Source organism: Hydra vulgaris, chromosome 12, assembly GCF_038396675.1.
Source record: "Hydra vulgaris chromosome 12, alternate assembly HydraT2T_AEP".
In the NCBI taxonomy this organism is placed as follows: Eukaryota; Metazoa; Cnidaria; class Hydrozoa; order Anthoathecata; family Hydridae; genus Hydra; species Hydra vulgaris.
Genome location: NC_088931.1, coordinates 72507409 through 72579497, shown reverse-complemented (window position 1 = coordinate 72579497; position 72089 = coordinate 72507409). Strand labels below are relative to the sequence as shown.

The window sequence follows — 72089 nt, the reverse complement described above, 5'->3', positions numbered from 1 at the left end:
TTTGTTCGTCAATATACGATAGGCAGAAGCATCAATATAACCTAAACTCCCAGATTTCAAATAGGTCTCAATAATAACCATTTATTTAACCAAATAAGAGCCACGGCTCCTATTTTTAATATCGAATTATTACGTGGCTATTATTAGGACAATAGTTTAATTTATTGTGTATATAGTTTAAACACAAAATGTGTCACAATAAATTAGACTTATATGTCCTTATTATAAAAGTTCAAATAACTTATATGCCCTAATTGTATCCTTATTATAATTATACTTAGTGTTTATACATGGTAAAGTAAATACTGATTATAGTTAATATAAGGCTTATATTAACTATAATCAGTATTTACTTTAACATGTATAAATACTACGTATAATTAGTATTTACTTTACAGTATTTATTATAACGGTTTATTATGTCTGCAAGTATGTAATTTTATTTGTTTTAATGTTTGTAAATATTTAAAGTAATGGTTTGTATTTTATAATTTATATAATACAAATAAACGAAAATTATTATTATTAATATTTACTAGCTACATTACAATTTAAATATATATATTTTGTATATTTAATTCAATGCTCACTAAGTATTATGTATTATAAGTATTATGTTGTATTTAACCATTGTACTTATGTATGCTATTTCTGTTACATTGATGTATAGATATGTATGATTAGCATACTTTTTGCTTGTATATGTATTTGTTTGTGGTATCTGTATATAACCTTACAAAAATCTAATGTAAATACATTATCATAACAATGTAGTCAGTATTCTCTATCTTTTAGTTAATTTGAGTAATTATGGAAAAAACCACGAAAATCGCAAAAAAGAATAACAAGATTAAAAAGAACACTGCCTCTAGTTTTAATTCAAAGTTGAACCAGAAAGTGACAAATTTAAAGAGATTTCAGTGGTCCAACAGAGATATGAAAAATGCAATTGCAGCTGTTTAAAATAGTTTAATGTCGCAACGAGAAGCTGCAGAAAAATTTAGTATTCCTTGGTCAACCCTTGGTAAATATCTTAAAGGCAGTTCAGTTCATGGTGTCAAACCCGAACCTAGTCCAATATTATCAATGAATTTAGAGCTAAAACTTGTTGAATATGCCACATTAAGAGCTGAACTTGGATTTGGATTTGGAAAGAGACAACTTAAAAAATATGCATCAGATTTAGCCACAAAGCACAATTTAAAGTTTAAGCGTTCAACTCCTTCAGAAAAATGGTGGCGCTCATTTAATCAGCGACATAAAAATTTAGTTTTGCAAAAGCCTGAAGGTACTTCATCAGTCTGTCATCAATGCATGTCTATGCCAAAAGTTGCTAAATATTTCTATTCGCTGCATGAAGTTTTGAGTGACACTTGTGCCCTTTTAAAGCTTTCATTAATTTGGAACATGGATGAGTCTGGGCTACAGATGGATTTTAAACCTCCTAAAATAATTGCAAAAAGAGGTACAAAACACCTTCAATCTCGCACATCTGGAAAACGTGAAACCATTATTGCTGCTGTAAATGCTGCAGGTGGTTTAGTACCTCTACATTTGATAGCAAAAGGTAAAACGGCTAGATCTCTTCATTTTTTTAATACTGCAAATGCACCATCAGGCTCAAATTGGAGTTTTAGTGAGACAGGTTGGACAAAGCTAGGAATTGCATTTCTTTGGTTCACTAATACTTTCTTGCCTAACATAGGTAGAGATAGGCCACAAATTCTCATAGTTGATGGTCACGATTCTCATAACTTTGTTGAGTTATTGTCTGTTGAAATCGAAAATAACATTTATATTGTCGAAATGCCAGCACATTGTTCGCATTGGCTCCAGCCTCTAGATCGCACAGTATTTGGTCCTCTTAAAACCTATTATAATCAAACATGTCATGAATTAATGAATGAATATCCTGGAGTTACTATTGACAAGTCAACTTTTTGTGGCCTTTTTAAGAAAGCCTGGGATCAAGCTCTCACAGCTGCTAATATTATTTCAGGGTTTCGATCATGTGGCATTTTTCCATACAATCCATCTGCTGTTCCAAGCATAGCTTACTTGCCTAATTCTGTCTATTCCATACAACAGCTACTTGACTCAAATGATCTGCTTGAATCAAGTCTGCATCCTGACACTAAAATAACAAGATCAGAATATGCAATAGAAGAGAAAGTTGATTTTGAAGTAGAATTAATTAATAAACCTGGAAATATGTCTGAATCTAAAATAGATAATAATTTGATAAACCTTGACAATAATTCTTTGATATGGGATACCCATTTGACTCATGAGCAGTTTACAACTTTTAATTTCTGTATTCAAAATGGCTACGACATCCCAGATCTCTTGTATAAATTATATAAAGAATTTAAACTGAAACATATTTCATGTACAAATACCATTTTAGAAATAGATGACTCTGTTCCAATGCCAAATGAATCTATAGTTACTATTCCATTTCTAAATGAAACTATTATTCAGCAAGTTCCTGTGCCAAATGAAACAACTGGGCAATCTAGTTTTTTTCCAAATAAAACCACTAATGATTGTAATCAGATGCCAATTAAAGCCATTGTTCAGCTTAGTGTGACACCAGTTATGTTGTGTACAAACCGTTCAAATAATCATAGTGACAATGATATTTTGCCTTATCCAAAGATATATACTATCAAGTCAAAAGAAAATCAAAAAAAGGCTCAAAAATATTTTGTATTAACTTCTCAAGAAGCAATGCAATCTAAAGTAAATGATGAGGAGAAAAAAAAAAAGAAAGTCGCAGCAGCTGAAGAGAAAATATTGAAAAAACAAAAAGAAAAAGAAAATAAAGCACAACAAAAACAGGAGAAAGAGATACAAAAGCTATCTAAAAAAGCTAGCTCAGTTAGAATGAGAAAATTCAGTTCAACTCCAAAGATATTGGAATTCAATATCTCTTCAGATAATCAAAATATCTGTATTAAAGTACCAGATAATGCAATTATCTCCATCGATAATGAGCAAATGTAAATAGATTATTATTAACAGATTATTATCAAATTCATTATCAATATATTGTGAAAACTACTTCTTTTTATCCTTTTAATATTATCAAAACTTCTAACATATTATTGTAAAGCTTATTGCTATTTTTTTATTTAAAATTTGTTTTATGCTTGATTTTCTATAAAAGTAATTAAAAAGTTTCTTAACTTATTTTGTATTTCCTTTTTGATAGACTAAGCGAAATATAGAATATTTTACTTATAAAAAAATTATCTTGGTTTGTAGTTCTTTAAAGTAGATCCTAGTTCATTATAAGGCTTTAATCGTCTGTCTGAATAATACTTTTCGATATATAAGCATTCTTAGATATATTGATTTTAGGTAATGTAAGTAGCTCATAATAGGTAACGTTTTTTAATTTGCTGGCTATTATTTGGTCTACCCGGCCAATATTTGGTACAAATTTAAAATCTCAGTTTAAATACATTTTTATCTGAATTAAAAATGTTTTAAAAATAAAAAAGGTTTGTATAAGGTGTAGGCGTTGGTCATTAATAAAGCAGTATAAAAAAAAAATTCACCATTAATTTAAGACATCCTACACGACATTTTATAAAAAAATTGTGGCCATTAATTGGTCACTTTGCCCTACCAGGCGGTAAATTTTCAAAAAATTCCTGTAAATTTTCCGGTAAATTTTACCTTCGCAACACTAATATAAACACTGGCATAGAGACAGGTTGCGAAGGGAGCCAACTTTATTAACATTTATAAGTCACTGTACATATATATATATATATATATATATATATATATATATATATATATATATATATATATATATATATATATATATATATATATATATATATATATGTAAATATATATATATATATATATATATATGTAAATATATATATGAAAGCATTCATTAAACTGTTATACAAAAAATGTTATTATTTATTGTTTAATAAAACAATGTTGTTAAATGATTCTTCAATAATTTATACATATACCTGGTATACATACATACATACATACATACATACATACATACATACATACATACATACATACATACATACATACATACATACATACATACATATATATATATATATATATATATATATATATATATATATATATATATATATATACAGAGCCGGAGCCAGCTTTTTTTGGTCTTTAAAATAGCTAACTTCTAGACATGGAGAAAACGCCAAACATTTATATGTTTATACTTATGTCATATAAGTTGCTTTGCAAAAAGTTGCGATGATTGGAGGCTGGGAACAAAAAAGCCCCAAATTTTGTTCCCCCCTCCCCCCCCTGCTTCAAATGTGAGAGCAACAAGTTGATGAAATATTTTTTGTACTGTTCTCAACTAGACTTATATTCCGCGATAAATTTTAAGTTTTATAGTATTATCTTTCAGCGTTCAAAAATAATGACCATATAAAATTTATAAACCCCACAAAATTTGGGGCTTTTTTGTTGCCAGCCCCCAATCATCGCAATTTTTTGCAAATCATCCTTATTTGACATAAGTATAAACATATAAATGTTTGGAATTTGCTCCATGTCTGGAAGTTAGCTATCTTAAAGACCAAAAAAAGCTGGTTCCGGCTCTGTATATATATATATATATATATATATATATATATATATATATATATATATATATATATATATATATATATATATATATATATATATACATAAATATATGTATGTATGTATGTATGTATGTATGTATGTATGTATGTATGTATGTATGTATGTATGTATGCATGAATGTATACCAGGTATATATGTATAAGTTATTGAAGAATTATTTAACAACATTGTTTTATTTAAACAATAAATAATAACATTTTTTTGTATAACAGTTTAATGAATGCTTTCGAGACTTTTCCGTAAGCGCACATTCCGAAACGCTTCTTCCGTAAGGAACTGTTTCGCAAGTATTCTTTTGAAATGATTTGTTTTGCAAGTTTCTTTTCGTAAAGGGTTATTACGGAATTATTATAGTTTACCTTTTTCGTATAATGCATTACGGAAGGTGGATTTGCGCATGAACAACTTCCGTAATAGTAATTTGAAATGCGGAAGATAAAAATGCGAAATTTTCGTAAGTTTTTGTTTATGGCAACCCTAGCTCAGACCAATTTTTTCAGAATAAAATTATCCGGGTGGATAATTTTTCTTAGAGAAATTTAGTCTGGGATCAAATTTTATCGACGGACCAATATTACCGTGACAGGTCATCCATAATGCCTGTTTATCCGATTATTTCTTTAAAAATTTAATTTTTACTTGAAATTTTTCAACTATTAGAAAATTTTTTATTATAAATTTAGTTCAAATCTTAAAAAGAATTTAATTAAAATAACTCTAGATTAAAGAATATGAAAAGAATTTTCTACACAACATATTTCTTCAAAATAACACAACATAGTTTTTAAATCGCGTCAAAAACGAATGATCTTTTTTACAAAACTTCAGTACGAATTTTTTTAGATTTTGTAAGCGTTATTTTTATGAAAGGTACGCTTAATCTAATAATAATTCTTTATAGCAAATAAAAAAATTAGCAATTTTTTCTGGAAAACTTTGAAGGCTGTTTTCAAATAAAGAATTAACGATATCTTTTTATATGCAAAATCCCTCAAAACTTAAACAAGTAAACAACATTAAAATTTTTTCATACCAAGCTAGGTTAAGAATATTGCAATGGTTGTCAAAAAAACAGATGAAAGTTTATCTTCCCGGTTTTTCAACTTTAATCGTATCTTAATTGTTTTGTTATCTAAATCTGGATTGTTGCAAATATTTTTAAACTCATCTAACAAATAAAGTCTCCTAGTATTTTATGGATAACATCATTCGTAGATTCATCATAAGGACAAACAGTTTTACCTCTAGTGGTTGGTCTCAAGAAAGAGTTATAACAATTACAATGGTACCTAGTCTCAGCAGCAGCTAAATCATATTTATTCTCAATACTTGAAGTAGCACTTTTTTCTTCGTCATCAGACTGCCTCCGATCAATCTTCAAAATCGATTCTTTCAAGAGTAGCAACATTTATAAACTTTTAAATAAACAATACTTATAAAAAAAAATTGCTGCTAAATAAACACTATTTTTTTAAACAAAAATTGGATTCACTAACGCGAGCTCTGGTACGAGGTTGACTAATTTTGGATGTACTGTAATATAATTTTGGATGGTTTGATTCATATGCTGCTGTCTTTAAATGCACTAATAGTACTCTTTTAAAGATACATTTTACGGTACTTCTCATGAACTGTCACAGAATTCAATATGTGACCATTCATATATTCAAAAAACCCTTCATTTCTACCAACAATTCCAGACAATTACCAACAATTACCAGAATTAATTAAAGTCGTCATTCCATGGTCATCAACAACAGTTTTACTTGCTGTTAAAAGTTTACTTCAAACAAAACATAGTTGCGATACTTTTAAAAAATGTATTAAGCAGTACAAATCGTAATAAGCAGGGCCGTTAATGAGTCGGAACTAAACCCGTTTAAAATGAGTCAAGGTTACTTCATACGTTTCGACCCAAAACTATTCGTTATGTTTCGACCCAAACCCACCGGACTAAGACCCCTTAACAAAACTTGTTCGGTAAGTATACCTGATCTGTTTGGTTAACGGTTCTGGTAGGTTTTGGAACTATAACAACACAACCCAAACCAGTTTTAAACGGATCGGGTCAGGGTCTAGGTCATTTTGTTACTAATAAGAAATATTGTTCAACAACCGCACATATTTACTGCAAAAGAATGGTCATAATAAGTCAGACGAAACATGGTCTAAGACAAAGTGAACGAGCGTTGTTTACTATACTGTGATAAAATACTTTTAGTGTTTATAGCTTAGTTTAAAAAGGAAAACCTAGTTTAAAAAATAATGCAAAAAAATATTTGTCAATTATTTTTATTAACTAGGCTCGCAAATATGTCTTTTGAAAAAAAATTTCACCAAAAAAAAAAAATTAATGATAAATACAACCTAAATTAAATTAATCCTTTAATAATGTTAATAAGTTTCTTTCTTGTTATATAGAAATACTAATAGTAATATATTTAAATAAATCTTTTTAGATTACATGACAAATGATTAAACAAAAAAGAAACCAATAAATTAAAAAAAATCTTTAATCGGTTTATAAAATTTAAACTAAAATAAAGTAAAAAAAAGCATTCGTTATACTACAGCAAATAATTTGATATCAAAACTGAGAAAAAGAGAAAAAAAATTTCCTTTACTTAATTAAAGTTTACGTTTAAACAAATAATATCTAAAATTTCAATATTTTTAAAATTCGATATTTGTAGCTGCTAAAGCACGAGTTGATTAAAAAACGGGTAGTGTAACTTCAGTAAAAGATGTATAGAATTTATATTACGTATCGCATAAAAACATTAAAATTAAATATATTAAATAATTGCAATTGTAGTAATATCACATTGTAAAAACTAAAATTGACTAAATAAATTTTTGTTTAAAACGGCTAAACAATAAGTAAAACCCTCTAAAACCTTGAAATATTTTATTGTTGGTATCTAGATCGAAGATAGAAAGCCGCGGGAATGTATTTTTTTACGGTAGATAGTAAAATGCATTAGCGAAATAAAAGAAGTTTTCAACCTTTGCTTTGAATAATTTTTTTTGCAGATGAGGATCGTTTTAATATTTTATTTGTAATAATGTACCCAATGTCTGTACCAATTTTCAGCTCTATGCGAATTATTATTAACTTACCACTATTTTTTCTACTATCTTGGCCGGACCATTAGAAAATACTTATAAAAGAGGATCGAGATCAAAAGAACAAGAATATATTATCTATTGAGAAAATACCTTTTTTCAGCTTATTTTTGAAAGTAGAAAAATTCCAACAGGAAAAATCAAAGTTTTGTAAAAATATTTGCTTCCAAGAAAAAGCTCCGCGATATAAAATAAGAGATCTTCCATAATTTGTATGCGAATAATGGTGATAAATAAAGTTGTCGTTTCTTAGATCATATTTGATTTTGGGCTTTTTTGCATAAAATTTTGAAAAGATATAGGAGTTAAGTTTATTTTACATTTGAATATAAAGCAAAGAACATTAGAAACATTTAGTTGGTATATATTAAAAATATTCATTTCGAATAAAAGAGGCTTTGCATGAGTATAATCTTTAAAGTTTATTAAACGTGCTAGATGCTTCTGTTGATCAAAGTGACTTTTTTAGCACTATACTGTGCAATTAATGGATGTCTATTTACAAAGTTTCTCGCTTTGTGTAATATTCCAATATTCTTTAAGACTATGTTGCGCAAGTTTCAATATGACTTTTCCATGTGAGATTTTTATCAATAAAAACACCAAGAAAAAGTAAAACTTTTGATTTTTTTATTTAAATATTATCAATATATATTTGAGACATGCCAATAGGCATTTCATGTCATTAAATAGTGTTATGATATTCTACTAGACAGAAAAAAAAGTTTGTTTCATCAGCAAACGTTTTTAAATTCGAGACATTATAAAGATCTTTTAGAGTCCCTTGGGGGACACCACATGTTATGTCTAATAAGTTTGTAAAGGGGGATACAACAATTTCCACTACTTTTTACAATTGCTTAAAAAGCTTTTTAGTAATTTTAGAATATTACCATAGATTTAATAACTTTTAAGTTTTTTAATAAGAATCTTATGACCTATTGTTTCAAAGGCTTTTGATAGATCCATGATACCACCAAAAGTAAATTGTGATTTTTCAAACAATCCTGCAATACTTCTATTCAGATGAAGAACTGCGTGTTCAGTGAAATTGTTATTATTAAATCCATATTGCCTTGTATTTAGTATTTTACGCATGTTACGGCTAAAAAGAAATTTTAAGTGATAAAAAATTTGCTTTCATTATCTTTGTAGTATACATTTTAGGAAATTAAAATTTAATGTGATGGTTTTTATTGCGTACCAATTTTTGACAGTAACAAAAAAGATATTAAATATGTGATTGGTTGTATTTAATTTTTGAAAAAGGTTACCCACCATGACCCTTGATTACACACTGGCTCCCATATATCAGTGAATTTTTTTTTCTTCAAAAGTATATCAATCTGGGTCTCAAAAGAACCAGAATTTTATAGTGATTTCAAAATTCATAATCTTTTCTATTAAAACATAAAAATATTGCAAACAAAATATCATAAAAAACGACCTTTCAATTTTTAGTTGAAAACTGTTGTTTTTTGTAAATAAATTTAAAGCAATTTATTTTTATTTAAAACCATTATTATTTCTGAAATCTCTCTGAAATTCTGGTTCTTTTGAGACCCAGGTTGATATACTTTGAAAAAAAAAATTCACTGATATATGGGAGCCAGTGTGTAATCAAGGGTCGTGGTGGGTGACCTTTTTCAAAAATTGAATAAAAACAATGATTTTTTAATTACTTTTAAAACCAAAGTTCATCTGTTTTTTATATTGGAAACTAGAGTTACCAAAAAGTCACATCCCTAAAATACATCTTTTCTTTCTTCTATCTATTTTTCAACCGACTAAAACCGTTTTATTGCAAACAGCCATAGCTACTGTTAAAATCAAGAATATTTCAAATATGCTACATATTGACTTAAATTAAAAAAAGATTTTGATATTTGAATAGTTTTAAGTGGCATTTAAATCAATTAAAAAGCAACAACAACTAATGAAATAAATGAAAACATAGTCTTAGATCTTTTCAATTAATCACAGAGCGTCAAGACAAATATTGAGACTTTGCCACACATCAAATAGAAAGACAAACAGTGAGATTAGAATTAATCATGTGACAATTTTGCTGCATTTGGTTGATTACTTTGATTACTAGCCTGTTTTCTTCTAGTAAAAAATCAATATTTACTCTTCACAACAATTTTTTATTTTGTTAAAGAGCTACCACTCTAAACTCCAGTGGATTACCATCCGAACGTGAATTTTTATTTTAAATATTATAACTTATTTACACAAATACAAGAAATGTTTAAATGTTATTTTTTTCAGCAAGACAGTGGACCAACGTCCGTGTTTATCTGGGAAAGTGTATGATAAATATTAGCTCAATAATTCAGTATACTGATTTAACTACAAATCTTTGCAACCAAGACGCAAGATGATTTTTGTTCGCAGCATTCAAAAATAACACCAAGAAGCAATTAAGGCACAAGTTTCAAAAGTTCTGGAACGGATTATGATTGCGGAGAGGTTGATTATTGTCTGTGAAGTTACCCGTGGAATAGCAAGTTGTTTATTTACAGATATTTCCATGCTGGAAAAAAAGCATAGACTGCAAAATAAACATAGATTAAAAAATAAACTACATTGCATACTATTTCAATGTTGCATTACAAGTGACAAAGCTTCCTTATCTTTTTCATAAAGTTACTTAAAATGTGATTCAACGCATATGATGTATTTTCATTGTCTTTTATTTTTCTTAGTCTGGCTGATGTTGACCACTGTTGTCTTATTTACTATCTCCTTTCAACAGTTGTTTTTTTTGCTTAAAACCTGTTTAACTTTAAAAACGCAGGTTACAAAAGATGCGCAGTAGTTTTGAACACAGTAAACACGTACAAGCATAACCCTGGTGTAAGCAAAAAGCTAGTTCTTAGTACATAAATGGCTCGAAAGATGAAAGCCTATTGCTACTAGTTTTGTAGATTAACAGGATGCTAAGAACCAAACTAAGGGTAATTGTTTAACTATTCTTTTAATTGAACATAAATGCTGTTGACTCTGAATTAAACGAAGAAACTTGGCAAATTGCCTTTGTGCTGCTTCAACAAGTTGTGCAAAGCAAGTACGGTTTTAGCAATAACATATATCTAGATAAAGCCTTATGTGGAATAGTTATTGAGAATAATGCAATTTGAAGATAGTGATTATGCCAGCATTAATTAGTTAATCTCTGCAGCACTGATGAAATTGGAAGACATCAAAAAAATTTATGTTGAATTGCTGATATGCTAAATTATATAGAGTTAAAAAAAACAGTTTTTTTTTTTTTTGTCTTCTTTTTTTATTTAATTCAATATTTTTAAACTATTTAATATTTTTATATACCATTATAAATTTATAAACATTTAACTATGTTGATTGAACTATCTTATTACAACATTATATTACATACTCCTTAAATTGTTAAAAAACTTCCATGTCAACTTTTATATTTATAAGTAATTCAAAGCAATATGTTTAGTACCATGAAGTTGAATAGAACTAATAGTCAATCTCACTAAAGAACTCAAAACACTTTGAGCATTATTGGTAGAACTTACGTTGAATAGGAATTATGGATGGCGACAAAAAAAAAAAAAATTGACAATGCTTAAACCTCGGATATTGAACGCCATTTAATGATTGAATATGTCTCTCAAAAAACAGAAGCTCCTGAAGATAAGCGTCATCTTGTGAACAGCTGCCTTGTATACACGTACATGTATATTTTTTTTAGTTGCTAAATCAATTTTGATACTGATGGTTTTCTTTTTGAACCCTTTAAATAAATTCTTCAATGGAAAGCATTTATTTTAATATATTATGCTCTTCATTTGCCCCTTTTTTTTTCATGTATATTGCTGTTTATGTAAATATTGAAGTATTTTTTATATTTATATTGTTTATTTTTTTTAATTTTAGCAGTTTTCTTTTCTTTTGAAGAACATTTGCAGAAAAACATTTTTTTAAAAGTACTTTTGCGCAAAAACCGCAATTGCAATTGCAGAGCTTGACTTGACTTAGAGCAGTCGTTATATGTCAGTAATTAGTTAAAATATGTATTAATTCTTTATTTCACCTTGATGTGCGTTAAGACTATCATAAGCAAACGAATAAAAGTGGGATACTTTCAAATAGAAACAAAATGCGACATTAAATTATTTCCTTATGTAAAAATACTTTTAAAGTTGCATTATTACGTACAGCAAGAGCAAAAAAATTTTAAAATGTTTATTTTGATTTTAAACTTAAATCTATCAAAAATGTAAACCTGAATTCTATATTATATTTTATATTTATATTTAAGCTGTAACCAATAATTCGGTGAATATACAAAGCACACTTAGAAACAAATTACATTTTTTAGCATAGTTACATTATTTAAAATCTATTTTCTAATTTAGCATTTATAATTAAAACAATTTACAGAAATAGCATTGACAACATCAGTAGGTAATTGATTTTAATTTTCTTTTTGTTAAAAAATGTCAGAGCTAAAAACTTGTTACTTCGTATATTCCATGATGATCTATTTTGATTGATACCTTTTTGGCAAAACTTTCTTAGTTAAATATACTTTTTTAATTCGATTGAATATATTTTAAACTTGAATAAAATTACTTCGAATTCATCTTACAATTGACATGTAGACAGCGTTCCTTATATCATTTTTCAGAAGATTGAGACTTGTTACAGTACAACCCTTGATAAAACTTACAGTATACAGTACAACCCTTGATAAAACTTACACTATACAGTACAACCCTTGATAAAACTTTGGAATTGTTAGCATACGTTGTTGAAATATTTACATTGAAATATCATTAATGTAAATAAAAAAAAGCAGGAGCCCAATAACAGAAATCTGTGGCACACCATTTAATATATATGTTTGTTTTTGAACCTGGATCTCCTGCTATTAAATCAAGCGCTCTAACCACTGCGCCACAACCGCACATATTCTTTCCATGTAACTCTTTGTATTGTATTTTAAATGCTTTAAATCGTTTTTATTATTTTTTATAAATCGTAAACCGGGTACTTTGAATAGCGGGGTAGCTTTGAATCCAAATCTTTTTTTTTTCTAGTTGTAATTATGGCAAGAACTTAAATGAAACTGCTCAAACCTCAAACATCAAAGTATTAAAAGTAGTTTATATTTTGATTATTTAGAGTTTTTCTTTGTTTATTGGTTGCTATTGTTTCTTAAAAAATGAATTAAATATTTCGGATATTTTTCTTAAAATAATTAGTCAGAATACTTTGTTCACTGGATCAGCTAGTGTAGCAGCTTGTTGTCTAAGTTGCATAATTTTTGTTTATAAATTTATTAAGCATATAAAATCTAAAGAAGAAATATATATATATATATATATATATTATATATATATATATATATATATGTATATATATATATATATATATTTATATATATATGTGTGTGTGTGTGTGTGTGTGTGTGTGTGTATATATATATATATATACATATATATATGTGTGTATATATATATATATATATATATATATATATATTATATATATATATATATTGTATATATATATATATATATATATATATATATATATATATATATATATATATATATATATATATATATATATATACAATATATATATATATATATATATATATATATATATATATATATATATATATATATATATATATATATATATATATTGTATATATGTTACGCCAATCATGTTTAGCCTCTGGTTAAATTGTCTGGTTATGTTTATAAAACTAACCATTTATGCACAACAAGAACCGAAGTGGAACACCTAATGTATATACAATAAAAATATAATTAAAGTCAGGGTGGTTTGATTCTATTCACTTTTTTGGCTGATTTGTTATTGGTTGTTTTTTGTAATTGTAACATTCCTATTAGTTATAGTCGAAGCAATCTTTACAGAGAAAAGGTACTTGAATTTACTAAAGAAAGTAGTATTTTGTTGAGAAGAAAACAGTATCTTGTTATATAACTGGCAACTCTACCCATTTATTGCAATCTCTTGATGTGACTTTTTGTGGATCTCTTATAAAATATTGGAGGAAAATACTTGATCAATTGAAAACCTCTTGTTTAAAAAAAGCATAGACAATTACCAAAAATAAATCTCCTTTGTTCTTTATTTACTTATAATCATTACATTTTTCAAATCGAAAGGTAATCAGCAACTTAGTAGCTTAGTGGTTTTGAAAGAAATATGAGATTTACCCAGTAGATATATATGTATCATCTTCAACCAATTGCCAGATGGTAGTTGTAACTTTAGTACGCCGAGCAGTAATTAATGTGCTTTAAAATTTTTTTCATGTTGATGTCAAGGAAAAAGCAGGCTCAAAGTTGTTAAAAATATTTCTTTTGAGGATTTTTTTGCAAAATGTAAAGATGTTCCACCTGAATAGTCTGTAAGTGAAACTGATGCGAATGAGACTTTTTTCATGCTAGTCCACTTAAAACATACTTATTTAAACAAAATAAAATACTAAATGGGTATTTGTTATGAAATATTAGTATATTATTTTACCAGTAATAAATTACTGTGAAACTATTATATTAATATATTAAACTATTATATTAATTTATTATTGGTAAAATATTATTTTACCAATAATAAATTACTGTAAAACAGGGTTAATTTAAATAGTCATTCAAAGTTACCCCATTTGTGGGGTAACTTTGAATGACTATTTAAATTAATATTATACAAAATCATTTTGTTTAAATATTATTTTGAATTTTAATTATGTAAATGTCAATCTTAGCCCCTATATTCATTTTATTAAATTTCGAATATTGTCAATAGTGAAGGATGAGCAAGTAAAAATTTCTCAAAAACGTTCAAAGTAACCCCGGTTTACGGTATATATATATATATATATATATATATATATATATATATATATATATATATATATATATATATGTATATATATATATATATATATATATATATGTATATATATATATATATATATATATATGTATATATATATATATGTATATATATATATATATATATACATATATATATACATATATATATATATATATATATATATATATATATATATATATATATATATATATATATATATATATATATATATATATATATATATATATATATATATATATATATATATATATATAAATCTTGCTATTCAACCCAAATCTAACTTATTTAACTTAAAATTGTAATTTTTAACATGTGTAACTCCCTCATTTTAAGGAGGGCGGAGATTTTACATGGTCATTATCCCTTGAACGTAAAAAGATTATTAAATCAAAGTTAAAACCTGTCAATGCATTCAAGTTTATTACAGTATGAATATAAAACTATATTTTATTAACTCGTTGTCCTCACATTCGAGGTTAGGAGGGTTTTGAGAGAGACTTTTTTGGGTGATTTTATTCCAAGACTCCAGTCATCGCAAAATTTTCAAAACGTTCTCATCTAACATAAATATGAACATACATAAGTTTGGAGTTTGCAAAACGCCTTTAAGTGTCATATATAAACATCAAAAAAATCCTTCCTACGCCATTGATGGCCTCAATACAACGTAGTGAGCTTTATGTAGGGCAGTGTAGGTAAGTTTTATGCAAAACAGTGTCACAAAATAAATTTTATTATTTAGTTTGCAATGCAAAAAGGTTGTAGATAAGTAAACTATGAAATAATTAAACAAAAAAGGCTACTTATCTTAACAAAACTAACATAAAATAACATAATATAATAATATAATATATACATTTTGGCAATATGAAATTTCTTAAAAAAATTACACATGGTAGATGAGGCTAGCCATAAAGTTCTGCGACTGAATACCGATAAAAACGAATACTGATTATACTTTCTTAAACTATTTAAAGTAACTGAAGGTTTTATAAATATTCATTTTATATAATGAGTGCTGAAAACAAATTCTTATTTAAAGTCAAGAAGCTTATTTTAATAACTGTTTTCTTACACGCACTATTTGTATCAAACATGGCAATGATAACATTTTCAGAAAGAGCATCATAATAATTGAAAGATTTTTGATTGGCAAAACAAACTATTTGAACTTCTTTAGACGGGGGTTATATTTTTGTTTGGTGAGAAGTATTTGTGCTTTTCTTTTCTACATGATTATTTTTTTTGTGTATGAAATCAAAACTGTCTTGATTTCATTCAAAATTTATTTGTACTTATTTATTGTAAAAAAGGTTCCAAAGTTAATAACTTTAATATTTATTTGTATGTAGTTTCCGTTAAATAACACATAATGTTTTCTGAATTTTCCGGTTGTCGAGCAAATGTTTGGTATACAGAAAATGAGGAGATCTATCATCGCTTCAGTAGCTTTTTAAACAGTTAAACACTTACTGTTCATAGCGGGAATAGCCGTTTTTTGGAAAAAGTAAGTCAATGATATCTGAGGTTGATTTATTTTATAATAAGAGTTCATGTTGCGATGTAAACAAAATAAACTGCTTCTGTTTAGGGCTTCAAAATGAGATCCTCAACAGTATGGTTGTTTTTAGCGCTGTTATCGGTGGCATTGAGCACAGAGGTTAAAGGTAATAAACATCTACAAACAATTCTTAGTAGTCCTTGGTCCTAGTAAATATTGTTTAAATTTTTACCTGCCCTAACTTACTAGATTGAATAACAAAATATACTAGCAGTTAGCATTAGCATTGAAATAAAAAAATATTTTGCAGTTTTATTAAAACAGCCATATTGAAATAAAATGATACAAATCAATGGCAATAAGTTACAACTATATTAAAACTATATTAAATTTGCAACCGTATTGAAACAACAATTTGTAATCATATTGAAAAAACATTGACCGTATTAAAATAGTAATTTGCAGCTATATTAATATAATAAAGGTCAAGGGTTGTTAATTAGTTGCAGTCCATTTGAAATAAAATAGGTTTATTTTAGGTTTTTATCATATTTAGTAGTGTATATTTATAACAGTTTATCACCTATAATGGTATATTTGAATAAAGTTTTTAAAAGCTACTAAGTCAACATTTCTGAGTAGAAAAATGTAAGTAGTAGACATAAATGATAATTGTGGATTAAGTAAATTTAGCTCTACATCTGAAAAAATACTAATTAGCCATACATAAAAATTATTTAAAAATATTTTAATGTATAAAAGGCACTATCAGAGGCAATTTTGTATATGAAATAAGGAGGTGGGGTGCAGTAGCGAAATTCTTAAAAAGACTGTTTTCTAAAAAAAAATTCCTCAAAACTTTAAACCACCTAACTCAAATGTGTCAAATACTCGATTAGCCGACTATATTCCTCAAAAACCAACTTTAACTTGAAATTCGTCTTCTTTTGGGGGGACGGGGGATATGACACTCCAGACCCTCCGCCTCTCCCCATCCCCCGTGTAAGCGTCTCTGGACGCCAATCGATTGCATAATTTTTTTTTTACATTTACTTATCCGTATTGCTTCTTTGATTAAGCTGAAGTAACGTTTCTTAAGCCATTTTATGGTTCTCGTATTATTTATTTTTTGTGCAGTAAAACGGATGTTGCATGCCTTGTTGCAGCAGATTTTTGTTTTAAAGCAACTTCCATTGAGTTGAGAAAGGGAAAATGAAATTGTTAGGAAAAACATGGGATAATAGCTTCTTTTAGCAGCTCGCATAGTAATAACTGCAAAAAAAAAAAGAAAGAGAAATAACGTGAGGAAAACTTGCGTTTTTGTACATTATCTCAACTAGAACAACCATGTTTGAAGAGACTTTTATTTTTGTACCCATTTCTGGACAGAGTCCAAAAATAAGTACAATAATAAAATATACAAGGAAAAATATTATATTTAGACAAATATTCGTGGGAGTGAATAGAATAAGGAGTAAAAAAATAACAGGCATAATAAAAAGAGACAACCTTAGAAGTTGCCAATTTTGAAATAGATTTAATATATGGTTTTTGATGTATGAACAGGACAATAATAATCCAAGAAAACTTGCAGTAAAACTGTACATGACATATAGAAGAATCAAGAATATTACATTATAGGTTGCATAAAAAAAACTGAGCTTTATTTAAATTAAAGTTCATCAACCACTGTTAGTTCCAGGCTCACAAAGAAAAAATTACGTTTAAAATGGATGTTTGTTTTAAATAATTATAAAGTAAAGACTTAGGAAATAAAATTAATTTAGTTGTATAAAAAATCATAATATAGAATAATATATGAAAAAAATATAGGTCGGGATCTTAAAAATCAATTTTTATCTTTCGAATAGTTATTAAGGTCCCAAGAGAGATAGAATATAGACTTTTTTTAACGCTATTTAAAAATACAAGTAAGTAGTTAGGAATAATAAGCCATAGCAATAAATTAATAAAGAGGTAACTGTCGGGGTAAGAGGCAGTACCGCCGAGTGGAAGGGTCGTGAGGGACAGTTTGTCTCAAATGGAAGATATCCAAGGGGCGCCAAATAAAAAGAAGGTACCTAAGAAAAAAAAAATATCTTTCATATATAATATAAGGAAATTTTGATAAATAAGGGTGTCAATTAGGGTGTTGCTGTTCCAGGCGGTGGGACGGCTTTCGGCGGCCCTGGTCAGAGGTTGCAAAAAATAAGTATTTTGAGTATTAATTGCTGGTTCTCCACATTAAATTGAAGATTCACTAACAACAACAATATTAGAAAACCAGGAACACGAGCTTGATAAATTTTATCGGAAACATCAGTTACAAAACAGACTTGAAAGTACAAAGAGAGATAATGAATAAAGAAGAAGAAAACGAAGTAAAAAGAAGTGAAGTAAAATTAGATAACAGAATAATAAAAAAATCCAAAACTGATTTCACAACATTTAATATTCATTAACACTGCAATCGGCTATTCCAAAGATGGAATAGCCAATTTTAAAGAGTTTCACAAAAAGCAAGTAGATCTGTTGAACAAATTTATCTTTTCAAAAGGTCAAAAGTTATGGAAAAAAAAAATTACTTTGGTAACCATTAATATTGGATAAATATTGATTTAAAAAAATCTGACTTTAGATTTTATGTTTAATACTTTTACTTTAGGCTTTATTGATTTAAATCATTCTAATAAAATTGGCTTTTACTAGACATTTTTAAAATTATTTTTTGATTTAGGTGCCCCCAAGTAAACCTAATGGTCTTTTTAGAGAGCTCCGCGGAAGAGCATTTAACTATGAAATTCACCCTTCCTTCCATACCGATGGCGCGAAATATGCCCAGAGCTCGCTTCGAACCTCGCATCTCTTGCTTATAAAGCAAGCGCTCTAACCAATGTGCCACGGCCACTGTCATTTTAAATTTATGATATTTTAAGTTACCAACAAAGCAATTGTTTGATTCCTATTGATAAAGTTGTAATTAAAAACTCCAAATGTGTTCTGGACATTGCACACCAAAAGAACAAGCTAGGACACCACCCGTGCGCAATATGATATTGCTAATGCTCTAAACGCCGAACCCTGTCGCGGTCTTTATTATAATTTATTGGCTTATTTGTTTATAAGTCATTGTCTTATTAGAATGTATTTTTTCCGCAATACTTTTTCTTTGTCTGCCAAATTCGACATTAGATTCGAAATCTTCTATTAGCAATATAGATCTTCTTAATAATAGAGTGTAAATTTCGGTAACAATTCTTCACTGTAACATTTTCAACTATGCAGTATGCTTTTTTTACCTTAATACTTTCCATATTGTCTGAGCTATTGTAAAGAATATAAATGCTTTTATTTATTAACAACGTAAATGGATAAAGTAGTACTATTTGCCAGGGCCGACGACACGGGTTTCAAAGTGGAGGGGCACCATCGTCGTCTTCTAAAAAAAGTCCTCTATATCTAGAAATTTCTAAAAAAAAAAAAGGCCCTTTAGAAAACAAGTGTGTGTTTGTGTGGGGGGGGGGGGGGAGAAAGGGGAGGGAGGGAAGAAAGCAGCGCCCCCCTGGTGTAGATGGCTCTGTTTGCAGTTTCAGCAAAAATTGGAAAAGTTGTAATTTAAATAAGATGCAATTTTTGCTCTGTCTGTGGTAAATTTAGTTGCGTATAAATAATACAAAACGTATTTATTAGTTTAAAAAAATTATTTTGTCCTCTCCTCCTGTGTGTTTTGCCCTCTCCTCCTTTTATGTGGGAAGATTATCTTTTAGAAACTATATTTTCCTTCCAGTTTAATTCAAATATAATAACTCTTTTATCTACTAAATCAAACAAAAATTTCCATTTGCTGGATATTTTCGTTACGTTGAAAAAACGAATATATTTTCCAGGGCCGACGACATGGGTTTTGAAGTGGGGTGAGGGGGGAACAGTCATCAATTTGTAGAAAAAGTCCTCCATATCTAGATTTTTCTTTAAAAAAAAAGTCCTTTAAAAAAAAAGTGTGGGGGAGGAGGCACTTGCCCCCCGGCCTCCGGTGTTGTCTCTGTTTCGCCCAATCACTAAACATCTTATATTTTGTGACTATTTTTTATTTAATTTTTTTTTATAAGAATGGAAATTGGAACCTTCTCTTTCTTTGAAGCATCAAAAAGAGTGAGCGTTTTACTTTGCACAAAATAAAAAGGCTTTTGTATTTCATTTTCATTCTAGCTGTATAGCTGTATCCTAGGCTTTGTATACTTTTCCATTCCTGACAAACTTATTCTCTTCATTTGTTACTATTATATTAAGTAAAAAATATGGTTCTTTTGTCTTCAGACAAGTATTGTAATTTTGCATAATAACTCGATAAAAGAAAGAATATTAAAATTGCAAGTGTCATAAAAAAAATATTTTAAGTTACAAAAAAAAAAACTGTTCATGATTTTTTTATTAAGTTTACTTTATAAAAAAATCGTTGAATATTTTTAATATCTTGTTTTGGCTTTTTGAATAAGCAAAAAGATCAATAACATCTTCTACGTTCGTTTCTTTTAGAAGAACAATATTAAATTTAAGAACAACAAGATGACAGATGTAAACACTACTTCTATCTACTTATGTTCATCACACTACTTCTATCTATTTATGTTCATTAAATATCATTAGCAAGACCTACTTCTATGTACTTATGTGCATTAAATGTCATTAGCAAAACCTAAATAGAAAGGATAGAATGTTAAATTATCATTTTTCTAGAAAATTAACATAAAAGTTAAAATTCATTTACCATAGTGTAGTAGGAGCAAAAGCTAATATGACAATTTTAAAGTTGTAACTTTAGGCCCCGTTTTCTGATGCATGTGAATGCACATATGGTTAAAGAATAAAATTTTGATAATATTATAATGACTTTATGTAATCTTGCAGAACACATGTAAATAAATAATGAAAGGGTTAACTAGGTTTTGTTGATATTTTTTATTTTTCATTTATTTGGATTTGTAAAGTTTCTGCACTACTTTCTGTAAGTTTTCCAAATGATCTTTCTTTTGGGTCTATTGTAAACTTCCTAAGCAATACGTAACGAACTAAGCAATAGATACATAGAGAAAGTCGCTACATGTTTAATATAATGCATTTCTTAAACTGAATCATGATAGTTAAGAAAATAATAGTTTCATCATCACTTTTTATACCTTTGATACACTTTAATGCAGTTCCGAATTGGGGCTCCACACATAATAGGGTCCCGCACATAATAGGGAAAAACGTTATACTAGTAATGTTTTCTTTTAAACCTTTTTAAGAGTTTGAAGCCCATGATCATGAATAACTAATATCTAAAATTTATCTGATTATTTATTAAACAATAGTACAAGCAAAGAGCCTAATTTTAAAATGCGGTATGTGTAATTTTGATTTGTGCTGCTTTAAATATTATTCAATCAGTGGTTTCATGTAGAAAATAAAAGTGCCAAAACGGTCGAATAATATGTATATATATATATATATATATATATATATATATATATATATATATATATATATATATATATATATATATATATATATATATATATATATATATATATATATATATATATATATAGTAAAAAAAGTATATACAGTATATACAGTAAAAAGTACCGGAACGTCGTTCCGGTTCTATGACATCACTGAATTAAAATTAAAAAAAAAGAAGTTAGCGCATGAAAGTGCACTTTTTAGTCACTTTTCAATACCTTTTAGTTTATTTTTAAATAGTAATTTTTTTGAACTGTTTTTTACTTTTATTGTTAGTTATGTGTTGTAATTTTAGTTACATAATATTTTTTATTTAAGTTGGGACGTAAAAACAAAATTGCTCATACCGCGTTTTGAAAATAAGCTTTTCATATCTAAAAATTACGGAAAATAGTTTGCATAAAAAGTTGGTAAGTAGTTGGTAAAGAAAAAAGATTAGTATGAATTTTTTTTTTTTTGCTCATTGATATGCAATGACTTCGCAAAATCTTATTGAAAATCTTACGGAAAAACAAAAAATCAAATAAGTAAACAAAATACAAAAAGAAAATTACCATTAATATCATGATGGCAAGCATCCGATCATTGGAGGCGTTGATCATGTCAAAGTGTGAATGTTTTGAAGATTAGGAACGAAAGAGAGCAGACAACACTGACACACTGAAACGTTTGATAGTTTGTTGGGAACTCAAAATGTGAAGCTAAATCCCTTTAACTGTGGACATGCACCTTCCTAGGAGCTTGGTGCTAAGTGCTTCATTCCAGTATTGATTTCTATGCGTTTACTTTTAACCAGAGAATGTGTGTCTATGAATATATGTTACCTCTCTTTGGTTTCTTTTCTTACTTTATATATAACACAATTCTAGAAGTGTCAAGTCAGCTAGAGACAAACATAACTCAATCGAGACAAAAATGAATCAATCGATTCATGTTTGTCTTGATTGATTTATGTTTGCTCTTCGTATTTACTTGTGCTGATAATAACAAATTGCTCAGTGGAAAGATTGTTTTGCAAGTTGAAATTAATCAAAAACAAGTTGCGTATCTCAATGTTTCAAGAACAGTTCACTAACCCTTTATAAGTTTTAAAAGTGACATCAAAAGAGAAATGAACTTTGAGATATCATCATTAACTTTGCTAACCGAAAAGCTAAGAAAGTACATTTATTATTTTTTACCAATACACTGTTAAAGTCTAACAAACTAACACTATTCCTATAGAAAGTGTAGCACTATTGCTAAATGAATACTATTTCCTCTACCATTAATTTATTTGATTTTATCGGTAATAACTTATGGAATCGTTTTTCTACCTATATTTGGTTGATTAGCTTTATTGTCTGATTATTTAAAAAATTTGATTATAAATTATTTACTGGTAGCGTTAACAAAAATTCAAAAAAATAAATAAAAAACAGTGTGTAACAGATCACCGCGGAAGAGCATTTAAATAGGAAGTTTACGCCTGCTTCCTTATCAATGGCGCGTAAAATTATGAATTTATATAGTAATGATAAAAAAATCAAATCTGTTGTTAAAAAAGAATATAATTAAATTAATCTACAAAATAATATTGATTTATGGCCAGATATTTGTTTACTAAATTTTAAAATGTTTTATCTTAATGCTGAAATAGAAAAACAGTGCTGGTTAGACAACATTTAAAACTCTCGTATGGATTCTAAGTAAACAGACTATCAAAACCAGACCATCAATTAACGTGGGGGGTTGATAAGTAAACAATCAAAATTAAAACAAACAAGCATAACAAGTTTGACTTAAAAATTATCAAAATTTAAAAAAGATTCAAAAACATCAATTCTTCAACACTAAAGTTCAAATAATCAAATTTATCTCCAAAGTGTATGTAATTGTCACGTGATTTTGTTTTTATTAAAATTTAAAAAATAAAAAATCGTTAAAAATGTCACTGTCAAGTTATTACTAATAAATTTTAATTGATGAAACATTTTTATGATTAGGCAAAGAATTATGAATTCCCGCTTCTCTTAGTTTTAACTGAGCTTGACTAGAATTTTTCTTGTTGGAAAATGCTATGTGAAACTTCATTAAACAATTTTTATATTTTTCTCAGGTTATAAGGTTGAAAATTGTTTTTGACGAAACTATTTTTTCCCTGTTTTTAATTTAACTTTTATTTGTATTACTTATCAATGAACTTTTTGCACACAAAAAGATTACATTTTTTTACAAACCATAAATTTTTGTATATTTTGTTGGTTTTGTTTGTTTATTTTTTAATTATTTGTCATGTTATCTAAAAAGACTTTTTTTTTAAATATATTATTATATTACTATTTAGTTATTTTAAGTTTGAACTTTTGAAATTATTATTATACTACAGAAATGAATTTTAAATTAAAGGAAAAAATTTCTAATAAATTAAAACAATAAAAATAGATTTAGATGCAGTCGATGAACAATCAACTAAAAGAGATGTTCCAACAGTAGCAGTTGGTGTACCTCCAACACTTGACGATGAAGGAAAGTGTAAGAATTTAAAACTTTACGTATTTTTACCTTTAAGTATTTAAATTTACGAAATATTTACAAAAGTAAATTATTGTTTTCTGATTTGCTTTCAAAAAATCTTCTGTAAGAGCATTTTTTTTGTTGAAGTTTTGCAAATACTGTTTTAATTAATTAAAATTATTATATCTTATTCAATAAATAATTAACAAATAATTTAATTATTTTTAGTAACAAATGTTACCATGAAAAAGCTTTTATCTGAAACAAATAGGTACCGTCTTATGCACGGTGTCACTCCCCTCGGTAGTTGTCCAGTATGTTCAGAAGCAGCTCAAAAACATGCTGATGAAATTGCAGCATCTGGTGTTGCAAAGCCTGATCATAATTCAAAATATGGTCAAATAATTTTTTCATCTAAAGATCCTGAAGATATAAATCAAGGAGCAGACTACTTTGGAACACTTGTTCCTGCTCGAATGTAAGCACATTAAAGTGTCTTTATAACTTTTAATTAAATAGAAATTGTTTCATATATAATAATATAAATAAAAGATTTTTGTTAATGTTTATTTTTTAAATTATTAATAATTATCTGCAAAAGAAAGTTTTGTAAGTTTTTAGATATATTAAATAATAGTATTCAGGGTAAAACTTTCGGAAGTGAAAGTTCTTGCAATTGAACCTAAAATGTTTTATTGTAAACTTTTGTATACACAGGTAAAGAATCTTTTTTCAACGTTAAATTTGCTATTTCCGGTAAAAAGCTATAAGTTTTATTTAGTATTTATAAAGAATAACGGAAACAGGAAAGTTTCTGTAAGGGATATATGAAAAACGTCAATTGTCAAACTTGTAAATGGGGCTTTAATGAACTAATTATATCTAAACTGACTAGTGAATCTCTATAAATTCTTCATTTAAACTTTAAATCGATTATGATAAAACTTATTTAAATTGAAAATATCACTTGAAAAAAGTTTTACTTAAAGAAAAGAACATACAGTGAAGAACAAGTGACTTATTACAAGTCGCGCTAACGCAACTCACTCTTCGGTGTATAAGTATGTTTAAAACACCATCATATCAACGTGAGCTTTATTATTTCAACTACTTGAATCTATTCAAGTGCATCGCAACCTGCACTACTAACTAGATCATCTCAAACACTGCCTTCAGAACCTTCATTTTAAAATCTACACAAAGTACTTGATTTAATTAATTGTTCAATGGGGCAAGTTAGGCGATCGCGAATTGCGTTTGGTCAAAGCCATTTAGCGATTATGAAAGTATATAAATTAAAGCAATCGCAATCACTAGTTTTTTCATTCCTGGGTAAAAGTTTTTATGAAAAATGGTTCCTCAAGTTTTAATACAACATTGATACAATATAACGGGCTAAAAATTAATAGGCTTTAATAGTAAGTCATTTAATCACATGAATTTTTTTCTTATTACAAATTATATGTCTGCCAACATTTTTAGAGCTCTTGGACATCAGAGACCAGGAAAAAACAAAAATATAAATCATTTCTGTTTAAAATAAACTCGCCACTATTCGGACCACGAGTATAACCAAAAATTGCTTGTTTTAAAGCTTGTTTATTTTTAGCAATGATATATTATATATCATTGATTTTAAGTCGTAACCAGGGCCGTCCGTAGGAGATCTTAAAGGGGGTGGAGGGTGGTTTGACGTATCTGTTTTGCCTAGTAAGGCCTATAAACATTTGCCGACTGCTAACTACACAGCCAATTTTGCCAACTCCAGTGTCCGAATTACGCCCCCTTCCTCGGGATTACCCCTGGTAGTAACGAGCTTTTTCCTTTTTTTTTTTTTATTACTTTATTTCTACCTTTTTTTACTTTTGGCATGTAACAATAAATATCTTTTATTTGTAATACCTGGATTAACACCTGTTTAATACAAATAATATTTAAAACAAAGCTGTGAGAGTCTTATGAAAAAACTTTGCTACTTTTGTAACTGTAATTTTGTTGCTTTTTCTGTAAAAAATTTTGCGATCTGGTAAATTTGAATTAATTCATCCCTTGTGTTCTCTTAATTACCTAACGATTTGTGTTTTTATTTTTGTGAGGTTAGAATGAAATTGTTCTTTTTTCAATTAAATAAATTTATTTTAAAAAATAAAAAAAAATTAAAAAAATTGGATTTTTAGATTTCTTTATTTTTTCGCTGAACGATTATTTAGTCGTTAAATGAACATTCGTTAAAGGAACAAATATATTCGTCAAACAAACATTCGTAAGCCATTGATTTGGTGAACGAGTATTATTCATTCAATAATCGTTAAAAGATTTAAATGAAAACGAGCAAATTTTTGTAACCATTTGACGAATGTTCGTTAAAATATTCGCTTATCGAATAATCGTAACCAAACTCACGCGTCATGTCGGCTGTCCCAAAGAGATCTTAAAGATGGAAGGGTGGGAGAAGGAGGGGCGACACAGGCTAAAAAATATTTTTTTGCCGACTAAGAAATAAACTTTTAAAAAAATGGTCCTCATCAGCTGACATTTGTAGACTGACAACTAAAGATCCCAATTCGCCGACAATTTGATGTGAAAAAATTATTTTGATGTGAGATATTTTACGTGTTTACGAAAGATATTGCAGCCATTAACTGATAAAATATTTAATTAGTAATGTAATATTATTGATAGGTAATTGATTTTGTGATCAGGAATAACTTAAAATTAGGCCATAATTAATTTTTTTTGACAACTCTTATTTAAAATTGTTGAAAATTTGCTCTATGATGTAAAAATGGGTTCACCTTAAACGCAGAAAATGGAAAATGGAAACTAAAATCCAGAAAAGGGCGCGGAATTTTTTTTTCGAAAATCTGTTTGCCTGCCCTAACCAAAGTGGAATTGTTTTTTTGTAAAAAAAAAAATGTAATTAAAAAGTAAATTTTGAAGCAATTCATTTCTATGAATTAAAATTCTGTCCTTAATAACTAAGCTAAATTGATGTTTAGTAAACTAAACACATACATACACATATATGTTCACGTTAAAAAGTTTTATTTAGAAATGTCGGAAAAAACTCTCAAAACATAAAATTGAAGTTAATTTACATCGTATTAACTTTTTACGTTGCTAATTTTTGTTATAAAATGAACTTTTTAAAACCACATCATTTCAAAATGGGACAAGTTGGAGCAGCTTACTTTTTTGGTTTTTTATAGAAAGATACAAACTCTCTTTAAAAAAAGAATAGGCATTGCGAAGGAAGTCAAAGTAAAAAGTCCTAGCCCCATAAAAATCAGTTTAAAGTTGTTAAAATTGCATTTTTTAAATGCGTTTCTTATAACTTGTATAAATACATATTCAAATACATTTATAAATTAAAATATAATTATCTATTATCTTTGTGTATCATAAAAATTAAAATTAATTATTTTGTAGTTAGGTAAAAAATTAAGTTTTAATAATGATAAAATTTTAATTATTCAAAAAAGCTATTCTCGGTCACTTTCAAACGTATTAAAGTTTAAATCTTTTATTTCAGTACTTTTTTTTTTATACCGCTAGAATCATAAAATCTGTAGAAAATAGTTAGCTAATAACATTATTTAAATTGTGCTACTCAAAAAAACTGTATTTTGGCCAAATTTTAAGTGTTAAATCATTGTTTAGTGGCTAGAGAGATTGCCAGGTTTTATGTGGTCATTCCAATGAAACCTTTTTCATTCAAAAGTATTTGACTTGTACAATAAAAATGGGTTTTTTAAAAATCTGAACCAAGTGCTACGAGTCATATATGGGCCTGAAGGGTAAAATTGAGGAGGTCATTGCCCATTTAAGCATTATAGATGTACGTTACGAAGAAAAAAAGTTATTTAAGAGTATTTGCTCCATAAAAATAGAATGACCGTTAAAAAAATCAGAAAAAAATTATTAGGGTATCTAATAGGGCAGAGCCTAAAATTGAGAGGGCCTTTACTGATTTAAGCATTTTAGATGCCCGTTACATTAAAATAAATAAATTAAATTTCAATTAAGTTTAACAAAATTTAAAACAACAAAAATATTGAAAAGCATTTACAATATAAATGTATATATAGTACATAATCCAACAAAAATCAGCTAATTTTTTCCTGCTTAAGAACAGCATGTAAAAGTTAATGCTAAATTAAATTCATCTTCTATTAAAAGTAAGTACAGAGTCGTTCTCGATGTTGAGTATACACTTCTAGATGTTTAAATCTAGAATAGGTAGGTAGGTTTAAATTTAGAATGAAACTTTCGCATTTTTCATTAAACTGTCTTTGATAAATAGAAAAGAATCTTTTAATGCACCTTTACCTATCAGTTTTCTCAACTTAGACCTATTGTTCAGTGTATGAAAGACTTTAAAATAGAAAAATATACTTGTTTTGTCAATCTCTTGCAAATAAGTATAAGTTAGCATTTCTTAAATTAAAAAACTTCTTATCTACCCAAAATTTCATCATACAAGTTTTTTTAACGGTTTACAGTCAGTTTGCTGGCAAATATTTGCATTTTTTAGTGTAATTTTTTAAATTTTAGAATCAAATTAGAGAACTTTTTGTTGATTTTTAGAACCATGTTTTTATATGATTCTTAATCAGCATAAAGTTCCTTATTGCAATGAATTATAAAAATAAAAAAAGAAAGGTGGGGGGGGGGGTAGAAACTGGCCATGAAGACGCTATGGAATTATATATATATAATATGCCATATGCGCACATAGTGTGGCAAATATGACTGTATTTTTTTTACTCTTTCAGTTCCCAAAATTGCTGTGCAAAGAAAAAAGTTAAGCACTATACTAACATTTACAGGGTGGGGATCAAATTTGATACTTCTTACTCATGAAGCAAGCGCTTTATTCACTTCAACACTGCCTTATAATTATGTCATGTTGTGTGGTAAAATCTTACATAAAAGATGTTATTAAATTAGATATGGTTACCATATAGGCCACACAAAACACACACTTTTTTTTATTAAAAACTATATGGTCACATGTCGGTCATGAATCTTTTTTAACTTATAGGAAATCATTGTTGCATAGAAATAATTCAGTAATGTAATAGCATATAATAAAAAAGAATAATTTCTTGCTAAAAGAACTTACTCTCTTAAAATTGCCTCTAAGATCTGCTTGTGTCATGTCTGCTCATGAGAAAATTTACACAAACATGACCTTTGGCATTACTCTTGTTTATTGTAAGTTTCAAAAATTCATTCATTTGACACTTTGAGAAAAAAACTGAACATGACATCTTTATTAAGGTGACCAATGTTCTTCTGCTTAACCAGGAGAGCAGCATAAAAACCTTGATTTTAATTAGTTTATATACTGTGCTCTTCCGCATTAAAAGGAGGATGTTAGTCACTTAATTTTTTTTTCTCAATTTAGCTTTTTTAATAAAACCTATTATTAAGGGTTTGTTTTGATATTTTTTTTATATCCAGCTACAATCAAATAAAAAACTTTGATTTTGTAAAAGATGCTTTCAAAGAAAATGCTGCTGATTTTTCACAGTTGGTCTGGGAAGGAAGCGAAGTTGTTGGGTTTGCTAGTAAGAAAGCAGGTGAAACAGTTTATGTGGTTATGTATTTCAATCCAGCTGGAAACAACGAAAGTTTAAGTTTTTATGATAATGTTCACAGAGTTACAGGATCTGGTGATATGCAGCAAAAAAGTATGATATTCTTTAAATAAGTTAATTTTGTTTACAAAATAAGTATATTATGTACAAGACTTAGGTTTATTTTAGTTTGAAGTAGATACTTAAAATGTTACATTTAATTAATGTAACATTTTAAGTATCAGATTAAATCATGAAACATTAATTAATAAATCATGTAACATTAATTAATGTTACATGATTTAACATTAATTAATGTAACATTTAAAAAAAAAACTTATGGTAAAAACTTATAATGTTTTAGTATATTTCACATAGTCATTTGTGGTAAATGTACAAGTTTAAAAATGCTGACTTGAATTTAAACAAAAAAAGAAGAAAAACATAAAAATATTAAAATAATAAAATGAAGTTCTCCTTGCTCTAATCAAAGTTCTTAATGTCTTAGAAAAACCTGTCCGCACCCATTTTTTTATGCACTTAAGTCTCTGCAGTTTCCTATTTCAGTTTGACGTTTAACGCAAATCTAAGTATGCAAAGATATTTTTTGTGTGTGTGTGTGTGTATATATATATATATATATATATATATATATATATATATATATATATATATATATATATATATATATATATATATATATATATATGTATTGGAAACATGTCTTTCATAAAATGTCATAAGTAAAAAAAAAGAAATATATATATATATATATATATATATAAACAGCCCTTGGATTTAGGAAAAATGAGAAAAATTTTAAAGATTAAGGTCTGCAATAATATGGCGACCTTAATCGTTAAGAGGTCAGCATCAGATCGGCAAAAAAAATTTGATACAAAGCTTTTACCATAAAACATAGAAACAAGGTTGGCAGGTTTTTGCTGACCTCAAACACTTTTAAGTCGGCAGTTAAGTTGGCATTGCTGAATGCCGACCCTAATTCCTATGGATATATTTATATATATAATTTTTAATTTATATAATATATAATTTACATTTACGAAATTTATGTAGTAACGCATTAGCTCTGGCATAAAACAAACTTAACTAAGAATTTAAAAATGTTTGTTATGTTCAAGTGGCTAGCATCCAGTACAAAGATAGAAAAAGAGCGAGTATTTTGTCTTAGGCAGTTGTATAGCACAAATATAAAAGTACTCCCACAAATATAAAAACTCCCTTTGTTCTGAAATACTGTTCCAATTTGTATTCAATGTAAAGAATTATAAGTTTAGAACAGAGGTAGTATATGATTTATTTAGATCAAGTTTCATATTTGTATAAATTAAATATGTATTATTAAATGTTTAAAACAATAGAAAAGCAAAATAAATAAAAAATTGTTGTTTTCATTCTGGTATTTTATTAAGTGTGCAAAATATATTATTTCCTTAATCTTTTTGATTTACGGTTTTTTATTTTTTTTATTTATTTTTTTTTTTTCCAGTTTTTTAAGAATAGGTTCTTAAACAAAAAAGTTACAGTTAAACACTGCACTTACATAAGTCAGATATGTTATACTACTTATTTTTTATAATAATTTGTTATTAAGAAATTCTAAATTTAAAAAGTTGATCTAGTTTTGTTCAAGAGAATATCATTTACAAAGTTTTAAAAGATTTTTAAAATTATTTTAGTAAAATGTCCAGATGGCTGGAAAGCAAACAACGGAAATTGTTACAAATTATTTGAAGAAGAAATGGCTTGGGCAGATGCTGTTGATCATTGTAACGTTCTGAAGTCATCTTTATTTTCTGGCGAAAGTGTAGAGGAAGGAGCATTTTTAAAAAGTAAGCTTAGATGAATGGTCATAAAGCTTAGATGAATGGTCATAAAGGCCAGAATTTTAATTGTCTATATTTGTCCAAATATCTTTATTTATTTATTCAATTTTGATTAAGCTATGTTGGTTGGAAGAAGCTCTCCATCTTGGATTGGAATGTCAGATATGGCTGCAAAAGGTGGATTTCAGTTTGTAGATGGCACTCCATATGTATATTCTGATTGGAGCAGAGAATCACAACAACTTGTTATTGATTTGTGGAACACAAAGAAAGAAACTGTTAAAAATCAATGTATTACTGCATCTTATGAAGGATGGAATTATAAGGTGCTTTTTAAGTTTTTAATATATTAGGGTGGTTCACAAAACAGCATTTTAAAAAAATATCTGCAGCATGCACCTTAATGTGTACTATATGATAAAATAACAATGGATTTTGAAATTTTTTAAATGAAAAATAATTTCAGAGGTGCCTCAAGACTGGTGAACATATAAAAGGTTCCTAAAATTAATTAAAAAAGAGTTTTTTTAAAGTATGTCTTGTTTGGGTGTCAAATGAAGCAAAATTATATATAGTTTTAAAAATAATCTTCATTTTATTAAAAAAAAAATTTTTTTTAGATTTTGATGCTTAGAAAATTTTTAAACTAAAAATGAAAAAAGTGTATTGGACAAAATTTTTTGTTTATCTTTTTTTTTAAAATAATAATTTTTTAAATTTATTATGATTATCATTTTTTTTATGTTTACTGTAAAATAAGAATTATTTTTTAAATTTATATATAATTTTTCTTTATTTAAGACCAAACAAGTTATACTTTTGAAAAACTCTTTTTTTTTAATTAATATTAGAGATATGTTAAATTTTCAAGGATCTTAAGGCTCTTCTGAATATATTTTTAATTTAAAAATTTTTTAAATGCTGTTTTATTTTGTCAAATAATACACATTATTACACACTGTTGCAGATATTTTTCAAAAATGTTTATACATATATATATATATATATATATATATATATATATATATATATATATATATATATATATATATATATATATATATATATATATAGAACTCTTATATGTTGTCAGAAAGTTTTTTCCGTATTTTGTTGACAAAAAGTAAAAATTAAAATGCAAGACCGGAATTTTTTTTTTTATTAATTGATAGACTGTCTTTCTGACAACACGCAAATGTTGGACGAAAGTCAGAAGTAATTAAAAGTAATTAAAAGTGACGTATTTGTTGGCATAAGAATCATTTTTTTCCTTCCGTACTCCCAAATACAACAAACTATTATATATATATATATATATATATATATATATATATATATATATATATATATATATATATATATATATATATATATATATATATATATATATATTTATATATAGGGGCGTTCAAGTAATGGAAAAAAGTTACTTAAGTAATAATAATAATTCTAATATTACATTTTTGTGTGATATTATAAACAATCATAACCTAACTAAACTTTCAAGATTTCAACTTTTTTTTTTTAAGATAAAAAGTTTCTATCAATTTATTACTCAAAGATGTTCTCAAATTTGTAATAAAAATAAAAGTCTAGAGCACTAAAGCATCCCTCTGATGCTGAAAAAAACTTTAAAGTGCTGTGCAATTTTTTAAGCATTTTTGGACGGTCATTTGATCCTTTTAATTCAGCTATTTCTTTTTTGATGCAATCAAAAACATTTAATTAAGCCTTGTTTTTTATTAAATTGGAGTTTCGAGCAAGAAATGGTGAAGTTCTTCAGTCTTATTCTTTTTTTGTAAAGATTCTTTAGTTTTAACATTGGAGGCTTTACATTCAACTATTGATGCTTTAGGATCTTTAAGATCATAAGAAAGATGTAAATACATATCTCCTGCTATAATTTCTTATCATTTATAACAATTTTTTTTTTAGGTAGTCTAAACTATATTCTTTTTTTGGAAATTAAGGTAAAACACAACCAAGAAATAATCAAAATTTAAACTAAAAAGTGATAATACTTTAATTTAGGGTTCAAAATTGAAAATCAGACAACTTTTATACATATTTTAATAAAATATCAATTTTCTGTTGATTTAATTGGGAGAAAAAAAAGTGTATATATATATATATATATATATATATATATATATATATATATATATATATATATATATATATATACATATACACTAGTAGAAATAACTAATCAGTTTTTTCATTGTTCATGATCTTTCTGTAATCAAGACTTTCCAGAATGGTCCATAAATTATGTCATAGGAAGGGAGGAGGGGTTAGTGGTTTTGTGACAACTTGTATAGGACTTGTTACGAAAGAGTTAAAAAGTTGTGATGAGGGGGGCTTGAAAATGCTCACAAATTGCATGACATTTTATGGGTATCCCTCAAAAAATCTTTACTGAAGAGATTTTTAAGAAAAAAGGGATTTTATGAAAAAACATTGTGTAAAATGAATGAACTAATGTTATTTCTAATAAATTAATACTGTTATGTTCTTTTAAAAACATTAATCACTCTATTTTGTAGTATACATTTAAAATTTTCATTTATATATATATATATATATATATATATATATATATATATATATATATATATATATATATATATATATATATATAGATAGATAGATAGATAGATATAGATATAGATATTAGGTCTACTGGAAAGTTCTGTCTGTTTTTGGAACAAAATAAAATACAAATTTTTGAAATCACTTATAAACTTTATTAAATAATATAATTGCTATTATTTTTTTTGACATCTTGCCAGCGAGATGGTAATTTGTATATTCCATTTTTGAAAAACTTTTTATTCTTTGATTCAAAAAGTTGAACCAGTGCTTATTTAATATCTTTTTTGTTTTTGAACTTCTTACCATTCAATAAATTTTGTAAGGACAAAAATAAGTGATAGTCGGCGGGTGCTAAGTCCGGGGAATATGGTGGATGTGACAAAATTTGCAGCCTATCTCTGCAATTTTTTGTTGAGTCCCCAAAGCAACATGTGACCTGACGTTATTATGATGCAGTTTGAAGTCCTTTCTATTAAATATTGCCAGCCTTTTTCTTGGATTTTAATCTTTAAATTATCCAGTTGCTGACAATAATTCTCCAAACTAAGCTTTTTGTTTGGTTTTAAAAGCTCATAATGTATTGGTCCTTGAATATCCCACCAAATACACACCATTCTCTTATTCAGAATCAAATGTGGTTTAGATGTGGAAGGGCTAGGTTTTCCCGGTTCACAATATGCCCTTTTTCTTACAATGTTTTTGTAAGTAATCTATTTCTCATCCCCAGTTATCATCCTGTTCAGAAATGGCTTGATTCTGTTCCAAGCAAGTAGAGATGTGCATATGACAACTCTATCATCCAAATTCTTCTGACTTAATTCATGTTGCACCCATCTTGAATATTTCCATACTAATCATATCTTTCAAATATAATCCGAAATAGTTTGCTGAGTTCATTCAAGTGTTTCTGCAATCTCAATCAAAAGTTGAAATTCGTATAAAATACAATGACGTAAATGAACTTTATCAGTAGCCATATTCACAATATCACTTTACAATGAAGACAAACGTAAAATAAATTTGTTTGAGTTAATTTGCTACGTCTGTATGAATACTTTAAAATATATAAATAATGAGCCTAACATGCACTAAATAAACATTTGCTAACGTGTCATAAATTGTTTTTATAGAAATGTAAGAGATATATATATATACATCCCTCAGAATTAGAAAAAATGATGTCGGCATTAATTTGCCGACCTCAATCTTTTTGAGGTTGGCATCAGTTCGGCAAAAACTATTTGATACAAAGGTCTAACCATAAAACATAGAAATGAGGTCGGCAAAAAACCTGCCAAATCTAATTCCGAGGTTGTATATATGTGTGTGTATATATATATATATATATATATATATATATATATATATATATATATATATATATATATATATATATATATATATATATATATATATGTATATACAGTGACGACAACATAAATAGCACACTTTCATGACCAGTTGGTTTTACTTTTTGATGCCAACTTTTTTGTATTTATATATATATATATATATATACAGTATCGGACAAAACAAGTGCAACCAAATAATGCAAATTTAGTTTCCTTATATAAAAGTGCTGCATTTTTTCAATTTAGAAAAATAACTATGTAACTGTTTAGAGACAAAGTACTTCAAGATTTATTAATCACAAAGTTCATTATTTGTACACGAAAATTAATAAATTAATCAAAATTAATAAATTAATCGCTGCCCAGGCCTTTTGGATTTGTTCAAACAGTTGATCCTTATTACGAACACCTTCACGATTAATTCTGCGGTTGATGATCTCCCACAGGTTCTCGAAAGGGTTGAGATCGGCAGATTGAGGCGGCCAATCCATCACCGATAGGTGGTTGTCTTGAAACCACTGCTTGACTACTTTTGCAGTGTGTTTCCGATCGTTGTCTTGCTGAAAAACTCATTTTATTGGCATATTCCATTCGGCATGAGTTAACATAACATCTTTCAGGATATTTTTATACATGAAACGGCCCATTATTCCATCGTTTCGATGTATTAGACCTAGACCGTTAGCAGAAAAACACCCCCAGACCATTACATTGCCTCCACCATGTCTCACGGTCTTATGGCAGTAGCGTAAATCGAAGCGTTTTCCGGCCGGTCGACGTACATGGTAAATGCCATCGCTCCCAATGATGTTGAACTTCGATTCATCACTGAACAGGACAGTTCGCCATTTCTGCACATTCCAGTCAATATGAGATGTAGCAAACAGGAGTCTTTTCTTCTGGTATTTTAGTCAAATCAGATGTTTCTTTGCAGGGCGTCAAGAAAACAATCCGGCTTCAACAGCACGTTGTCTGATTGTTCGGTCTGATACAGGCAGCTTTAATTGCTTTTGTATCTCGACTGATGATATCCAGGGATCCTTCTTGATGGATCTGACGATCATAGAATCCTCTCTAGAAGTGGAAGAACGCGGTCTTCCACCTTTGTTATCTACTGCCAACTTCTCCGTAGAACGATATTTGGAACATAGTCTTGATATGGTCCATTTTTTCACACGATATTTATCACAAATACTTTTTTGTGACATTACACTTACGTAATCGCCAATAATTTTCTTTGTTAGTTCCAATCCAAGACTGTCGGGAGCCATTTTTGCACTTGAAGTCATAAAAATAATAAAAAGAAATAATCACGCTTCTCAAGGCTTACCGTGTTACATTTGCCTTGTGATGATACAATAATGCTCTGTGGAACACAACATCTTGGTTGGATGTGGACTGTATTGATGTAATTAAACACTTGTTGTATTTCACTTCTTGTATTGATATTCTTCGATAAAACACTTTGATAAAACTCACTTCGATAAACTGTCTTGATAAAGCTGACTGATTGACTTCCATATACTGACTGAATTACATGTCGATTTACATGTCTCTTATATATTAAAATGAACCTGTGTGAACCTGTTCTGGAAGATTCTAGATGCTTCTTTTCGATGCTTCTTGATGCTTCTGGATGCGTCTGGATGCTTCTGAATGTTTCTGGATATTACTGGATGCTACTGGATGCTTCCAGATGCTTCTTCTGGAAACTTCTGGAAGCTTCTGCATGCTTCTGGAAACTTCTGGATACTTCCTTTAATTATTAAAAAACTACCGTGACGTTGACACGGACCAGACTTAAGAAAATGAAACAAACCAAAAAAGTTGCACTTGTTTTGTCCGCTGCAAAATCGCACTTGTGAACGAAATTCTGCTTGTGTGCTGTCACCTGTCAGCTGATTGCTCATGTCATGGCATGCTATGACTCCAGACTCCTGAACTGTTTGCTGTGGTAGTATAGTTCGTTTAGTTTTTAAGACATGTAAAATTAGGAACACTTTTTAGCATTGTTCGATGTTGGTTGCAAATGTATGTATGTATATATATATATGTATATATATATATATATATATATATATATATATATATATATATATATATATATATATATATATATATGTATATATATATGTGTATATATATGTGTGTATATATATATATGTGTGTATATATATATGTGTGTATATATATTTATATATATATATATACATACAAGCGTGCATATTAAGCCATTTTTCAATTTATTTCTCTTTTAAGGATTGCTTTAAAAAACTGCCATTTGTTTGTAAAATGAGGCCAAATGGTATGACTAGTTATTCGCTAGATTTATACTTTCCTGGTAGTTCTTTCACTGATGATCTAATTGATGTCAACAGCCAACGATATACAACAATGAAAGGTGTCATAACAAAAGCTGTAAGTTATTTCTAACTTTAAAAATATAAATTGTTGATTTTATGAAAGTATATATGTTTTTGTTTTATTGAAACTTTTTAGTTTAACGAATCATACGGAAAAGACATCTGGTTTGTTGGCTCAACATTCTATCAATTTATGTAAGTACGCATTTTATGAATGTTTTATTTTTATTTTTTAATGCTCATAAAAAAGAGAAAAATGCTTGTTTAAGGTCTCGTGAAAATGGCGATGTTGCTGCATCGACATTGCTGCGGTTTGCTCCTGATGTTCGTGCACCAGTTGACCCTATTACTAAATTAAGAGATTATTTAAGAGGACAGACTGATCTAAAAATATTATCTGTTCGTTTAATTCCAGGTGCGTCATCAAAGTTTTAGTTTTTGTTCATTTTCAAAGCATACAAAATTATCTTTATAAATTTAATTTAAATTTATAAAAGCATTAAATTTCTACTAAAATGTATAAAATTTATTTTGTCCATATATTGTTTAAATAAGGTTCTGGTCGAGGACTCCTTCCTAATCAAATTACTGGAACATGTCCTTCTGGTTGCAGTGGAGACTGCTACCCAGAGTGTAAGCCTGGATGTTGTGGTCAGGTCAATTTAAATGCACCTGTTCAACCGTCTGGTTATACTGCTTGTTCTCAATACCCAAATTGTGGCCTATCGTGTCAGTCTAGTTGTTCTCAGTCATGCTGTCAGCAGAACCCTTATCAAGTATAATTTATTTAAATTTTTAATTATAAATTTGTACTTTTATAATTCTTTTATAATTTTGTTTAAAATTTGCATAAGCAGCCATCAGCGATGAGTGGTACCATAATCATTCAACCTAACGAACAGAGTGTTTGCCCCCAACACCCTGGTTGCAGCCAACATTGTGCGCCAAGATGCAGTCCTCAATGCTGCCAACAATCAATGAACTCGCTATATCAGCCACCTCAAATGTCAGCCTGTCCACAGTTTCCAAGTTGCTCTCCAACATGCGCCCCACAATGCTCTCAGCTATGCTGCCAACAATCATCAATGCCTCTTCAGATGCCACAAATGTCATCTTGTCCACAATTTCCTAGCTGTTCAGCTTCATGTGCACCACAATGCTCTCAACAATGTTGTCAACAACCATCAATGTCAATTCAGCCGCTGCAAATCTCATCTTGTCCACAATTTCCAAGTTGCTCTCCATCATGCGCACCACAGTGTTCTCAGCAATGCTGCCAACAACCATCAATGCCTATTCAACTACCTCTAATGGGTTCCTGCTCACAAATGCCCGGATGCTCAGCATCATGTGCACCACTTTGTTCTCAACAATGCTGCCAGCAACAGTCTATGCTTCAGCAGTCAATTATGCAACAACCAATGATGATGCCACAAAACCCTTGCTCTCTTCAGCAACCTGGATGCTCTAGCGCTTGTGCACCAGCATGCAGGCTAAGTTGTTGTAGTCTTGGACGAATGAATCTTGGACGCAAACGAAGTCATGTGCATCATAAGAAACTAAAAACCTCGCGTAAGAAAAAGCAAAGTAAAGCCTAATATATTCATGTTTAGTCGAAAAGCAACTTTAAAACACTGTAATTAAATCATTCTTACGCGATTCCATCATCACGCGAACAAAAGTTTGTTCTTTGAAAATTTTTTGAATTGTTGCGTACACCTTTTTTTTTCTTTAGATTGATATTCTAACATTTTTTTTAATGCAAGATTTGCACATCATCATACAAAACTGAAGATTTTTTTTTGAAACGCACCTTTTGATACCGAAATATTTTTTTATATAAATGTAAAACAGAAAATAAATTTATACTGATGATCTTTATTATTTTTACTCTGTTAAACTCGAAATATTTGTTTAAAAAAAGTTTGAACAAAGGTTTGAGTGTTAAAAAGATTAGTTTAAGTAAACTGAAATTTTTCAAAAAAGTTCCTCTTTACGTTTACAAATTGCAAAAATTTTATCAAAACCCTCTGCTTCTGAACTGTAAGGTCCTTCTAGAAACTAATATGTTCATAAATAATTTAATTATCGCTTTTCTCAAAAATTAAATAAATTATTTTAAAATGTAACATACTTTTTAAGAAAATATGATATAATTAAAAACAAAACAATTTAGAAACAATATTTTTTTTTACCCTAGAATCTTATGACCTTAATAATAGATTAACTTTTTTTAAGAATTTTCTTAAATTGCTCAAATTTTCTAATTCTACTTCTGTTTGAAGAGTAGCTATATTTTGTATACAGTCTTGATTATCCCTTAGGAATGTGAGGTGTTTTAGGTCACATTATTGAGATGTAGGGAAAAACCGTTAATTTGAATTATGTTTTTTTTAATTGAAATTTCACCAGAAATAATGAACTCGGTTTTTTCTGTGCTAAGTATGTTACAAACGTTTTTGCATTGTGTTTGAACTTTATTAACTAATTCTTGTAGTCCAAAAACATAAGAACTTTGTAGCACTATATCAACTGCATAAGTAATAATGCTTGAGTATATGCCACTTAGGGGTCGTCCATAAAGTACGTACGCCAAAAATTTTGAAATTTGACACTCCCCCCCCTCCCCTCTGTTGCTATGCGTACTTTTATGTCCCCACCCCCCCACCCACCCCCCTCCTTAAAAGTACGTACGTTTCTCAAATACCCCCCCCCCCTCAAATATCCCCCCATCCCTCCTTTTTTTTTTTTTCTTAATTAAAAAGTTTAATTAAAAAAAAAAGACGGAGGGTACCTTAGATACTTTATACTACCCCAAAGCTTTTTGCTTACGCATTTTAAAAACGTCTTCAAGTATAAATGCAAATAATAATTTAAATAAATTTAAATTTCAATAATGTAAGTGTGTATTTGGGCGAAAGGTTTATGCGGCGGCAATAGTCAACGGAGATCCAGGTTCGATTCTCGGTGAAATCTAGGAAAAACTTTTTTTGTTTTTTTAACGAATCAAATGTAAATAAACTATACTTAAGGTGGACGTTTTTTTCAGGCACCCCTCTTTAGTAAGTAAAAAACGAGTCTAAGGTGAGATCAGTAATATTGAAAACAAAGGGTAAAACACAGTGGGAGGGAGCAACAGCAAATTTTGTGCCCTTTTGCTATTTTAAGAAGCTTTTTATTTTAGCAAAACCTAGCGGTCTTTGAGACGCCATTGACACGTTTTTTTTGGGGTGACTCCGTCCCATCAACCACGGCCCTCAGGTCTTACTCAGGGCCAGTATATAAGGGCGGGCATGTGTGCATGGGCCCCCTCAGGATTTTTTGATGTTTTGATTTTTGATGATAGAACACTTTCACACAACGTGCAAACTTAAGTTTGTTAATATGCCAAATGAGGTGGCCTTGCAAAAAATTTGGATGGCGGAGGCCATCCAAATTTTTTTCCAAATCTAAAAGTTATAACCATGCAAAATTTACACCCCTCTCATTTTGGGGGTCGGGAGGGTAAGCGTTTTAAGGCTTTTTGTTCACAGGCCTCCGCCATCCCGATATTTTGCAAGGCCTCCTCATTTGGCATAGGTATAAACAAACTTAAGTTATGAGTTTGCACGATGTGTGAAAGTGTCCTATCTGGAACATCAAAAAATTCTGAGGGCGCCCATACATGTGTGTGCATAGAGGAAAACTATACCCTCTACTTCATATACCATACATCTTTTTATGTTGGCAAACTAGAATCTTTAGTCAGAATGTAACTTTTCTATTGATTAGCTGGTTAATTGTGATAAATTAGAAAATCGAAGTACGTACTTTTAAATTGAACCCTCCCCCCCCCCCCTCCCATACGCTTTCGTACGCTTTTTGAAGACCCCCCCCCCCTCCCCCCTATGAGCGTACGTACTTTATGGACGACCCCTTACTGTTGTTTCAACTTTGCAATTTGAAACAATATAACCTTATATACTTTCAGTGTAAATATTGTACAAATATGGCGATAAAATGGATCTTTGTGACAATCTTTGGCACAAATGGAAATGATTTGATTTATGTCCGAGGTATGATATACTAGTAACACCCGAGCGGTTAAAAAGAATGTAGTGCGCAAACTACTGATGGCGGTAAACTTTTGTTGTAATAGAGTTCTTTAAACAACATGTCCCAGTTACAACTACAGATACATACTTTTGATTTATTATTATTGTAGCCTTTCGTTGTTTCAATCGAAGGAAATTTTATCTGAAATGTTCAGCTATATTGCTTGAAAAGAAGTTGATGAGAGTGGCTATCTGGTATTTCCGGACATACTTGCATTATAATATACTCAATGAGTTTGGTCCAAATAGGTAAGAAGCTATTTCGCGGTAGTTATCTGAATTATCAAGAGGTTTTTTTTAAATAAGATTTGGCTATTGGAAAAAGAAGTTAATAAGCACTCTGGGACCGTTCTATTTTTAAAAATGTTATTATAAAACATTGAAAGTCATATGAAGAGGTTGTTGTTAATAAAGTATTTTAAATATTCTGCAGTAAATGTATCATGAGTTGTGGAACACAACGGTGTTCATATTTGTTGTTAGTAATTGTGGGAGTGTTGAGAGTTGTATTAAAGCTTTGTGGGAGTGTTGAGAGTCGTATTAAAGCTTTGACAACAATTTCTTTTCTATCTTGTTTTTTATTAATAGTAAAAATACGAGTGTTTGAAGTTGATTTAATTTTTCAGATATTGCTCCAAAATCTTTGAGGATTAGTTGTCCAAAGGTTCAATGCTTTTATTAACTTAATTGATTTTTGAGTTATGAGATACAATTTTACGGAAATTTTAATTTGTAAGCTTGTATTTACTAAATAAAATGCATTCCTGTGAGTTGTTGTAGTCAGCCTTTCTCCATTTCCTAAAGTGGAAGGAAAGAATGTCCATGCTCAATTTGATTTCTGGTGTCCACCATAATTTAGAGTGAAAATAAAATTAAATATTCTTCCATTCGCTATCTATTCGCTAAAAGAGAAGCATTTTTTATCATTTTACATGTTGTTTGAGTTTCTTTTTGTATTGACTCTTCAATAAAAGGGTAATCTTTAAAAGGATCAGAGAGATTCTGATTATATGTTTTGATAAAACTGTGATCATTCCAAGCATGATTAGGGATTGTATTGTATTTTTTAAGTTTATTATTTATAAATAATTTTAGATTTTCATTTTTAAGAATAATATTTGTAGCAATAGATAAATGGTCACTCATGTTTAAATGTGAAGGAGGAACAATTTGACAGTTAGTAAAGCATCTTTACGATTCTTTTAAAACGGTAGTGTGACCGACAATGAGTTATTCAATATTTTGTGTTGATAGGTATATATCTAGGACCAGTACCATTATTTATATCAAAAAAAAGGAGCTCATCTAATTCAAGAAAATTGGAGCCTAGCTGGCTTTTTCAAAGTTTTTTATTTCACGGTGCTTGTATTAATCCTTTACTGGCATATGAGCGCTAGCATTATCTTGCTGAAAAATAAAATTTTTGCAACCAATTATAGATGCTAGAAGATAATCTTTAGCCTTCATTTTTCCATCAATAAATTGAGTTTCTGATTTATCGTGATACCCAACACACACCAAATCATTACATCATCACCACCCATCTGGCACCATTGCCGTACTTCAGTTTCTTTAGGCAAATGTTAAAGATAATAGTTCCATTTTCCCGGGTCATCAAGACAAATTAGTTTTTTGTTGGAAAATACTACTCGTTGCCACTCTTCTTTTGATCTTACGTGGTTCTTTGCAAAAGTTGATAGATTGTTTATGTGTTTCGTTGTCAATATTAGTTTTTGCTGAAGTTTTTTCCGCCCAAGGTGAAAATCATCATAAAAAACTCAATTAATTGTACAAAAATTAGCTTTCACATTTGCTTCTGTAGCAATTTGACGTGCTGTTAACGAAGAATTTGAGGCTTGTCTCAACAAATTTTTCCTTTCACGGTTTCCAAATGTTGACGGACGTTTGGAACTTTTTTTACCATTCTGTAAAGTAAGTCATGCTGAAAAGACAGTTACATTCTAAATGGAATTTTTTCATTTTATCAATTTTTTTGCTTATAGTTCTTATGTTTATATGTATGACAGAGAAATCTTCCTTACATGGTATTTTTTTAATCGCTTAAGCTAATATATAATTTGTGTTTTAAAATAATCGGAATAAAGGGTTTCAAAGTCTATTGCTTGGTAAATCAATGTGTTAGTTTAAAAATTTTTAATTACGAAGCTTTCCTTATGTACGAAATAGCGTAGGGTTGCATGGTTATTAATAGATTTATTTTATATAATACAAGGGACGATGGGATTGATATCCGGAAAAAAATTTTCAACGAAACAATAAAATTTCTTAAAAGCGCACGTCATTAATGGAACTGATAGGCGGACAAATACATTTTTGACGTAATCAAAACCATTTCTTTAACAAACATTCTAACATATTTAATAATAGCGTATTTACCTTCCTTGCAAAATCTTTTTACATCTTCCCTATTTCAGTTTTATTTTCCGTTCACTTATGTTTTTTAGTTAACGCTTAGTTTTTTTTTAAATTTTAAATTATAAATGTTTAACATTAATTGTTTTCGGAGATTTGTCTTCTTTTATTTTCCTGATTTTATGACTCTATTAATTATTATGTCCTCCGAGATTCCTACCTTATTTCTAAATATAACTTTATTGCATCTACAATTTAAGTTATATTTAACATAAGGATGGTCATGACTAAATTTTGAAAGAAATAATTAAGCTATTTATTGCATGTCAATCAAACATTCTTACATTTATAAATACGCCTTCTGTAAGAATAAAATCTTTTTTAAAGAAAATATCTACATATCTACTCTCTATTTACATCTCCGTTTTCCGAAAATAAACCTTTTGATTCTCCTATAATTTTATTGGTAGAACTTTTTGGCAATCGTCTTTCAACCAAAATACAGGTTCTTCATAAAAACTTCTAAAGGAAAAAATTTAAATTTTTTTTTATTGTCAAATGTTAAACGTTTTCTACAACCAATGATATTTTTTTTTAGGAATATCAATATCAAAAGTATATTTGTCAGCTGAACTCAGTAAAGCTAATCTTTTTAGTTCATTAAAGGTTATGTTTAAAAGCTTTCAATTAACTTGGATAATCTTTTATTTTTTGAACACAAATTTTTATTTCTTTTAAATAGTATATAATTTGTATAAAAAGCCAATATTTTATTTATTTTTGACATTAATGCTAATCACACAGAACGGTTTGTCTCTAGTATCACTGACCATGCAGACTCTAAAGCTCACAATTTTTATCTTTTTTATTTTTTGCTTAGATAGATGACTTTTTGATTCGTTATCTGGACAATTCTAATCACTTAGCTTAGATTTGAGTCTTTTCTGCTCAGGTTCTATTTGTTCTTTTTTTTTTTTCCAAATTTTGCAAAGGTCTCTCTAAAATCTTTTCTTCATACTTTTCTCAGATTCACTTTATAATTCCAACTCCAACTCTTAATGCTATCCTAAAGCATTAAGAGTTAGAGTTGGAATTATAAAGAATGATGGACCTCATGATGGTTAGTTTTCTTAATGATGGTCTTTGTGATAGTTAGTTTTCTGAATGATGGCCATTGTGATGGTTAGTTTTTATTTATTTTCCCAATAATTGCATCTCCTTTATAAAATGTAATCTCTTATAAATGAAAAAACATACAAAGGCTTATAGTCTTTGTATGTATTTTTATATTATTTGTTTGATAAAGTTTGCACAAAAAAAAAAAATTACTACTTAAAACTCTTGATAAATTTAAAAATAACTCCAACCCACTTGAGAAATAATAAAAGAAATCACTGGAAAACAAAAATCATGCTCGAACTCCGTACCCCAGATAATTAAAGTTGATAACAAAAGCATATATGAGCCTAATATTATAGCTCAAGAATTTAACAACAGTTCTTTATCATAATTGACCCAAAACTTGATAAAAAGATTTCCAACACCAAAGCCTTTTCTAGTAATTTCTTAGCACCAACGGATAATTGCATTAAATCTAATGAGTCATTTTCTAATTTATCATTTGCAGGGTTTGAAAAAGCCTGCAAATTTATTTATTTCTAATACAACACATTGTATTTCTGCTTTACGAATTCAAAAGATCATAATCATTTTTTAAGTCTCTTACTTGGCTGAGCATAGTTAGACTGACTAGTTAGTTCCAGATTTTCCATGGCATGTTTAAGAACTGACAACATTTCTCTTAGCCTCTTCGCAAGTAGTTTGATCAAGTCGGTACAAGAGCTCCATCTTGACATAGAAAGTCTGTGCTGTGAAATTTCTGTTGCATCAGTGAAGATCTTCCATCAGGCAAGAATTACACTAAAAAGTACATACCAAGATTTGACATATTTAAAGAATACTTTGATCTCCATGGATGATTTAACTACGTGTACACCATCTAAATTCGGACTAAAATCTATCATCTAAAGATTCAAACCTATCATACAAAGATTTAAATTCCTAAAAGTCAAGAAAAGAGTAACATCCAAAGATCCAAAAAAAAACATTACGCAAAGAGTTGTCCTCCATTTAGAAAATTTGTTCAAATTTGAAACTCTGAATATATAACAGTGGAGCTGGTAAGACGATTGTATGCCGATTTCCAATATATGTAGAACTTTTGGTAAATTGGACTGAATTGATGCTGCTTCACACGATCTATGAGCCACCATTGATTCTTAGCGCCTCCGTTAAAACGAAGAAAGAACAATTACCCGCATTTGAATACTGCTTTTGTGCTGGGGGTCCCTTTAAAATAATTACATCTTAATTTTTTTGACTCTTACTAACTTGCCACAAAGAGGATTAGCATTGATTATTACCAAGTCATGCCCTCCTTCTCAAAGGCTCTGGTCCTATCTCCATCCTTTTTATCTTCTCAAAAATTTTAGAAAAAGTTATGTACAATAGAATGTACAATTATTGTAACAGCAATAACCTATTATTCAAAAATCAATTTGGTTTTAAAAAAAAAAATTTAACTGAACAAGCAACTATTCAGTATTCAGTTTGTTCACAAAATTTCTAATTCTTTTGAAAATTCTTAATTTTCATTAGGCATTTTTATTGATCTATCTAAAGCGTTCGATACTGTAAATCACGATATTTTGCTCCACAAACTTAAACATTATGGAATAAATAGCAGATTTTACAATAGCAGATTTAACAATTTTGAAACTGTTTATCAAATCAAAAGCTTTGTTTATAATGATATAAAATGATTTGTTAGAAATATCCTGTGGTGTTCTATTATCGGGCTATTTTTATTCTTGATCTACGTAAATGACTTTAATAAAGCCTCAAATCCTTTAAGTATCATGTTTGCAAATGATACCAATTTGTTTCTCTCGAATAATGATATTTACCAACTCCATTCAACTATGAATGGTGAACTGCATAAAGTATCAAGTTGGTTCAGATGTAACAAATTAACCCTGAACATAAACAAAACAAAATAGATTCTCTTTTATCCCCTCTCCAAAGAACGTTCCTTACCCACAAAATATGCCACTAATTTTTATTGATCAAGCTGAAATTTGAGGTACTTTTTTTTTGACGAGAACATCACTTGGAAACTACATATTAATTACATTTGCACTAAAGTGTCTAAAAGAATTGGAATCTTTAAGCTAGAATATACTTAAATAAAAAAAGTTTAACACAACTTTATTACTCAATTGTTCACAGTTATATAAATTATGCAATTACTGCCTGAGGTAGTACAGGCAAAAGTAAGTTAAAACGTCTTTACCACCGTCAGAAACACGTTATGCGTTTAATCAATTTTGCAGATCAAATCTCACATACTAGGATATTTTTATGGAAACGAGAATACTCAATGTATACGAATTAAATGTATTTAATATTATATGTTTTGTTTATATGTGGAAAAATGATTTATGTCCATTAATTTTTAAAGATTTTTTTTGAGTTCCATAAACAAATACACTTTAAGAAATAATAATTTTGTATATGAGCCGTTTTGTAAAACAAGATTTAATAAATTTTGAGTTTCATATCGTGCACAATATTTCTAGAATAGGATTGATTTACCAAACTTTGATTTATTGATTACTTTTCCGGTTTTCAAAAATAAATTAAAAAACTACATTCTTTCAATTAAAATTATTTTTGAATACTTTTAATAACGTAGTTATACAATATATAAATTAAATTTTATGAAACAATGTGTTAACTTTAAGTATTAATTCTTTCTAATGTTGTAATACAAGTTGTTTTTGAAAAAAAGGTTCTGGCGATAAGATCATTAGGATCTTCAATCAGATGTTTGTATTTTAATATTTTTTTAATCTAGACTTTGAATTTATAAGTTTACGGATTTTATATGTTGTAAAGGATTTTAGTATGTAATAAGAACACAAAAATACTAATAATAATAAATAATAATATATATGTTTTATCTCACTATTCCTTTAAAATATAGGCAAAACTATTTGCAAAAAGGTTTTCTTCTAATTCAATTCTTGAATTTAATGACCACACTCTTTCTGCCATCCCAAAGACACAGGTTACTCAACTGACACGCAATTCATTCCTATTATTGCTAAAGCTCTTTGTCATTTAAACTCCTGTAAAACTTGTGGTCTGGAACGATCCGTTATAAACTTACAAAAGTGTTGTTTTTTCGATTTTTTTACCAATTGTGGTTCCAATTTTTAAAAACTCTGGAAATCCTCTAACTATAGATCAATTATTCTACTTATTATTATTAGAAAATTCTTTGAATCTTTAACTGTTAACTTAACAGCTATCACAGTTGTATTCCATTTTGTATTATGTGAAAGTAGTGTGGCAAAGGAAACCGCTCTTTACATGTTAAACGCTATCAATAAGGTCTATCACACTGGTCTTCTCCATTAGCTTGCTTCATAAAGTGTACTTTGAAAATTTATTAAAATTATTAAATCCTTTCTTTCTAATTGCTGTCTTAATATTTTTCTGGATGAACAATACTCTTATTTGTTTACAGTAATGTCTGGACTACCACAAGATACTATTCGTAATCTTGCGTGTTTCTCATCTACATTAACAATCTTACGGAAAATTTTACTTCTTAGTGGCTTTATTAGCTGAAGAAACTACATACTCAAATCTTGAAAAAAAGTCCCCCTTTTTGATTGCTTAGAATAGGCAGCCGATATTGAATGTGAACTCTCTACTATGAAATTTTGGAGCTTAAAGTGGCAGGTGAATTTAAAAAAAAAAACACAGTTGTTTACGGCCAATAATTATAGTAACTTTTTAACATTGATAATTGTCATACTCTTACTGAGTTCTCTACTTAACTCTTTTTGGATTATCTTTTACTTCTCATGGAAACCTTATAAACAATCCATCGCAAAGTTAACATCTGCTAGTTTACCTCTTTTTCTTGCTCACTAATTTCTTACTCCTTATTTCATTCTTTACATTTATAAATCTCTTGTTCTATCTTGTATACTGCTCTTTGGATTGGTTCTATTCTTTATGTTTTAGACATGGTCTAAAATCTTGAATTATTGTAAATGTTGTTTGATATACAATAGGTTGCAAAGTTAGCATCTGCTAGGGTTGCTTCTCTTTACCGTGCCAGTCATTATCTTACTCCTGATTTCATTCTCTACCTCTACAAATCTCTTATTTGTCTCTGTATGGAATTCTGTTGTCATATTTTGGGCTGGTTCTTCTAATGATGCTCTTGCTCTTCTAGACGAAGTCTAAATACGCATTGTAAACGTAGTTGGATCTTCTTTATTTGCGGAGTTTGAGCCTCTTTCCAATCGTCGCAAGGTTGATATTAGTTAAATCTTTTCCTAAGCTTATTATTTATGTTAAAATATTCCATGCTAGCTATTTTTTTTAAAAATCAATAATTGATGAGGTCACAACTTTCACTATAATATCAATAAATCTTTTTATATCTAAAAACACACACGCAGATATATATATATATATATATATATATATATATATATATATATATATATATATATATATATATATATATATATATATATGTATATGTATATATATATATATATATATATATATATATATATATATATATATATATATATATATATATATATATATATATATACATATATATACATGTATATGTCCTTGTTTTTCTAACTTCATCTATTTATTTAATCTATTTAAAGTACTTTTATTTTAGTTGTTTATTTACTTAGTAATTAATATTTAATGAGAAATTTCTAAAATTTCGTAAAAAGTACTTCGCGTTTATTATAGGGATTTGACGACAAGACTTCTGTCTTCTTTTTGTTGCTGTCGTTCTTCTATTTTATTTATATATTATTTATGAAACTTATAAAACAAGAACTTTATAAAATGTATATAAATGACGAACAAATAAAATAAAAAACAGAAAAACAACTTTTATTGGTTTTTTTTCCTCGAACATCTGCGCTTTAGAATTCTCTCTACTACAAATATTTTGACACAAAAAATTTGGACACAAAAGTTTCTCCTTGCTTATATTATTAGCATCGTATGTGAAATTGAGTGTGATTAAAGGATATCGCCTAAAAAACAATGTTTGGTTTTCTTAGAAATCGGAAAGCAAATACAAACAACAACTTAAACGTTAGACAGGTGTAACAGGTGCTGCATGGTATTTTGTATTTTTATATTTAAGTTATAAACAAGTGTTCTAATTTACGTTGTTTTTCCTGTACAATAATCAAATGATATTTTTTCTCAGTGAAAAGTTTCTATCCACATGAAATTTAAAACAAGAAATTTATCTTTTTTTCCCCTTAAACATCTCTATAACCTTTAATGACTTAAACACGTTTCTAAATGGTAAGGTAAAAAAAAAGATCAAAGATGCGCCACTCGTGCACTAGGGCTTTCCTAGTGCACGAGTGGCGCATTCTTTTTAATAGTAAAAGGTAATTTTTTAAATAAGGCAATTTTAATGTTTACCATGTCAATTCATTAAGGGAAAAAAAGAAAAAATCACCTATCATTATATATAAACCTACCATTTTTTGCCAACGGATTAATGTTTCGATCCAAAGTTTATTCGGTTGGATAAAATGTTGCTTTTTCTTGAATTAAAATCGGTGCCAAGTATCTTTTGACTCTTGTTTTTCTTGATAAAAGTAGAAAAAAAAAAAAAGTAGAATTGGGCCATTTAAATAATCAAAGAATTTTTATAAACTACAATTTTTGTCAATGGTGTAAGAAGTATCCTAATAATGTCTTTTACCGAACTGTACGTAGGCACATTTTACAAACGACAGACTAAAATGTTTTAATAAGTGATAAAAAATTGAAAGAATTTGTAAAAAGTAACAAGGAAATATTTTTTTTTTTTTTTTGCAAATCCAAGAATTGATTTTTTAATAGTACCGACTGAATCAATCAACGCAAAACTGCAATGCAAAAGCTGTTCAAGCCAACTAACTATAGTGTAATTATAGCACGTAAGGTAGATTAGGGTAATATGAGCACTTTAAGCGAAAATCGGAATATTTTCAAAAATATTTATGGTGGATCCAAAACTTTAGCGAATAAACAATTTTTAGAAATTCTTACTCATGGTCCACTTAGATGTTTGGGCACCCGAAATTTTTTCCTTAAAAACGCAGAAGTTTTAAAAAAGTAGCATAAGTGCTCATATTACCAAGACTACTTGGTAATATGAGCACTTTAAATTAACTCAAAAAAATAACATTAGTTAAGTAAAAAAATACCAACCTGACAATTAGAACTAATATTTAGAATATAATGGTTATTTACAAAACCTATCCATTAAAAGATCAAATCGTAAGCCACTTTTTGTTGAAACAATATTAGTATGTTTTCCTCAAAAAAATTAGTTCGTTATTTTTTCAATTTTATTTACTCAAACCTTTGAACGATTAAAATTCCAATTTTTTGATTTTAAATTATAGAAAAATATTTAGTATTGTTAAAATATTAAAATTTTTTAGTATGCTTTGTTTTTATTCAATAAGCAATTAGAACCACTGCTATTTTAGGACTTTAAACTAGGTTTTTTTTAAAGAAAAACACTGGGTAATTTGAGCATGCTTATATTACACAAAAATGGCATCTTTAAATATAGTCAAAACTAAATGTTTCTATGCATTATTTTTCAAACAAAAATAGATTGTATTTTCAGCTAACATATTTTTCTTTATGAAAAAATAAATTTCATAATTTTAGCACCAAAATTTCGCGCCACGGATTTATTCATTTGTAATGATATTAATTTAACAACGCAAAAAATGTACCAGAGTTTTAATTTACGCTAATTGTACTAATTCCTGTTATTACCACATAAAGTCGATTCGAAAAATGCAAAGCAACTTTAACTTTATTGCTTACATCTAAGAAATCTTTAAGTATACTCATATTACCAAGGTGCTCATATTACCCTAATCTACCCGATTTCAAGCTTACATTCAAAGCGATAAAAATTACTTGCAAATGAATGATGTTACAGATACTTTAAATTAGATTGTTACACTACAAAAGGTGGACAAAAGGGTAAAAATACAAATTTTAATTTGTTTTTTTTCTACTTTTACAAATCCATTTATTCGATTTTTATCAGATTTAATGACTATCCGTTGATAATCCACGCTTGATGGCTATATTCAAACTAATTCAAGACGTTCTTCGAGTACCAGATAGAGACAAAAAGAAAGTTTCAAAGTAAGCTTTGATACTTTTACCGGTTGAAAAGTTTGTTCGGTAAAAATATTACCATTATAAAAAAGAAACATTCATATATGCCCTTTGTTAAAGCAACGAAACAATTGAACTTCAGAACATTTCAACTCATAGTTTAGTTTATTTAAACTTAAAAACAAAAATCCTCATTTAAAGTTGTATTTATATAATTTTTCTTTATTAGTAATTTATCGCATAGCTAACAACCAGTTATTTAAAGAATAACATATTATTCTTTAAGTAACTGATTTAAATTCGGACAAATTTATTAATAAAAGAAAATCCTTGTTGACTAGTGTTGATCTGGTTGTGCTTAGTAATGGAATATTGATTATTTCTAATGACTCCAGCTGGATCTGGGGTTAATGTTCCAAAATACTAGCTGCTCGCAAGCTCAGGTGATTTGTTGGTGCATGCCAATCAGTTTTATTATTGTATTGAAGTTTTTAAAATAATTGACTGACATACTTCTATTTCTCTGTGATTGGTAAGTTAAACCAATGATTTTGAGTTTACGTAAAATTTCGTATTGCCAGTACTAGTTTTATAGCTTTACTTTGAATTAGCTTAAGCTTCTTACTTTTTTTCTTGTCTTACTTGATGTAAAGAGTTTTTGCTGAAGAAAACATTTTTAGGTGAGGCTTTAAAAATCTCGCGTGCAAAAAAATATTTTTAAACTCCGAAAAAAATTTAAAAGTTCGTTTAAGCATTCCAAATGCAGAGTTAGCTTTTAAGTAACTTTTTTTGAGTTTTCGGTTTAAAATTATTTGTAATTATTATATTAAGTTTACGCTCGGATTCAGGTTTTAAGTTTCATGAAACTCAGCAGCCCATTTTGAAATTGCACTTATCCCCTTACGAAATGAATTGGTGTTCGTTGGATTTTTTATAACTTTAATTAGTTTTGTATCAAATGCAAATACTTTAATGAAAAGTGTCAATACTTCTGGCATGTCATTAATAAATTTAACGTAGAATAGTGATTCTAAATTGGAGCTCTTTTAAATACCGTTTATCACATCACACCGATCAGATTTGTATAATAGTAATGGTATATGCTCTAGAAATTTCTTAATTATAAAAAAAGATATTTGCTTTCATATATATTTATAAATTTTGAAAGTAATGCAGAATTCTAAATACAATAATGATTAATGTTTGACTTTAGCGTACTCATTATAATTGAAATCAAAAAAGTTAAAATAAATCAAAATTAATGAATGCCTAATATAAATAATATAAAACAATTTTATTAATAAAACAGAAAAAAAAAAGAACCACAAGAATTGTAAAATACTCACCATGTTTTTAAAATATACTTAGAATATTTAGAATTTTATTAGTAGAGAAAGACAGTAATATTAGTTTTTAAAGTGTAGTCTTGAAGTTTAAAATTTGTTTAGCAGCATTTAGGTATAAGGAATTTGTTTTTGAACTAAAAAGTAGCAATCTTCATTATTGAATTTCACAGGAGGTTACTCTTTTTGATAATTTTTTTCTTTAAAATTTATTAACTTTTTGTAAAGTGCTTATTACAGTCTTCTTTTTTTCAAAGTGGGGGAGACCGGGGCTAGTTGGCTTGGTTTTTACTCTATGAGCTCTGTAGCCCTAACAGTACATTCTTTTTAAAATATTAAAGTGTAGTCTTAAAGAGTATGGATAGGGTATCTTATAAAATTTGCATTCATTTACAAAAAAAATTCTTGGGGCCTTGCCGGACTCTCAAAAAAAATTTGCGCCAACTTACCCCACTACGGGGTAAGTTGGCGCAAACTATAAAAATGATTATTAATGCACTATTAAGTGCAAAATTAATAGAAATTTTTTTAAAATTAATTTTTGCAACAATTTTATCCCAAAATTTAATATTACTTTTAGCTGGTACCAAATATTAGTCCGTATAAAAGCCAAACAGTAACCCACCTTTTATCTGTGGAAAAAAAATAACAATAATAATAAACAGTCTATAGATCCTGAAAAACGGCAGCTTTGAAAAAAAAGTCTGACTGGATATAGTAAACCAATTGTGACTGGAACTTTTACAATATTTTTTTTTTCATACGACTAAATATTTTCTTTGTAATGTAAAAGCGATGTTCTAAAAGTTACGTTTTTGTCCAAAAAACGCATGTCTCAATATCTCCTATGCGCATGCGCGAATTCTGACAATACTACATTGAATGATGAAATGGTCAATAAGGAAGTTTCTGAGTAATTTTTGTCACTTTCTGATGAAAGGCTCTAAAGATAAACTGAATAAAAAAAATATTTTTGACCGCAACATGTTCTGTTGCACATCGAAAAGTTAGAACTCGTTTTTTTTTTAGCTTCTGTTTAATATAATTTAAGTTGTTTTCTTTCTTCTTTTATTTTGAAATGATCGGTATCATCGCATTTAATAATACTTTGGGCTTTAGGCAGTAAGACTAGATAGTAATACTTATTTTAAACGAGACTGACTTTTTCTAGAAAAAAATTTCTTTTTATTCTTTTGTGTTGTATTTTTATACGTTTCATACCTCGAAGCGGGTAATTAAAAACTTTTCAAGTTGTAGACCCCTCCCCTAACCCTCTCTACCCTCCCCCTCCTTCCTTGAATTTTCAATGCAATTTTTTTAATTTTTAGATTCTAGAAATTATTCTAAAAATATTTTCTAAGTGAAAAAAATATTTACCTTATGCATTAATATGTAATCCCTGATTATATATACTGAGAAGTGAATTTTTACATGAAAAAGTTTAAATTTGAAAAGATAACATTTATTAAGAAAAAAAAAACTATTTATCTCCTCTGAGAAGGTCCTGTACGTCAGGATCAAGGTTAGGACCAGAAAATGTCTTAAGGTTCCTGAAAGCAATCAAAGAGATAACAAGGTTGCTTTTTATTAGTAAATAATGGAATTGGTTCTGCATCACATAAGTTCTAGATATTTTGCATGTGTGATTGAGTCTTGGATTTCGTTTGGCCTTATTTTGTGCTTCTTGAGCCTCCTCCGAATACGCTCCAATGGGAAGATCCAAATGCTCAGCAATTAAAAATCCATGTTCCAGAACCTTATGAAGTGTAAGTAACATAATGTACCAATGATAGGTTCCCATTATCAGCTCTGAAGTTTTATAATAGTATGCTTTAAAAGCATCCAAGTTCAGGTGGAATGCACTGCAAACGGCATTCAATAAGTTTCTTAGTCTTAAAATGATGTCCAAACTAACTCCTGTTATTTCAGCGAAAGATTCTGCTGCTAGAAATGCCCTCCTTGCAGTGTTTCCTGTATTAGCATTTCCAAATTCCTGCTTAGGAGTATCAACCACTAAGCTTAACACCTCTGTAAACTTTCTTTTGATTTCTTTTTTTCGAGATTTTACAGATAATTTATCTTCTGGAGATCGGGACTGGTATATTTTTATATCCATTTTATATCCGAAGTGTAGAATGAATTCAAAAGTTTGTATCTAACAGTGCAGTGTGGATAATCCTAAAGCTGTAGCTTGCTTATTGCAAACTTTTTCTCTAATTATATCCAGCTTGTTCATTTCACTAGGCTTGGCAGAACAAACATTGCAAGATTGAGTTGAGTTTGTATCTGTTATACCATTCACTGCCTTGCTGTCCAACATTAACAACAATTATCTGCTTTAGTTATAAACCACTACACGTCATGTAACATTTAACATAATATAATCACATCATGTTAACATCTGTATTCAAGATTCAAGAAATACGGATGAAACACTTTTCCAGGCATGATGTGAACTTCCAATTTTTTTATTTTAATACTATTGTTAAATCAGGATGTGTTACAAAATATTACGGTTATTGGAGCTTGGGTTTACAACCCCCTCATTGTGGGGGGGGGGGGGAATATTTTAAACAGATTTTTATTTTGTATACTTATGCCCATAAATCCATTTCGGGCAAGTTGGGGCAGCTGATTTTTTTTTAGTTATCCATGATAACATCCCTTAGGATAAAAAAGTCATTTCAGGGTGGAGCTTTGCAGAACTTTTGAGATATTTTTTTCAAAAACAATATTTATCAAAAAATTTATATTTTCACCTAATATTTTAATTACTCATTTGGCAAAAGCTATATTCAATATTTTAGGCTTTTTACTTTTGAAAAAGATAAAAGAACGCCTAAATAAAGCTTTATGATAAAAAAAATAATAAAAAAATCATCTAAATGAGTAAAAAAAATAAAAATTAGAAAAGTATAAAAAGTTTGCGAATTTTAGCGAACTTTTTTTACTTTCTACTAGGTAGGAAAAAATGCTTCTCTGACTAGGATAGTTGACATGAGAGAACCAAAATATATATTTTTCTTATCATTTGATATTTTTCTAATAAGTTGTAAAACAAATTAATGAAAATGGTGTATTAAAAAAATTCCACTTATGGACACTTTTTGAACTTTTTGCTTTATAGTGCAATGGAATTAAGGATGCTTGTGTATTAAAGATTTTTGAGAATGCCTATTTATTGATGCTACTTTTGTTGAGTAGAAATAACCCAGCAATTTAAAATCAGCAATATCGTTTAAACACGTCACTCAAGCAAGAAAAATTTATCCAAATTCTTGAAGTCAGTGTTCAGCAGTCGGTCCACCAAAATCCCATTTAGGTCTAATGTTTTGTTTTGCTTTTTATATTACAAAAGCTATGATAAAGCGTCCAATAAAACAATTATTTTCTGTACATTGGATTTTTTTATTGATATCAGTGAATTTTCAAAAGCGTCTTGCGCTATTCCAAAACAAATGATTGCTTCTTCATAATAGTTACAGAAACCAATTTTATCGCCATTCTAATTATAAGACCAGGAGAATGTACCAGACTGTTGATATTGTTTGTTTTTAGCGCCAACATCAAAATACCCATCAATAGTTTCTTACATGCACGAATTGGATCTGACAGAAAAGACATCTGTTGTAAGTTTTTATACGAAAATTCCTTATAAACATTGATTAATAAATGCGTAAAATTAGTCTTAGCCAAGCTTGCAATTTTTGAACAAACTTGATTGACACTGCATATGGAGTCTATGACGCCATTTTGAGTTAAACAGCGACCCTTTTAACGAAAAGATTTATAAGTCATCACACTTTAGTATACTCTGCTTGCTGCAGAAATACCGTAATAAGCTTGATCACTTGATATCTAAATTATTGTTTTCACGCGATCTATTAATCTTGATAATGGAATGCCATAAAGGAATGTCATATTTTTATGGATTAAGAAAATGCAGCTTCTATATCTTATTCACTGTACGTTTTTTATTTGTTGACATGTTAAACGCAAATGAATACTAAATATTTTTTAAGTCATTTTTATAAAATAGCTTTAAGATTTGAAAAACGTAACCGGAATTAACACACAATGTATTAATTAAAATCTATTAATTAAATCTATTCATTAAAGTAAGTTTCTAACTATTTATAGAGAATGATTATATATTTGAACAATTGGTTTTTATCATAAAAAATTAATTTTTTAAATATTTTATTTCTTTTTTTTTTGCCAGAAACCAGAATCAAAATTAAGTTTACTTTAGAATGAAAAGTTTTAGCTTTTTGTGTTTTCATTTATTCAAACACTCATTCATTCAATATTCTTATCCACTCCTTTTTTAGTTTAATATTACATCTGTGATCAAAATATTTGTGTGCTTGGTTTGTACCAATAAGTTTGGTATGTATCAATAAAGTTAAAATAATAAAACTATTACCAATCATGCAAATATAGAAATATTTTCCCAGCAAGCATTTGGTCTAAATAAGACATCTTTTAAATGTATAAAAAACGTCTAATACGTTTAAGAGACGCATTAAAATCGTCTTTTTCAGACCAAATGTTTGATGGGTTACAAGCCTAGAGTAACTAAGATGCAAGCCTAAAGTATTTAAGATACAAGTTTGAAGTATTTAAGTTTCTGCGATACAAACTTTTAAAATCTAAGATGCGTAATTTGCATATATTTAAATTGTTACCGAAGCAAAGTTGATTTTATTAATTTTTTTAAAAAAAAAAAAAAAAAAGAAGCATTTTATGCTTTGTATCCATTTTTTCTATCAATAAAAAGTATTTACATTCTTGTTTACAATTGACAATAGTTTAGCAAAAAAGTTTTATGTAGGCTATTTGTCTATATATCTATAATAATAGCCCATATAATATATAATGTAAACAATATAAACGTACGCCGACATGACATGTTTGAGAAAGAAAATAATCAAATCAAAAGCATTGTGCCAGTGATTTTAACCAAGTTCAAACTTTAGAATCAAAAGTTTTGAAGCAACTTTGTTGTTTAGTATTTTAATCAAGTTGATCGAAATTCTTTACATTTTTAATAGATTTCAAAAATAAAATTAAAAAATTATATAGTTTGATATTATAAAGACCTAAAAATTATCTAAAGCGTAATGGCTATATGAAGTGTCTAGTTTTCATGCTTACTTGAAGTGTTCTATGACTTAAAACATCTATAAAATATTCATTTGTTAGAAAATAACAAGTAAGACATCTAAATTTCTTATTTTTTTTTTATTATTCTTGAAACTTTAATATTAAATTAGCTTTGTTTTAACATTAATTTGAAGGAACATTCAAAACAACGTTGCAACGGTGTCAATATTTTCATTCCCAAACACAAGTATGGGATGTAAATATATTTTATGGTGTAAAGAGCGACAATGTGCGGGGTAAAAACAATGAGTCAGTTTTTTGGCTTTGAGTGTTTTAAAGTATTCTATTTGAATAAATTATTAGTTTGAATATAAGATCTAAATTATAAAGTTTGACTAAATCGTTAAAGTTTTTGTTTATTTCTCTAACAATGATTGAGTTTTTTTAAATTGAATTTACTTTATTTATTTAATTAGTTTTCCTTATGAATATATATCTTTTTGTATAGAATAAAAACTTAAAAGTTATATGTTTTAAAAAAATGTTAGCGGAAAAAAAACAACCTCATCTTACTTTTCTTGTTGGACTATCAAAACCTTTTAAAAATGATTTATCTATATTTAGTTTACTTGTTACTTATAACACTTATTTACCTCGTAACTATGTTTAAGTTTATTTAGCTTGTAAATATGGTGTTCAATAGAATAAATAAAATTTATATTTAACATACAATTTTGCCCCTCAGTTTTTTCTGTCCTGTCCAATAAAGTTCTTCTAATCTTTTACTGTTTAACTTTAAACAATATAAATAATATATGATACTAAATATATTATTAATGTTACTAAAATAACGAATATAAAAATGCTGACTTAAATAAAATGTTATACCTTATGCTTATAATTAAGATATTGGGTACTGAAGTTAATTTAAAAAAAAAAACTATGCAACAAGGAGTAGTAAATTGCTAGGCAATGCAATCCGCTGAAAATATCATTGTTAAAAATTTTACCTAACTGATTAAATCAACTAAAAATTTTGCAAAACAAATAAGTTTATTTTTGTTCATTTTTAACAGCATTATTTAAACAATAGTTCTTCAAAAGTTAATATTTGCAAGTAAAAACCATATTTCATGAAGACCGTAAGTCTTTATATCTTTATGTCGAGCTAAAACCATGTAACATACAATATTTATAAGTGTTTTAAAATGTGCCGTTTTTCGGGGTTTTCAAGAGACGTTTTTTCTCTGTATACAGCAAACCTCGTCAACTGCGTTAATTTTTAGTTTAAAATTATGAACTTTTTTGTTTTTAGAAAATCAATTATTTAGTTTGAACTTCCTTTATAGTTTTTTGTTATTGTTGTTTTTTCATAAATGATGGTTAAAAATTTAAAAAATCGGCGTGAACCGTAATCAGTAAGTGAACCAAAATTGCGATGGTAAAATGTTACGTTTTGGCGGAAAACAATTAAATTTCGTCGTAAAAGAATTTGAAAACTTTCCGAAGTTTATTGAGTTGCATAGTTGAATGACGTAGTTCATAAAGAAGAAGCGTAGATACTAGCGTGGGTTCGCATATAAGCGTGGGTAAGAAAAAATATGAACGTAAAAAATTCTTAAACTCTGTATGTTTTATTTCACTGTAAAAATAACCTCAGGCAATATAAGGTTATTTCCAATTCCCGTCACTTAAATTTTGTATTGTAAATTTTATTTGGCATAGTTACTTTTGTAATCTATTTATATAAATATAATAAGATGTCAAATTATCATTAAAAAGTTAGATTTTTTGAACGATTTGTGTATGAAGAAAATAACCGCTGATTAAAACAAAAACTGATTATCTTTAGAAAACAAATAAATAATAAATAAGTGTCGTCGTCACAAAGAATATATAAATATTCAGACTTGGTTACTAATTGTTGATAACGGAAAACCATAACTGATTGCCGGATCTGATATTGATATATATTTTTTATTTTACCTGTAATTTATGCAGATTTAACGCAAATTTGAATAACTAAACAGATTATATTAGCACTGTAGATGTTCCGTTTAGGATGCATGCGCGTTTAGGATGCATACGCGTGTGCGTAAAGTGAGCGGGTGGTTTTGTGAGCAAATTTTTAAAGGGACAAAAATAAAAAGTGAATGATTGAACATGATTAATTTTGTTTGGGCAACATGATCAATATTTAGAATCAAAACATCAATTGAGTGTTTTTCTTTTTTATTGCAAAATATTTTTAGTTAATTTATAAAAATCTGTCGCCGCATTAAGTTTCAGTTAATTTATAAAAAATTTTCACCACACTAAAAAGTTCACCAAAACTTTTTTAATTTAGTACACCAAAAGATTTTATTAAAAAACCTTGTAATTCTAAAGTTTATTAGTAAGTCCGATATTAGGTTCAAATATTTGTAAATGCTTATAAGCTAATATATTTTAAGAGATTATATTAATTTGCAGTTGATTTAAAAGATTTATTCGGAAATTTTGTTCCGTTATAAATTGTTACAAAAAAAAAATTTTAGTCACCGAACATTTTGAAGAAGTTATCTCGCTAAAAAAAAAGAAATATTCTTTATTTCGCAGAAAAAAAGTAAATTAATTTTTTGTCGTTTAAAGTTTTGAATCAAAGTTTTTATTTGTTAAAAACTTATTTTTATTTTGTTATTGCTTTAAGTTACGTAGGTAACTATTGTCATCTGGCTATAATGATTATTTAAGTTACGATTATATAAGGTAAAGACTGCAATTTTTCTAGAAAATTTTGTTGATTAATTTTATATTATTGTAATAATAATATTAATATATTTTAATGACAATTATTAAATTGTAATAATAATATTAATATATTTTAATGACAATTATTTAATGTTTATAATAAATGTAATATTATTGAAAGTACCGCAAAGCAGTTTTTCTGAAACGAATACTACTACTACTACTACTACTACTACTACTACTACTACTACTACTACTACTACTACTACTACTACTACTACTACTACTACTACTACTACTACTACTACTACTACTACTACTGCTACAAGGGCCGGATAGAATACTATATGTGTATTCATTTATTCGCAACACCTCCCCAAGCTCCCAAGAAAATGATTTAAAAAAACTGAGAAACTTAGGATAATGAAAGTTATCTGGTTCCCTGAAAAAAAAAGAAAAGGAAATAAGTCTAAAGGCCTTTTTTTTTCTATGGGTCTTGGGGTGCAGCCCCCGTTATAATACGGCGCTGACTACTATGTTTATAGGAAACATATCTACTCTAGAAATGTAATATATTTATTAATCTATTTAAAAATATTTGTATATAAATGTTTTTTGAAAAAGTCCATTATTTTAAGATATAGAAAGTTTTTTAAAAAAAAAAAGTTTAAAAGAATTATAATAGTTTTTAATAATAATTACAATTATAATACTATTTATGATAATTTTTATTATATTCACGATTTTTTAATTAAATTTATGATGTTTTTATAGTTTAATACATAATTTGGTTACAATAATTAGATTATACAAAAACTTATAATTTAGTCGCCAGTACCAGTTATTTGACAAGCAAGATATTCTTTCAATATTGTTAAAAAATTTTAATCTAAAATGTTTCTATATTCCCAAATCAACAATTACAACATTTTTCAAATCTAAATTGCTAACTCACATATAATTTTAATTCAAAATAAATACTTACGTTCTCAATAATTCAAGATAAATACTACATTTGCAAAATGATAAAAAGTACATAAAGTAAGATAAACTAGGCTTCAAGTTTTAAGCATTTTTTGCATGGTTTTTCTGAAGGTTTGTTTATTGTAATGATTTTTAGAGCAATTTTATAAAATATGGCTTACAATAAAAGTATTGACAGTTATTTGGATAAATATCGTTATTATTGCTTATGTTATTGAAAAAAAAATGTCGAATAAATTTAGTTTTAAAAAGAGAGTACGATTTTGGATAATATAATCATAAAAGATAACTTTGAAATGTTCTATAAAAGTGAGCTTTTTTCACAAACTAAAGATTATAAAAGGACACTTTTTGAAACTGTGATTAATAAATTGTGTTGCTTTTTAACAGACTGAAATTATTTCATAAATATGTAATTATAATTCTATAACGTATTTTATTGATTTACTTAATAATTGGGTTTTTATTGTAATACTTAAGTGCAGCACTTTAATTACAATAAATTACAATATAATTATTAAATAATTATAAATTATTACAAATAATTATTAATAATTATTATTATAGATATATAAATATTATTATAGCAATTACAAATAATTCTTAAACTCTTTTTTTTTTCCAGATTTATATATTATGAAAAATAATTTAAAATATATCGTAATACTTGCCCTGTTACTAATGAAAAAAAATGCAGAGTGTTTAGCGAGTTTGGGAAACGGGTCAATGAAAGGAAGAATTTCATTGGTGAGTGAATTTATATCAAATAAAGATTAATTTATGTAAATTAAATTAAAAAAAAATTTTATAGCCATGAATAAACTGTACCTTAACAAACCTTTTTTTTGACTTCTTTATACTTTTTTAATTTTGTAATACTTTGCGATAAATTGTTTAATTATTGTTTAACTATTGTCTATTGTTAACTCGGCGTATGTTTCTCTGACCAATAATAAGAATTACTAGATGATCACTACTTGAAGAAACATATTTTTTTTTATTTTTTTTACAACTGGAGTCTATAATTTTAAAAATGAAAAACAACGTTTCATGCAACTGTTACAATACATGTATTGTGAGATTGAGATAAGCCGTGTTGCTTTTAAACAGAATGATACTTTTTCTAAAATGCTTTTATTTAAAACCGTTTAACTGTTAGATATTCCAAAATTATGTTTTCAAGTTAAACAAATTTTAAACTTATTTATTACACTATTATAAAAATTATTGTTTATATTGTTGCATGTAATTTACATGCAAAAAATGCGGTATCCCTGTTTTATAATGCAACATTAACTTTTCTTTTATTAAACAAAATATTTTACAAAACGAGAAAGTCGAATAAGGGATATCAAAAAACTATAAAATGGAACTAAAAGATGGTACCATCTTTATAAAAAACTTTAAAGATGGTATATCACACAAGATGATGAATAAATAACACAGATGTATAGCATGTTGACTCACATTTTTTTCTTTATAGTGTTACTTTTAGGGATTTCATGTTTCGTTTTATTTTTTTATGGGAAAAGTTTGAGAAGATCCTAGACTATCCAAAAATAAAATTATCAAAATTTTATATTTGTTTTTCAATACATTTATGTTTTTTTAAGGTCATGTCGCCAATAATAATTACATTTATAATAGATTTACATAAACATGTATAACTTTTGTTAGTGTATTTACCCCGATAACTGAGCCAACTTACTCCGTTATCGAGGTAAGTTGGCCCATAGGTATAAAAGGGTGTATACATAATTTTTTACAAACTTATTTTTTTTTACCTTATTATTTATTTTTGTTTTTTAGACTAAAAGAAAATTGTAAAAGTTGAAAATTTAGGATTGTTGACACTTATGAATTCTATATTATAAAAATTTTAAGTTCAGAAATTTAAAAAAAGTTTAAAAAAAAAAACATTTTTTTTTTCAGTAAACGATGGTTGTTTTTTATTTTAAAACATTTCAAAACATAAAACATTGCAACGCAAATCTAAAATTTCTATTTAATATATAGGAAGTATATGCCGACTTCTTTACCGATTTTTGCACAGATGACTTCAAGCTACAAATCTCTTATGTTTGAGGCGATTGCTTTAAACCCTGGGCAATAGTTGCTCCTTTTATTTAATTTCTTATAATCAGAGTTTTCATAAAGACCAATCATTAAGAAATCACTGTTGGAGTTTTCATAAAGACCAATCATTAAGAAGTCACTGTTAGAGTTTTCATAAAGACCAATCATTAAGAAGTCACTGTTAGAGTTTTCATAAAGACCAATCATTAAGAAATCACTGTTAGAGTTTTCATAAAGACCAATCATTAAGAAATCACTGTTAGAGTTTTCATAAAGACCAATCATTAAGAAGTCACTGTTAGAGTTTTCATAAAGACCAATCATTAAGAAATCACTGTTAGAGTTTTCATAAAGACCAATCATTAAGAAATCACTGTTAGAGTTTTCATAAAGACCAATCATTAAGAAGTCACTGTTAGAGTTTTCATAAAGACCAATCATTAAGAAATCACTGTTAAAAGGATTTCTAAGTTTAACACCATTAAAGATGATGTGGTATATAGAAGACACAATACTAATAAAAATCTTTAGCCACTTATTTTGGTATCGTATTTTCTTTTTTAAAATTACTAATCTCTTTTAAAAATGTGGGCTTTTTTTTCTATATCGTCACTTTGCAAAGTCATTAGAACTATTAAAACCTTTATCCATGTTATCTGCGTAAATATAATGAATCTAAAATACTCAAACCGCAAAAATTTTACAATTTTCTTACAACTTGGGTATGTTTATGCTAAAACCAATGAGTATACTTTGCTAACTATCACAGAAATTGTTACCTGTAAAAAAATGTCTGCAGAAAGCTTGTGTCACCCCATGACCCTAAATGTGAGAGAAATGAGTTACTTAAATTTGAAATTTGTTAATAAATAAAAACTGAGTTAAGAATAGTAAGCGTGTAAAATTCAGTTGTTTATTGTCCACACATTTGAGGTCGGGGGCACAGGTTTTGGTTGTTTTTTGTTTCAAAGCTTTAATCACGGCAAATTTACAAAGCATTCTAATTTGTGAAAACATGCAACATGGTGGTGCTGTAAAACATTTTTTAAATTAATAAATTTGTTATAAATTGTTGGAGTTTGATGCTGACTCATGTTAGATGATGATATAAGCTGGGATGATCAAGCAGGTTCGAATGAAGATGAGAAAGCATGCTGAGATTGTACGTAAAATGTTTGAGCAATTTGTAATTTTGATTGATCAAACTTTGCAAATGTCAAGTTCAAAGAAACTAGTGTTTTGAAATCTAGCGATTATTTGTGTTCCTGTAAATGCGTCACCAGAGCTAAAAAGTTTTGCTTGTAGTTAAATGAAACTTTCTTTTGTTAAGTTGTTGAAATTTGTAGCTGCATGAAATTTTGTAAGTTATTTCCACCAAACTCGTTCAATGTGACAATACGCACATACGTTTAATGGATGAAGTATGTGGGACCAATGAGCCGGTAAACATATCAGCCTGATGTTATTGTCAATGCAATAACGTGCAACATTGCAAGTAACATGTGTAACGTTTCCGTCCAAGACTAAAATGTAAATACCTGTAACTTAAATTTTTTTTTGATTAATTGATTAAACTACTTAAAAAATTAAGTAGACTAAACTAATTATTTGGAATTAATTTGATTGCCGGTATGAATACTTTAGTGAGCCATTGAATAAATTATTTCTCTTCCATCCAACCCAACTTGGATGTTGTAAATACGGTGTTTGATGGTCTCTCTATACACCAGTTTTTGTACAGACGCGATATTGATTTGTAAACTACGAATGGTGGCAGAATGGTACCGGTAGAGTTGGCGCAATTTCCGACTGAGTAATTAATTTTTTCGTTGTTTTGTTACCAACCAATTTTAAAGGGCGTTTAGCACCAATTCTGCAAATTATATGCTGTTTACCTTGATCGCCTGAAAATCTATTTTGTCAAAATTCTGCAAATTGCACGAGGTGTTATTGTTGGTTTTTGCTTCAAGAAATTGTTTTTGAAGTGTATTGAAATAACTTGTCATTTTGTCACCGGTTCAAAAAGAAGCTTTGAGAGACAAAATATTGCTTACTAATCTGACGCTTAATTTATGACTCCATCGTTTTGTGAAACCTTGATACCATTATTATTCTTTTATACCGTTTGGTGAAAACAGATGAATTTGATTTGTAGATACCAAATAACTCCTAACTATTGTGATGACATCTGCGAACGTTTTGCCGAATCCAATCGGCTAAACTAATAAGTACTGAAACAAGAACAAATTCAAACGCTGTACTTAGCACGGTAGTTGTACCTCTACCATGTGATTTGACTTTGTTGTGCACACGTTTGTGAAGCTTGTCTTTAGTATGTTGCATGCCTCTAAAACTTTACTGAGTGATACTTCGCCTTTTTTATTTGTTCTACTGTAAGTTACAATTGCTCTTCAGTATAAGTTGTTTGCGTTTCACAAATGTAAGTAAGAGTCATTTTTGTTTTAAATTTTTTTAGATAGATAGCAAAGACAATTTATTTACGTTTTAACTAATTTATAATTATTAATTAATTTAGCCGCGCTCATCTTAATACGCGAGTTTAAGCAATTAGCATGTTTACTCTTCCCCGAAAAATATTCATCTCGGTTTTTCGCTCATAACTTTTTTCCAGTGCTAGCTAATTTAATTTTGAATAGAATCTTGTTCGTCATAAAACTTTCTACAAAACAGCCTTTTTAGTTTAGTAAAATTTAATTTTAGCTTTGGGAGTTTAGAAGTTGATTTATTTTAGAAAACTTTTTTTTTTACTAGGGTGAGAATTTTAAAGTTTATTAAGGCAAAATTAATTTAAAACAAATTTTACACCATTATAATAGAGCACAAAATTCTTTACAATACGGTGCCTCGCATTTTTAAAGATTTTTTGTTTTAGCTATAAGTAAATGCAAAAGAAACAAAATTGCTAAACCGTTTACTACTTGTTTTCGTTTACACTTACCCCATCGTTTTCCTTAAGAGTTCGAATCTTGAAGCATTTCATAAAATAGAATACTACTAAAAGTAACTAAAATAGAATACTACTAAAACTAACCTAAAATAAAAGCACACAAACACACAATCGAGACAGGGAGAACCACTGGTGAATATTGATGGATACAGTTTACTGGTGAATATTGATGGATACGGATACTGATAGAAAAGCTATTAAAATCATCTTTTATTAACTTTTTCTTAAATGGATTCAATAAATCTAAAACATGGTTGATCTCTACAATCAAGTTATAGACCTTTAAGAATAATGAAAGTCGAGAAAATCCAAAAAAAAAAAAAAAAATAGAATTAAAGAAATTAGGTTTACATTCAGTTGCTTTTGGTAACGTTATCGTATTGGTTTAATGTTAAGTTTGATCGATCAAGATTATTCTAGCGATGACAACGTAAAGCATTACAATGATAATATCTTAAAAGTAAATTTGCTTAACACAAAAAAATAATCTTATGGTTGTAGATTGTTGTAGAAGTGTAAATTGCACGAACTGCATTTATTGTTAAAACAAAAGATTAAAGCATATTAAAAATAAACAAAATAATAGAATTGCCATATAAACGCATTTGCAACGTAGCAACAATTGTTACGTAGTATGCAACCATTTAATAGTTGTTTTTAAAAAATGGTAGCATATGATAGTAGATTTATCTCACTTTTAAGTAGTAGCGTAGACGATGAGTTAAGGAGAAAAGGTAAATATTAAAATTTTGAACCTTTTAGGTAACTAATGATAAAGGAAAGAGAAACTATTTCTTTGTAACTTAAGAAAAATAATAATTGTTGTAAAAATACACAACTATTATTTTAAAAGAAACTCCATCTTTTGTTTAACTAAATTGTTTGATTAAAATAAGTTAATAACTTTATTTTGTTCGAAGCAAAATTAATTTTATAATCGCGTAAACTAGACACGAGCCACAGATTGAAAATTTTTTTTTTTTTTTAAATGTATAAATTTACGACTATTTGTTTCAAAACATAAATTTTAGATCAGCTAAAAGCGAGTTTCGAATTTCGAAAAAGCGTTCATTGAAATCAGCGGTTAATTCAAACAACAACAATTGATTTCATTTTTTATAGAACATGCTCTAATATAACATGCATAGAGTTCGGACTGTTGTAATTGTAATAAAAACAATAACAGTAGCTATTGTTATTTTACAAACTTTTTTAGAAACAATAACAAAACTGTGTATTGTAATTCTCTAAAACAATAACAATAAATATTGTATTGCAAATCATCTTTATAAATAAATAATAATACCTGACAAAAAAAGGTAGTGTAATGACCCACTACAATAGCAATAAATATTGTATTAAAATTCATCTTTATAATACAATAATAATTTATTGTTATTGTTATGAAAAAAATTGTTGTAATGTCAAAATAAATATATTTTATTAATAGTCTAGTTTCCGAGTCATATGACCTTGAAAGAGGGAACAACTAATATATTGATTACAACTAATATATAAATATTGATTTTATTTCTATTCTATTTACTGAATATCACTTGTCCTAGTTGCAAACTTTAAATAGCTCTATAAAAGTGAGTTTGATCGGACCTGTTGCTCTTTAACTGATGGGGATAAACATGTATACATGATCAATTACAACCATTTCTTCTACTAAGTTATTTGCTTTCACACTAGGCACCTATCCAACTGTTTCGATAGTTACTCAAATATAACTCTAATATAACTTTGACTTTTGTTTCTCTGAATGAGTGTATGCGTTCCCAAAAAGTAACTAGACTTTTAAGTCTAGTTGCGAAGTTATAAATAAATTTTGTTACATAAATCGAGAACAAAGCTTATTTGGTATTCTAAACTGCCTGATTTTTCAAAAATTACCTCCCTACAAAATTTAACAGTACAGTTTGATAGGTGATGAGTAATCTGAAAATATAGAAAAAATTGTTGCAAAATAAAAGTAGTTCGCATATGTAAATGGTTGCTAAAAACGGGTGCTACAAGTGCCCGTTTTTAGTAACCATTTATGAGTTAAATATTTATTAAGTATACGGAATAATTTAAATATTAATTAAGTATACGTAATATACATACTTCTTTGGCTTTTCTGGCTTTACTTGACTTCTCAAAACAAATAAAATTTATGTAAATGACTGCTAAAAACAAGCGCGGCGCTTGTTTTAAGCAGTCATTTACATAAACTATACAAAAATTTTTGTATTTACAAAAATATATATACAAAATTTTTTATTTATATACAAAAATTTATGACATTTACAAAAATTCAGAGGCGCTTGAAGCGCCTCTGAATTTTTTAGTGCGCAAATAATAATAAATCCGTGAAAAAAGAATCTTAATACTTTAAAATACAATAGCTATTGGACTTTGAAATAGTAATACAATACACTACAATAGCTATTGTAATTGTTTTTCATGAACACAATGCAATAGTAATTGTGATTGTTTTTTTATCCCAGCAAAATAATACAATAGTTATTGTGATTGTTTTACATCACAGCAATACAATACAATAAATAATGTTTTAATTACATCTCTGGTATTACAATACAACATTATTGTACTGTAATGTGTTATTGTATTTAATTTTTACAATTATAGTTACAACAGTCAAAACCATAGAGTATGCAAGTATTCTTTAAAACAAAAAAAATTTCATAAACTTTTTTATAAAAAACTTTTCATTACATTGTTATGAAAAGTTCCTTACTAAGATTTCTTTTTGCTTCCCCAATTTTTAATTTAAAAAATGTCGCCTTTTTCATTTGTATTGTATATTTCAATTGTAGTATTAGATCAATACTTTAGATTTTCAATGAGTGAGATTTTTTAAACCTTAAAATAAGCTAATTAAAGTTGGTTTATATCTATTCATATAAAATAGTAGAATAAATCCAGTGACGGATCCAGGGGGAGGAATGGGGGTATGCACCCCCTCCCCACCAGAACCTAAAAGTTCTAAAATATCTTAGAAATTGAGGATCTTTTTTTTTCTTTTTAGGAGATGCAAATGTGGTACAAAGTACAAAAATATTTCAACATCCCCCTCCTCCCACCAAAAATTCCTGGATCAGTCACTGAAATAATCATAAAAGCCTAGATATTTTTATAACAAATAACTTTTTGACATGTCACTCGTTTTTAATTTTTAATATAAGTTAGAAACACGAAGATTAAAAAAGGTGGCAAGTTAAAACTCTTCATCTCAAAAATCCAAAGATTTAAACTTTACTTATTAAAGTACATCGATATTGTAAAGTATTTATTCAGAAACTTTAAGTTCAGTAAATGCAATTTTTAAACAATTATTTAAAGATACTTTTAAATAATTAATGACTTGGTTTTGTTTTAAATAAAATAAATTTCCTACAAGTTTTGCGAAATCTTTGGTGCTCGAAACATATAAAACTTTTACACTTTTCACATCAAGTGTATGATTTACGGTCTTTTGGTCTTCCAGATTTTGATTCTGAAGGGACTGGAGTATAAAATAACACTTTATTGTAATATACCGCAAATACTTACTTGGAGATGCATTTGAAAAGTTTTATATAAAAATAGATCCTCTTGTAAGGTTTTAAAAGATCAAAAGCTTAAGTCTTTAGATAAGTTATTCTATTCTTAAAAATAGGGGAGCGCTGGATTAAAGCATTTATATTAGTGAATTGATTTCGTAAAAAGTTTCGTAAAAGATAACAATTATGACTTGTTTCCGAGAAACATTATAAGTATGATCAATCTTATTAGGCACTCCCTTTGTATGATTGTATGATTGTAACAACATACCCCATTTGTTTGATTGTATCCACATATCACCTTTGTTTGATTGTATCCACACACTCTTTTGTTTGATTGTATTAAGACAGCCCTTTGTTTGATTGTATCAAAACGTCCCTTTGTTTGATTGTATACGCACACCTTTTTGTTTGATTTTATCCACACACTACCTTCGTAAAAAAATTTTCTGGTAAATTGACATTTTTTTTGGTCTGGTTAAAAGCGCATAGTGGAAAGTACTGACACTATTTTCTCTTTTCTTTGCTTTGCTTTGGAGACATATATGATAGCAAAATAAGTTCCTTGTAAAAAGCAAACATCGATATGTTCTTGTGGCAGCTTTTTGTTTCTAAAAAACGGTAGGTATTTCTGTTTTCAGTGTTTTTCAGTGTTCCA

The 72089-nt window shown here is 28.0% G+C and overlaps 2 protein-coding genes and 1 long non-coding RNA gene across 3 annotated transcripts in view; all 3 read left to right on the top strand.

Annotated features, from left to right (window-relative positions):
- The first annotated feature begins 972 nt into the window (after positions 1-972).
- Positions 973-3006, top strand: LOC136088314 (uncharacterized). The gene has a single exon (XM_065812009.1). It carries the CDS (start codon positions 973-975, stop codon positions 3004-3006), a length of 2034 nt encoding a protein of 677 aa, XP_065668081.1.
- A 13171-nt stretch (positions 3007-16177) lies between these two features.
- On the top strand, positions 16178-39809 carry nowa (nematocyst outer wall antigen precursor). The gene is given in 12 exon segments (NM_001287375.1): positions 16178-16210; positions 16295-16370; positions 24134-24223; positions 24434-24683; positions 29672-29901; positions 31488-31640; positions 31752-31960; positions 37841-37999; positions 38081-38139; positions 38214-38359; positions 38500-38720; positions 38802-39809. Coding segments are annotated over 11 exon segments (2325 nt in total). The 5' UTR covers positions 16178-16210; positions 16295-16303; the 3' UTR covers positions 39543-39809.
- Positions 39810-63456: 23647 nt separating this feature from the next.
- The window catches only part of LOC136088994 (uncharacterized), an 11228-nt gene continuing 2595 nt past the window's right edge, over positions 63457-72089 (top strand). Inside the window, exon 1 of the long non-coding RNA XR_010642684.1 lies at positions 63457-63586. This is a non-coding gene — a long non-coding RNA (uncharacterized LOC136088994). The remainder of the gene's footprint in view (positions 63587-72089) is intronic.

Coding starts and splice junctions, on each gene's coding strand:
- LOC136088314 (XM_065812009.1), top strand. CDS start 973: ATGTCGCAACGAGAAGCTGCAGAAAAATTTAGTATTCCTTGGTCAACC.